Here is a 71,338-nt window from a genome sequence, read left to right as displayed (position 1 = left end):
ATTAAGTGCCAACTAGCTTAACCGGAAATGAAAAGAGGTTTGATGGGCCTCTCTATGAAAAAAAGACGTAACCTGGGACAGCAAGCTCATTTGAAAATGTGCATAATGACTAGTTACCAGGAAAGTGACGGCTGAGGCCCGAGGATGGCTACGACCCCCAGACTGGCACATCCCAAGTGTTGGCAAGAATACGTGGAGCAGTCAGGAACACCTAGACTCTGGTAGAGGGGCAGTGAAACTTTGACGGTTAACTGTCTTAGTACTTGGAAACAAGTACTAAGTGTGTGACACCATCATTTTTTTCTTAGCTTCTCACCTAGGAGAAGTGAAATAGTTGCAGTGTAAAGACTTTTCTACTCATTTATCATGGCACCCTTATTTGAAACAGCCAGATCTGGGGGGGTGGGCAACTTGGGCATTTATTAAGAATGACCTGGATAAAGCATGGTATGGCTCTACATTAGAAAAGCACCCATCAGTGTTGAGGGGCAAGCAACTGGCACTGGTGGACCTCAGAATGCAGATACGTGATGGACGGGGACTGGAGGGGGAGTCTGAACCGTGTAGTTTTGCTGACTGAGGACTCTAGAATGTGTGAACCATTCAACAATACAGGGAACATGTAGGTGGTGGTCTGTGGAGGGGGCAGGAAGAGGATGGATCACAGTGAGGTAATGGCGGTTAACTGTCTTGGCTTTGGAGACAGCTACATAGGCAATAAGACTCACACAATCTGACATTTTAAGGATCAAGGATTATCTGTGTCCGTTATGGTTCAGTCAGTGGTTCAAGTGCTGCAGGAGCCGGCAAGGTCTGCTGCAACAGACCCTCCCACCTGTGTTATGAGAGGCCTTGAGGAGTTCCCCAAGAGAGAACCCAGCTTTTACACAAAACCGTCTCAGATACCTGGATGGATATTTAGGTTGCCCACTTTTAAAAGTTGGGGCTGGTGTGATTGTATATAACTGTGGATGTATGTGGCAGGGGACAGGACTGGCAAGACAGAAGAGATGGGATTTGATATGAGGAAATATGACAGGTGCCTCAATCCCACATCTGATTTGAAAGTGACCCAGGAAAAGCTTTAAAGAGCCCGAGTAGCCATGTCTTGGAAACTTACACTCATCCTCACTCAGTGGTAGTCCCCTCTCCACAGACTAACACGGTGCTGGTCAGATCTATGTAATGATATCAAGTGGCCCTAGCTCCAGGGCAAGGTGTGTCTCCCTGGGGTCAATAAGCCTGCTTACTATTCCATCTGCTCCCCACCACCACCACTTCCCACACTGTTACTCCAGCTCCACCAAAATCCTTTCCCCTACAATATTTCCAACTCCACTTCTTCATTTAACACTGATTCCTGAAGACTCTGCTTTCCCTAGTAAATGTGTTTCAATAATTGTTCTGGTTCCAGTGCTGGGAGCTGGAGTTGGTGTTTTCTAGACACCCTACCGCCAACCCTTGAACCTATCTTTCTTTTTCCTTCTTCTAAAAACCACACCCATCTGTTCACCCTGTTGCCCTCACTCCTGAAGGCCTTAGTGCCTTTCCCAGGTCTTATACTCCACCCAACCCTTGATGTTATTTTAATTAACGATGTCTTTCTAAGTAACGATGTCCCTGTGGCTGCTCCAGCTAGAGCTAGGGCTCCCCTGTTGCTGGACGCCGCGCCTTCAGTGATCCATCCCCCTCCCCAGCCCACCGGCTCAGCACGCATTTGTGTGGTCACGGCTTTGTTTCTTCCCCCTTTCAGCTCGGTTTACCAAGCGCCTACTCTTAAGAGTTCTCCAGGCTCTCCAAGAGCGGAGTCTCTCTGCTTAGCCTCCGCCTTGAATCCTCCAGTCTCCATTTTTACCGGGATCAGAAGACACGATTTTTCCCCCCATAGTGTCCTGCAAATATTATAGTCTGCCCTCTTTTGGCCCCACTCGTGTCCTTCCCTGACAAATGTGCAGCTTTGTCTGCAGTCGGGCCTGCATCTATGAAAATTAGTGGAGATTATGACACAGCTGGGCGCTGTAGCATTGCTCCAATTCAATATTCTCCACGATCGATCGGGGGAGTCTCAACACTCAGTGCTCAGGAGTTTATCGTGTTCCTCACGACGACCCGCCCATCTCAACTCTCCCTTCCTTCACAATCAGTCCGGACCCCGACCCCCAGGGCTCCCAGAGAAAAGACTGGCAAGAAAATACAATGCAGCCTGCATGACACCCCTTAGCTAAGGCCAGACACCTGACACGCCCGTCCCTTACTCCCTGGCCTGAGGCCTGCTCCAGTGATAAATGCTTTCTAAATCAACTTCTTTCTCACTACTGGTTTCTTTCCTTCAGCACTCGATGATGAGATAGTATCTTCTCTTTGCAACAAAGTTAAGCTGATAGACCTCCTTCAGTGCACAGGTCCCTCCAGCGGTCCCTCCTCAGTCTCCTCCCAGTTGTAGATGCTTTTCTGAGGATTGGTAGACACCGATTCCTCTTAGCCTCCTCCACGCCCATCCCCTTTCTCCTTTCAGTTCAGGCTTTCAACTCAACAAAGAAACTGTTCCTGCTGCTTCCACTCTGAGCAGCGCACTTTAGCCAATGCCAGTGTCCAGCCTTCAGCCGATTTGTATAGTGAGCAATGTTGGTCTCACACTTACACTCTCCTTCTAGCAACACACTTTTTTTTTTTTTTTTTTTTTTTTGGTTTTCTGATAGAAGATGCCATGTCTCACCTGTCCATCCCTTCTCCCTTCTAAAGGCCAAATCCTTAAGTTCTTAGGAAGCTTTGTTCACGCACCCTCCTTTGGCAGTTTCAGTTTCTCCTACGGTGGTCAATACCAGCTCTCCAGTAACTGAGGTTAGGGGCCTGGCTTAATGGTGGCTAAAATACTACCTCATGACTTACCTCATGACTGACAGAGACAAGGCACTTACTTGGCTGTTTATCTGCATAGTATTTCTCTCTCCTCTAGACTATCAGGGCCAAGGGCGTGCAGCGTGTTCCCTATTCACCAAGACTATGCAGTCTATTTGGCCAACGTAGAAGATAAGTGACCGTGTTTGATGACTAACTTCTCTGCTTGGTGGGCCTTTGCTTGTCTTCACGGCATTGTCTAACCTAGAAAAGCCACTTCTCTCTTTTCTGTAGATTCAAGTGGACGGTTGTTTTTGTTTTGTTTTGCTTTGCTTTTGTGGAAGAGACATTAAATTTTTTTTTTTGCTAGAAGTGGGGGCATTCTATATTTGTGTTAAGAAAACACTACTATCAAGTGTGTGTGAGCATGCACACGCACGTGCGTGCACTTGTGTGTTCTTCAGAGTTTCAAGTAAGAGGGCGCCAAGTTGAGCCGCAGTTTCTGATGCCTGGTCAGCAGTAGCAGGGGTATTTGTGGTTCTTTTCCAGATGAAGGTTGGTGGAAGTCTCCACTCACAGGTAGAATTGAGATTAGAGAGGCGGGGCAGGTGAGGCTTTCCAAGATGAAAGTAGACTTGTCCTTTGGGAGTAAGCTGATGGGCAATGATGAACTGCTGAGTTCTTTCACCTTTCTCCCTCCTTGGGCACACACACACACACACACATACACACACATACACGGACACACGGACACAGACACATGGTTCTTTTGGAATGGCCAACTCCCCTTTTCTTATTGGAATCCTGTCTTTTCTCGTCCGTTTCTCTATGAAGTTCTATCTTCCCCCCAGAACGACAGCTTTCCCACCTCCCAGCGCTTATTCAAGTACCCAACATGGATTTGAATGTTGACTTTATCAAAGCATGGTACCTACCATCTGAGGTCAAAGGGCAACTTCTAACTGGAACAGATGAAAAGATATCCTAGACATCTAAGAACGGAGAGTTGGTAAAGGACACTAGGTGAATGGCAGACACATCGTTGCCCCTTGATTTTATCACAGTTCAGACGAATCGTGTGTCAATAATGCTTAATGTTCATTCATCTGGTGGTCAAGAGCGTGCTATGTCAGAAGCATAAGCGTGTTTGTCTTACAATGTCAGAATTTGTTGAACAACAAGAATTTCACAGGCGGTTTGTCTTGTTGGCAGCTAGTGAATGTGACAATATCAGATTCTTTGATAGGAGAGGCAGGATCTTTCACCCAAATCTTTAAAAAATACTTTTAAATTGTGTGCGTGCCTGTGTGTGCATACGGCAGGGGCCTGAAGAGTTCAGAGGCATCGGACCCCTTGGAGGTAGGGTTATAGATACTTGTTTGCCACCTATTTGTGGGTGCTATGATTTGAACTTTGTCCCTCTGAAGGAGAGTATTCTCTCCTAACCACAGAGCCATCTCTCCAGTCCTCTTTTGTTTGAATCTTAATTACTACAATTAACTCTCAAATCTTAAAATTACCCTTGAAGACAGTAAGCATCAAGGCTGTGGAATAGTTGCAGGGTGCTACAGAAGTCCCAGCAGAGTTTAAAGATGCCTGGGCGGCCCAAGTTGGGAAACCCACCCAAAAGATGCAAAAGAGTAGGATGGGCCTGGGGCCCGGTTAGAGGTCAGACAGCTAACTCCACTGGAGGTCCTCTGTAGGTACCTCTGTTGCTGATGCCGCCTTTGAGTCCTTTCAAAGTCAAACTACTAGAGTGAGGTGCAGCTGGGGGGAGGGAGTAGAGTCAAAGGGGCAGGGCTGGGGAAGGGGAAGGGAAAGGGAAGGAGGATGGATGGACCAGTGAATGGCAGATCTAGAGGGATGAATAGGTAGTCAGCGGCTGACTATATGCTGGCTTCGTCAATCCCCTGGATACCTGGCTAAATTGAAGATCCTAGGATATAAGACATTCTCTGTCAACCTCTTGCCATACATAGGGGCTGGTCGGATGAGACCACGGATTGGAGCCATGGCCATTGCTATATAGCACATGTGTTTAAACAATAGCACATCTTTAAGGCGATCTGGTGAGAGAGTCATGCACTTTTCTTTGGACTGGTGTGTCTCAGGCCTGGCTTTTGCGATTCTGGTTTCAGGACACTCATGAGCTCCTACGGCCCCCTGTTATTTTTCGATAAGAATAGGATGGCACCATTGCTACTCTTAAGAGGAGAATTAGGTAGCAGTCTATGTTATGCAGATGGCGCTGGATGGACGGGCGGTATTTTATGTACCCAACAAGGTTCACAGTCACCCTGCCTCTCCTCATGATGGTGTCAAAAGCTGTCTATAAGATGGAGTCTATTAGGCAGAATGCAGTGTGAAAAGGCAGGATTCTTCATACCTTACAAAAGTAGCATAGGGCAGGGCACAGATTGACCTCAACACTCGTGAGGTCGACGGAAAGGTCATGGGTGACCCCACTTTGCTCCTTCCTTTGATCAGAATAAACTCTCCAACTCCAGACTAGCCCAAGATACTACCCCTCGGCTTTTAAATAGCTCTACATCTTACTACAGATCAGCTCCTTCCAATTTACCTCTTCCCAGGCTGTCTGTGTATTCATGCTGTGGCAATCTGTGTAGCCTTTTAAATGGGACAAGACATTTAGTCACACCAGATGTATCCTGTAGCAGATTGGATTCAAATACGCTCTGGGTTGACCTAAGCAGATTCCACTCCCACTCCCACCCCACCCCACCCCCGCCAACCCCCAACTTAAAAGCACAGGTTCAGTTCTTTCCCTGACTCCTCCTTAGATTTCCCAGCGTCGTCGGCCCAGCCTTCGGCAACACTTTAGGGCCAGTGTTTCTGGGAGAAGGGTTAGGATGCGTTTGCATTTGTGCTCCGCGCCATCAGCATCTTTGTTGAGATTTCTAGTTCTTGTACACCTGGCAGAAAGAAGGCTGTTCAGGGAAAGAAGCTCTGCTTTCTTTTGCCCTCCTCTGAGCAGGGCTGCTCTCTCCTTCATTACTTTTAGTTGATTGTCTGGCTTCCTTTCTTTGGAGGTGTAGTGCCACATTAACCCTTGCTGTCTGGATTAGTTTTCCTGTCTTTTCCCCTGGGCCTTATTGGTCCCGGGCCTTAAGGCAGAAATAAGGTGGTCTTTGTGCTCTCCTGTCCACCCTCTTCCCTCAATGCTGGAAACTTGACACCACACCACCTTGAGCTTAGTTGGAGTTGGGAGTGAGTCAGTAAACCATAAACAGGATCCTGGCTATTTTTTTTTCTCCTAACAAAGTGCCTCGCTTGCCTTTGCCGACACTGAAACTCCTCATCTTTTCTCTGCCCACACACCCTGGCTTCCCGTGGATTCTCCCCATCTGCCTGGCATTTTCTTCCTACCTCTAGAGAGCTTTCCAGGCTTCTGTGTCCCTGGCACCTGCACCATCAATTCTTGCTCTGGTTCATTTCTAAGATGGAGAATCAGGGTAGCTGGTTTACAGGGCTGTCCTATGGCTTCCTGTGTCTCTTGGCCTGTCACGGTCCCCCACCCCCACCCCCTCTCAGCCCACTGCAGCATTCAGAGGAAGCCTTATAAGAGCTGCTTCCTTGACAAAGGAGCTGTTTGTCTTGGAACGACAAAGCTACGAGTAACGTCCAATTTGCCCCTCCCAGACCTCCCCTGAAGTGGGAACGGAGCACGAGATGTCTCCCAAGGTCTTTTATTACATCACATTTCCTTGCACTTAGCCAAAAGGAATTATCCATCTCCAAGTATTTCTAAACATAATGTACTCCTAGAAGCAACAGTTGTATAACAAGCACAACATTTTATTTTATTTTATTTTATTTTATTTTATTTTAGGCAAGAAGTGAAATTTGGAGGCTCTGGTGATATTATTTTTCTTTTGCTGTGATAAAATATCACGACCAGAAGCAACTTAAGGAAGTTGCTTAGGATTCCAGAAGGTTAGAGTACACAATAATAGGTTTGGCATAGCAGTGGAAGTGGAAAGTCACAGGCACACATGGGTGACACACTTCCTTTAGCAAGGCTGCACCTCCTTGCGGTTCTATATCTTCTACAAAGAGAGTTCCACATGGTAGGGGCGCCACATGCAAATGACCTCACAGGAATAAAGACGTGTTAGACATGTCAATATGTGTATATGTATAGTGAGCAACAAGGTCTGGGGGAAGCTGATGGGAAGCTGAGAGAATGCCAAGCTTTGTGGCCAGGAGACGGTGATTTGGAAAGTGGGCAACCCTCACTAAAAGGAGGCAGGGTCCCTGGAGTGCTAGCCAGGGCCTGTTTGAGGAGCCCCCAGTAGGAAGGCTGCAAATACAATACGTGTGGGCTGCAGTGCATAAAGATCAGGAAGAACAGACTGGAAGCCTTGGAGATGAGACCATGGTTCCAAGGTGGATGCACTGGGTCACAGTCTTGTCTGCCACCAAATCGCTGGCTGACTTTGGGCAGGCTGACCTGAAATCATACCACCACCACCCCCTCAAGCCAGTGTGAGAAGACTGCTGAGAGCCACGGCACAGAGTAGGTGCTCAAATAAGCAGGTGCATGTAAGCGCACAGCTGTGCATATGGTTGCTACTGTATTTGTACACATGAAAGCATTTTGCGACTTCCCCAAGGGAAGCATGAAATTGAAGCGGTGCTTCTGTTGGCTCTCAAGCCAAGAGCTCTGAAGCCTTCAGAGCCATTAATGGCTCCAGGACCGTGGAAGACAATTCTATGATTCGTTGTTATGGGAAATTCCCAGAGTGGGGCCCTCTCACCATCACAGAATCGCCACCATACTGTAGTACCACGGAATAAACTTTACCTCTGGGGTAGATTATGACGTATAGCTGTAACATAGTGGACAGCAGCCATTGTCCCCACCGCCCATGATGGTAACCTCCTCAGCACTGGCACTGCAGGTAGAGAGTCAGGACTGACGGCTGTGGAATCAACATCTGTGACTAACATGTCTCAGTGACAATAAATTATCTGAACTGGGCACTTGAGAGCTAACGGGGAAGTGTTAACAGCAGGACATTTTTTCCCTTGGGCGATTTTTTTTCCCATCCATGACTGCCTGTCCAATACTCCTCATTTGACTTTTTTTTTTTTTGAAAATTCAGCTCTTTCTGACATTTTTCCTCCTTCTCAATATCTCTGTGTTTTGAAGGGTGTTATTGTCAGTCATCCCTTCCCGGAGAGCAGATCTTCTAACTGTGCTTAGCATTCCCCACGAGAATGGGGGTCAAAATCCTCACATACTGAGAGAGGCAGGTGGTGCCTCCTCCATTATATGACGATGGGATCAAGAGGCTTGGTAACTTGCCCAACAAAAGTTACCGCTCTGTTAAGTGGCATAGTAAAGATGTGTTTGTCTTAAACGTCAAGTTCTTTTCAGACGTGTACTGGATCAAGGTGTCTAGAGACGATGAATCGGGAATGACTAGCATTGGGCACTCATGCCGGCCCTTCCACTGCTGTACTTATGGGATTACCCTTCTCCCACGGGTAGAGCAAGTCTCAAACCCTCGGGTTAGAGGGGGCGGATGATTGACCATTAGGTGCCCTGCAGCTTCAACAGAGAAGACGGCTTCCTAAATGCATGCTACTAAGGCTTGAGTGTGCTTACCCATTCCTGTGATCTTGGCTCCTGGAGTGGGGAGGGGGAAGGCAGGGGGATCGGGACCTCTAGATCACTCTCAGCTACATAGCAAACTTGGGACAGTCCCAAGGTATACAAGACCCCATCTACAAGTAAATAAAATAAAGGTTATTAAAGTACCCTGCTTCTTGTTTCTTTGAAAATGGTATCTTAAGCCAGCTACCTGATTTTATTAATTTGTGCCCAGGGCAGAGGAAAGATGAAGAACAGGTTTCCAAAGAGCCAGGGATTGGTTAGTTACCGAGAAATCATTCAGGGACGCCTCTTTTGGGAACACCCACTTTGACTTCGCCATGGTGTTTGCTGGTGGACTGACTCCTGTCTGGTTCTGTGTGAACCAAGCCCAGGCTCTCGTTGAACTGGACGATGGTACTGTGAACTGTTTGGGCTCCTTTATCGTTGTGGAAGCCATCATTTCCAGCATGGTAGTTTGCACGGTGCTAGACACGAGTGCGTCCTGCGGTACTGGAGCAAGCAAGAAAGAGCTGTTGGACAGGTACCCTCATTACTCATCCAACTGCTTCTCCACCCTTAAAGAGCCCGTCACACCCTAGTACCGGAAGTGGCCTCCACCCCTTAAATCCTGTCCTGCCTACCAGGCGGCAGACTTTCCTGTGTCACCAATAGATTCTTTTCTTCATGATGATTTTTTAAAATGTGTATGGGTGTTTTCCCTGCCTCTATGTATGTGCCTGCTACCCATGGAGGCCAGAGGAGTGTACTGGGTCCCCTGGAACTGGAGTTACGGATGGCTGTGAGCTGTTGCGTGGGTGCTGGGGATCAAACCTGGGTCCTCTGCAAGAGTAGGTAGTGTTCTTAACCACCCACTACAGCAAGCTCTCACACAGATTTTTAAGACCAATGACAACACCTTCCCTGTAGAACTTGGGATCAATAGCCAGCAAGTCACAACTTTGGTCTGAAGTAGGTCTGAGTTAGCTATTGGAGATCATTTTCATTCCAGGACATCAATGACCTAACTTGAACCCAGTTCTGAGCAGTAGAAGGGTTAAAAGCCTCCCCTTCCTACTCACTCGTATCTTGAGTAATGATTTCTTTGTTACCTTCTCTCTCTCTCTCTCTTTTTTTTAATAGTCTCCCTTCGCTTCCCTCATAATAGGAAAGAAAAATTGATGTTACCAATTCAGTCAAGCTTCTCCACATAGGAGGCTACCCTCTCTTCACCCTCAAAGGCTACAGAATCGTGTGGGAATTTACCGTCTGGCTATTAACAGGGACACTGGGAACAAATGGAGTGTGTCTAACAGCAGTATAATTTTGAATTGGGTCATGCTTCTGCAAGGGACAATAGTGTTGCCTCCCTTACCAAGAGACCCTTCTTATACCCTGTTCTCTCGCCATGATTAAGCTACCTGTTTGCCACATCCTCATCTCTAAGGCTCTACTTAAGGCAGGAGGCTCCCTGAGAGGCTTTGGGGCGCCCCACTCAGAAGGCTTCCAGCGAATGAACGGATTGTTTGGGGGAACTATGTCCTGGCCACTGGCTGTGACAGGCAGGACCTAGTAGGAATCTGTGGGCTGCTTGCCTGGGGTTATAAATGGCTGTCCTCCAGGGGACACTACATGGTGAACTTTTCCTCCTAAACTCCTGAAGAGTGAACCCTAGGCTAAATGTTGCCACTTTAATTTGTGACTATTTCAATTAAATTATCTCAAGGCAAAGAACATTTTCCTGCCGAGAAGCTGGGCAGAGGGCTAAAGTTACACAATGCAGAGCGACTTGGCAATTACTCTCCACTCTGCTATCTAAGATGTAATGCCTCAAGCCCATAACAATACTGACTACGCCTTGTTTCCAAATGCTGGTTCACAGCCCATCCAGAACTTTCCCAAAACCATCCACGGCCCTTTGCATGTTTAGCCTGTGTCCTAGCTGAGTTTCTCTGTCACTGTGATACAACACAGACCTAGAGCAAGTCACAGTCCATCCCACCAGGGGGAGTTAGGACAGGAACTGAAGTAGGGCCAGGGGCAGAAGCAACAGGAGAAAGCTAGTTACCGGTTTACAGGCTTGGTTTTCATCGCTTAAAACAAAAACAAAAGCAAAAACAAAAAAACAAACAAAAACCCACAAACAAAACAAAGCAGGGCTGCTCAAAGAAGGCCTGGCTCTCCCACATCAATCAAGAAAATGTCCCATAGATGTGTCCAGAGGCCAATCTGATGAAGGCAACTATTCTTCAACTGAAATTCTACATTGTTGCTTTTATTGACATTCTCATGCCAGTTTTTTTTTCAATACATAATCTTTGTCACAGACTAGAAGTTCGACAAATTATTTTCCATGCCAAAACTTATGTAATGTTACTGTCCTAGGCACCTTTTTTTATTGGATTATTTAAATTTGCATTTCAAATGTTATCCCTTTTCCCGGTTTCCTGTCCATAAACTCCCTATCCCATCTCTCCTCCCCCTTCTTTTATGAGGGTGTTCCTTCTCACCTCCCGACCCTGACATTCCACTACACTGGGGCATCAAGCCTTGGTAGGACCAAAGGCTTCTCCTCCCATCAGTCCCCAACATGGCCATCCTCTGCTACATATGCAGCTGGAGCCATGGGCCTGTCCATGTCTACTCTTTGGATGGTGGATTAGACTCTGGGAGCTCTGGTTGGTTGGTATTGTTGTTCTTATAGTGTTGCAAACCCCTTCAGCTTCTTCAATCTTTTCTCTAACTCCTCCACTGGGGACCCTGTTGTCAGTTCAATGGTTGGCTGTGAGCATTCGCCTCTTGTCATACTCTGGCAGAGCCTCTCGGGAGACGCTATATCAGGGTCCTCTCAGCACGCACTTCTTGGCATCAGCAATATTGTCTTGAGTCTGTGGCTGTATGAGTATGGGCTGGATCCCCAGGTGGGGCAGTCTCTGGATGGCCTTTCCTTCAGTCTCCGCTTCAAACTTTGTCTCTGTATTTCCTTCTATGAATATTTTTGTTCCCCCTTTTAAGAAGGACTGAAGCATCTGCACTTTGGTTGTCCTTCTCCTTGAGCTTCACATGGTCTGTGAATTGTATCTTGGGTAATCTGAGCTTTTGGGAATAACCATTATCAGTGAGTGCATACCATGTGTGTTTTTCTGTGATTGGGTTACCTCACTCAGGATGCTATTTTCTAGTTCCAACCATTTGACTATGAATTTCATAAAGTCATTGTTTTTAATAACTGAGTGAGTAGTACTCCATTGTGTAGATGTACCACATTTGCTGTATCCATTCCTCTGTTGAGGGACATCTGGGTTCCTTCCAGCTTCTGGCTATTATAAATAAGGCTGCTATGAACATAGTGGAGCACGTGTCTTTGTTGTATGTTGGAGCATCTTTTGGGTATATGCCCAGGAGTGGTATAGCTGGATCCTCAGGTAGTACAATATCCAATTTTCTGAGGAACCTCCAGACTGATTTACAGAATGGTTTTACCAGCTTGCAATCCAATCAACAATGGAGGAGTGTTCCTCTTTCTCCACATCCTTGCCAGCATCTGTTGTCGCCTGAGTTTCTGATCTTAGCCATTCTGACTGGTGTGAGGTGGGATCTCAGGGTTGTTTTGATTTGCATTTCCCTGATGACAAGGATATTGAACACTTCTTTAGGTGCTTCTCAGCCATTGGATACTCCTCAGTTGAGAATTCTTTGTTTAACTCTGTACCCAATTTTTAATATAGTTATTTGATTCTCTGGAGTCTAACTCCTTGAGTTCTTTGTATATATTGGATATTAGCCCTCTATTGGATGAAGGGTTGGTAAAGATCTTTTCCCAATCTGTTGGTTGCTGTTTTGTCCTAATGATAGTGTCTTTTGCCTTACAGAAGCTTTGTAATTTTATGAAGTCCCATTTGTCGATTCTTGATCTTAGAGCATTAGCCATTGGTGTTTGGTTCAGGAAATTTTCTCCAGTGCCCATGTGTTTGAGATTCTTCCCCACTTTTTCTTCTATTAGTTTGAGTGTATCTGGTTATATGTGGAGGTCCTTGATCCACTTGGACTTGAGGTTTGTACAGGGTCATAAGAATGGATCAATTTTCATTCTTCTACATGCTAACCTCCAGTTGAACCAGCACCATTTGTTGAAAATGCTGTCTTTTTCCCACTGGATGGTTTTAGCTCCTTCGTCAAAGATCAAGTGCCCATAGGTGTATGGGTTCATTTCTGGGTCTTTAATTCTATTCCATTGATCTACCTGACTGTCTCTGTACCAATACCATACAGTTTTTATCTCTATTGCTCTGTAGTAATGCTTGAGGTCAGGGATAGTGATTTCCCCCAGAAGTTCTTTTATTGTTGAGGATAGTTTTCACTATCCTGGGTTTTTTGTTATTCCAAATGAATTTGAAAATTGCTCTTTCTAACTCTATGAAGAATTGGATTGGAATTTTGATGGGGAATGCATTGACTCTATAGATTGCTTTTGGTAAAATGGGCATTTTTACAATATTAATCCTGCCAATCCATGAGCATGGGAGATCTTTCCATCTTCTGAGGTCTTCTTCAATTTCTTTCTTCAGAGACTTGAAGTTCTTGTCATACAGATCTTTCACTTACTTGGTTAAAGTCACACTGAGGTATTTTATATTATTTGAGACTATTGTGAAGGGTCTCGATTCCCTAATTTCTTTCTCAGCCTGTTTGTCCTATGAGTAGAGGAAGGCTACTGATTTGTTTGAGTTAATTTTATATCCAGCCACTTTGCTAAAGGTGTTTATCAGGTTTAGTAGTTCTCTGGTGGTACTTTTGGGCTCACTAAAGTGTATACTATCATGTCATCTGCAAATAGTGATATTTTGACTTCTTCCTTTCCAATTTGTATCCCTTTGACCTCTTTTCGCTGTCTGATTGCTCTGGCTAGGACTTCGAGTACTATATTGAATAGGAAGGGAGAGAGTGGGCAGCCTTGTCTACGGCCTAATTTTAGTGGGATTGCTTCAAGTTTCTCTCCATTTAGTTTGATGTTGGCTACTGGTTTGCTGTACGTTGCTTTTACTATGTTTAGGTATGGGCCTTGAATTCCTGATCTTTTGAGGACTTTTAACATGAAGGGGTGGTGAGTTTTGTCAAATGCTCTCTCAGCATCTTCATGTCAGTTTAAACTCTACCAAATCTGTTCTCTGGAAACTGCTTATGTGTTTGTAGGTCTGCTTTTGTCTTGTTTTCCAATGTGGCTCATGAACCCTCCTGGCTGGTCTCGCTTGCTTTTTTGGATCTATAACTGTTTCTTTTCAATGTTGATTTGAACACCACCTATATTTTCTGCATCTAACAGAAAACCCTTGCTCAGGAGAGGATCGGAGCACCTAAGTATTTACTTCAATGATATCACCAAAGCCACTTTGAAATTGCCTTTTGAATCAGTAGCACTGGAAACAGTATCCTTAGGGAATTTTTCCACCATTTATGGTGAACCAACATTTCTTATCACTTCAATTCTCTGGAATTGTTAAACTGACGTGGGTTGCTTGCATGTATGCGTGTGTGTGTGTGTGTGTGTGTGTGTGTGTGTGTGTGTGTTTGTGTATGAACATGTGTATGTGTATATGCACATATGCATGAGTGTGCATGCCTGTGTGTGTGTGTGTGTGTTTGTGTATGAACGTGTGTATGTGTATATGCACATGTGCATGAGTGTGCATGCCTGTGTGTGTGTGTATGTGTGTGTGTGTGTGTGTGTGTGTGTGTTTAACACACAAGCGATCTATAAAAGAAGATCAGCCCTTGAGGCATAAGTTCTGGAAACATATCCATGGAATAAATCTCGTGAGTTAAATAGATCAACACATGATAAACAAGAGAAACAGGATACCTAAAACGGTGGGAGAGAAATTAAAGGGGGATCTGCCCTGGAGAGAGTGGCTTATGGGGGCAGCAGGAAACCAGTGGTAATTTACCGGCCAGAGACCTGACTCAAGGAACTATGGGTATAGGAGAGTAGAGCAGGACACAAGAGTACACCCAAGCCCCAAGATCCAACTGTCATATTGTGATGAATGGTGTCTGCCACCCCTTCCACAGTCTTCCAGAAGAGCCTGGAATGCACCCTGAAGATCATCTGTCTTCTCTTCCTTCCCTACAAAGTAGGCAAGCAGAAGCAGTCCATGGGAATTCCTGGCACAAAGGAATCATATAATTAAGAACCATCACATATTTGATTAAAGCCAAGAGAAAGGCCATGAGTGAGGACACAGACTTACTGATCCATCAGCTTAAGACCACAGACCTCCGTGGTTCAGCGTTATACACCACAACAGAGACCGCATCCGTAAGGTACTAGCAGTGGGCATTGCTAATATCTCTGAAGTACAATGTCTGAACTGATAGACTGAAAACACAATCGATAACTGGCAAGACAGGAAGTCAAACATACAGTACAAAGAGAAAATGCAGAATGCAAGTAAGAAATAGGAATAGAAGCAGAAGGCCCAATAAACAAACAGGGCAGAGAAGGTGGCAACATTTAAAGACATAGTCGCCAAAATTTTCCCAGAATTGAAAAGGAGCAGAATTCTTTACAGAGCTCCTCCATAGGCCCGTTCTTGGCTTGGTGACAGGACAGTTGGTTTAGGCAGGGGTAGGTGGTCCTTTGAAACCAGGAGAGGATGGAGTAAAGCGCAGGCTTTACTGATGAGACATAAGCTAAATTATGCAGAAATTGAGGAAAAATAATTTTGAATGGTTAATGTAGAGTTCTGGGAATCAGGCTGGAGACACCGCTCAGTGAGAGCTTACTCAGCATGTCTGAGACTTCATGTTTGATCCCTGGCATCACCAAAACGTGTTACAAACCATGACCCAGAAAAATGCGGTGTGGTTAGTAAGCATAGGTGGAGGTGGGCACTGTGGGCAAATGTCAACGACCCCACACTGAGTTCAGGCTACTCCAGTGCTCCCTTGGTTGTCCTCATATCGCCCGCGAGAGGATCAAGGAACACAGAGCAGGCAACTTGGAGACTGTCATGTTCTGCAGATCCTTCTAAGTTCCCAAGTGACCTATTCCAAATTCCCTCATCTCTATAGGGGCCTCTAAGGACACAGCTGCATCCTGCTGGAGATCTGCTTCTTCTGGCCGTTCCCAGAACTGCCTGTCCATTATCACCCATGCTCTCATTGAAGACCGAGGACCAATTAGCCTTAAAAGTTTTGGGTTTTGTTTGTTTTCGATTTGTGTGCATGGATGTTTTGCCTGCATGTATATCTGGGCACTGTATGTGTGCCTGGTGCCCAAGGAAGTCAGAAGAGGGCTTCAGATGCCTGGACCTGGAGTTGTAGCTGACAGTGAGCCACCATGTGGGTTTTGGGTTCTTCAGGAGAAACACGCTCCACTGAGGCCACCAAATGGCAACCTTTATGGCCACCGTCCCTATGTGCCAGCAGGAGATCTGAACAGACTTTATCTAATTTCCTGCTTGAGGAAGGCAGGCATGTCAGGAGGCATCATTTTCCCCTGGTTTTTCTTTTCTGATGGGGAAACTGAGGCACAGCACGAGACAGAGGACGTACTTGAACACAGGAAGGTTAGTGGGCATGGAGGGGAGGGAACAAGAGCGTCTGTGTGCTCTCTGTCATTTCTTTTCCCATTTTCTCAGCTGCGCATGCCTTTACCCCAATTTGGTAACCTTGAAAACAGTGCCCTTGGGGCTGGAGAGGTGGCTCAGAGGTTAAGAGCACTGGCTGCTCTTCCAGAGGTCCTGAGTTCAATTCCCAGCAACTACATGGTGGCTCTAAACCATCCTATAATGAGATATGGTGACCTCTTCTGGCCTCGAGGCATGCATGCAGGCAGAACACTGTACGCACAATAAATCTTCAAGCAACACAAAACAAAATGCCCCTGGCTATCTGCTCACAAGACTGTGCCCCAGCTTTACAGGAGCTTGACTTTCTCTCTGCTGTCCACACTTGCTTATTCTATCCAACTGGACACTGACACACCTTGACTTTTATTGTATTTGTAAAGGTGATATTATCTTGACTAAATTCACTAAGGGCACAATTTTTTTTTCTGTATTCTTAAGAGTCTGAGCAAACATGGGCAGTCCATGAATGGGAATTTTCTGTGGAAGAAAGAAATTGAGAAGGACCCTGATCTCGGACATCTTCAGGGATAAGTGTAGCCAGAGGCAGAGATGGATTATGAGGGGTTGCAGGGTCACAGGTGGGGTCTTGAGGTTTCAGACATGCCCTACTCTATTAAGTCATTGTACTGGCCCCATGGGCCAAATGATCTGGAACTTTATCATCAAACCTTCTCCTGCAGATTTGGGATCCAGTCAAAATGATCTCCAAGGAAACTTACATACAAATTGGAAGCTATACCCAGCTGGTCAGTGGAGGTAGTTTGGATCTGCAGAGTTTCTAGGACATCGGGCATTTGAGGCTGAATGGAAACAAAAGAACACAAAAACCTGTGCCAAGCTGTTCATTGGAGGTCAGCCGATAGGCCTCAGGGAGTTCAGAAATTTTGCACTGGGTTTGAACATTGTTGATTCCTGATTATCTTTCCTCAGAGAGCTTTCATTAGAGCATCGGAATGGGCCAGGGGCTTGAATAAGAAGAGTTGGAGACGAGTTAGAGAATGGAAGAGTTAGAGATGGTGGGCAAGGCTTTGTCTCCCCAGCCTTCACCACCTCCAACTTCAGGTAACCTAGGCTCTCAGGTACCAGTGTCTGTTATTACAGTAGTAGGTTAGAAGGAAAGGAGGAGCCGAGATGGGAGAGAGCCAAGGCACCGAGAAGGACCGTAGAAGCTAGAGGATTAAGACAAGGTTGAGAATGCTGGGCTTTTGAGGCTGTGAGGAGTCGTCATATGGTCCAACCGCTATTGTTAATAGATAAGGAGATGGAGGTCCAGGGAGGTTAAGTGACCCCCAACACTTTGGGGGTCATTCAGTAGTTTCCTTGCCAGAGAGTGGCCCTGCTCCAGGACATCTCTGTGGCCTCACAGTTTGTTCATTAAACAACAGATAAACTCACAAGGAAAAGACCAATGATGCTGTTGCTATCTGGCTGTTTGGGTGGTAGCTACAGGCCACTGTGCTGTTGGAGCTTGGCATTTGTAATCACAGATAGGACAAGGAAAACATTCTTCTGGGGATATGTGAATGCTTTAGAGGTTTTTTGTTTTGTTTTTACACCTGACCTAAAAAGCTTAAGATGTTAACCATTTATTCATCCATTTCGTTAACACTTATTGAGTGCTTCTGGCTCCGTGGCAGCCTCTGTGGAGGCTAAGGACAGAAGAGTGAGATCTCACCAGGGAAGGAGGTGTGAAGCCATGATGGTGGTGAAGAGCACTGTACTGCAGAAACGGCTGGCTGGCTGGCTGGCTGGGGGTGGGGTACCTTAAAGGAACCTATCATATTCAGGCCAAAGGGTACATGCAAAGCCATTTGTACTTCAGGGTGAGAAGTCTTGGATACTGAAACTCAGGTGTGGGTGTGGATCACGCCATAAGAAACAGTATCCGGACAACCCCAAGAACCACACATTCCTTTGGGGCCCTGCTACTGTTCTGCCCAAGTCCTGAGATCACACACCTTCACCGATCATGGAGAATTTAAAGATCGAGCAATGACAGCCGTCACTGCCCATGTGTGTGTGTGGCTTTCAAGGTTCTTTACCTCAGACCTCAGTGCCCTTCATTTGAGAACTGACTTAAGCTGGGGATTAAGCCACTTGGGAAGTGAGTGGGCTCCTGGGGCTGGTTAATCATAGAGTTGAACTCCGGTCTTCTGGCCACAGAAACTCAGTCATTTGATGATTTGTCAATGATGCTGTCATTTCTGTCCTTCCTCCTTTCAGATTAAAACCCAAAAGTTAACTGAAAAATTCTGATGAGGCAGGCAATATAAGAAAAAACAAATAAAGTGATATGGAAAACTATGTCTTTTAACTTATTCCTTCCCTGGGACAGGATCAGTGAGGGGGAAAAATTATGGTTTCTGTGTCAGAGGACCCCAGTTGGATCTTAGGGCCCTTGTTAAGACTCTGATCCGCAAGCAGTCACCAGCTCTGTAATGCGTTTGAAGTGCCTTCAACTGTCAAGGTCTAAAGTGCTTACAGGCCAGTCACTGCTGGCTTCCACGGGAGATAACATTAGATGTACCACACTGGGAGGATAGTGGACCATGTACCGAGAAACGAGGCACTGTTTGGGGGCAGAGATAAAGGTTCGACAAAAGGATGACCCTGCCTTGAGCCTACTGGAACTGGACTGGGAAGTTGCGAAGGCAGGCCTTCAGTAAACCCCAGCTCTCCTGCTGGGTACTGGGCCTCAAAGTTGAGGGAGAAAGACCCTGGTAATAAGCTGATGGGCGACGTGAGCTCACTGAAATGCGCTGCGGGCAGCATGCACCTCTGGTGTATTGTCAAGTCTTGGGTGATGTCCCAATGTTACCCTCCCCCCCCTTCCTGCATGTCTAATTAGGAACTTCACCGGAAATACTGGTTGAGACATTGACCTAAAATTGACTCAGGACAACGTATCGATTTGAGTTTCCCTTGCAGGTTCTTATTTTCTCTCTACTGGTATAGAGCAAGTAGTTTCCTATTGGAACCTTGCTGAGAAAGATGGCCAGGCCCCATATATCAGGCGCCAGAAAGCAAGCGCCTCGAGTGACCATGGATAGACTAACTTCACTTTTAAGTGACCCTGAATGAGGGAATTTTACTTTGCTGAGTCTTGCATACCGGATTCATTTCTAAAGGGAAAGGTCACTACACCTCAGGACTCTTCCATTTCTAGTAACCCAGTGATTCCTCCTTGTGGAAGATGTTGGGTAGCTGAGTCTGTGGCTGTAGCTATGGCTACATGGCTATGGCTCTGACAAGATGACCCAGAGGGAAATGCTTGGCTTGTTCGCCTTACTGCCTTCATCTCTAGAAATGCAACTCATGTAGCATCTTTTGTTTTCTTTAAAAATAACGTTTCCTTTTAAAAATATTTTCACACACACATATAATGTATATTTAATGATACACTTTGGTCATTCCTCTTCTCATTTATCCCTCTCCAGGCAAGCCCCTTCAGAAGTCTTGTGTGCGCATGCGCGTTGATTAGGGTTGCTACTTGGGCAATGGTAACTAAGCAATGGCCACACCACTGAGGAACATACCTCCATCCCAGCAACAGAACCTTGCTCCTTAATGTTTCATTTTTATGAAACCCTTTGAGGCTTTTTCTATGGTACCCTCCCAGTCAAAAGCAAGAGTGCCTGAGGGACCCATTTAGGAGAGATTAATAGCAGGTAGGAGATAGTTCTGGGAAAGGAGGAAGCTGACTCAGGAAGAGGGAAAGACCTGAAGGAGCCAGGAGATAGAATGGTGGAAGGAGGAGGACAAAAGAGAAGGACAAGGCAGAGGAGGAAGAAGAGGAGGAAAAAGAACTCTCACAGGTGGAGTGTTTATGGGTCAATGAGGAATGGGACTGAGTGGAGATCACCGATGAGGCCAGATGAGGATGAGTCTGGAACTCTTGCAGGCAAGTAGAAATAAGGATCTTTACTGGGGTATAAGTAAAACGGAACCAGAAAACAATCCGGCCTCAAGTGTGTCCGACAAAATGATGGGAAAGCCGGAGAGGAATGCCTGCAGATTATCATGGGGAATGAAAAAAAGAGACATCACAGAGAAAAGAGAGAGGATTCCAAGGATAGAGAGAGAGGGGGCCCTGGAGTGGCTGGCTGTCCCTTCTATCCTGATGCAAGCCCCTGTCCCACCTGGCGGCCGGTGATGACATAGGCAATTGCTAGGTCCCTGGGGGCAGGCCAGCACAATTGCCTGCACGCTAACAGACAGTGCAGACTCAGGTCACAGGTTTGCAGTGAGCACATCTGAAGGCCTTCACATGGTTCAGGAAGTGGAGTATAGTTGTGAAGGGAAGAGGCACACATTTCCTCTCTCTGTGGGAACTCACATTAAGCAGAAGAAGAAATGGAAAGATACAAATTTTAATCAGTTAATACTCCAGTTTACTCTAAAGAGATTTGAGCAATGTTACAGTAAATCATCCAAATCTGAAGGCTGAGTATAAATAATTATTCTTAACTTCTTCTCTGCAGATAAAGTGAGTTTCACAGAGCTGATATTAGGAGGGTCAACTTACCCTCCCCCTGCCAAGCATGATTGAATAAATTTCAGGAAAGACTCCAATGGTTAGACCCTCTAATGTGGTTCTTTGAAGGTTATGGCCTTTAACTCAGCTACTGAGCCTGAGGGAAGGCTGCAAGAAGGTGGGAGTGGGCACTGGACTAATAGAGGTACTTTGTTTGACATCGTACCTGGTAGTTTTAGAGTAAGGCTGTGCTACTCCGTGCTGTGTGGCTACCAGGCCCTCCCCTTCAACATGCATGTCACCTGCTCAGCCCCTGAAGACTTCAAAACTTGAGGTCACCCAGAGAGGGTTGACCACCCTCCCAGGAATCCTCAGAGTTTTCACAGGACTTTTAAAAACAAATCTGAAACTAGAGAATCTAGGAGGAATATATGAACTGCATTCAGCCGACTGAAGCTGCATGTGCCTTGTTATCAAGAACGGAGCAGAAAGGTCCTGTGAGCAGCTATTCAAGTTAAATGGGGGCTCGCTCACTGTATTTTCTCTCAGAGGGATATTTGATCCTCTAGGCCTTGAGCCTTCCTCATACAGAGACCTGGGCTGGAGTGCCAGAAAATGGGCAAGTGTACGAATAGGACAACAAACTACCTTCCTCTTTCCCTTGGGTAGGCATCGCTGGGTCCCATCAACTACCTGGACACTAGAAGTTCAATCTCTCCCAGCCAGAGCAGGTGGAGGTTGAAGTGCTAGGAATGACAAGAGTACAGAAAGAAGCTGGATAGGGCTAGGGTGACTGCTGTTCAAGTAGAGAATGAAGGTCTTGCCCACTAAAGGTACCAGAAAAGGGGCTCCATATCCTCTTGGGTAGGGGGTCTGTCCCCAAGGACACAGGCCCATGACGGACGCTATAGAGAATGCCTCTGTTCATGCTGAACTGGTGATCCCAGCCAGACCCTCAACCTTGCAGGACCTCAAGAAGGGCAGCGCTGCCAGCCCAAGGATGCTCTGTGGACTCAGGGAGTTCTGAATATCACCGACTTATGAATAAATCTATTAAAGCTGTTTTTGAAACACAAAAAGTTGCTTTTCTGGAGACGTCATAATTCTTCACCCATTAAACATTTCCATATTGATAAAGAGTAAAACACAGGCCAGAAGGCCAAGAAGATAAAGGAGAATGCTTTTATTTAGGGACTGGGCATTTTGAGGAAATAACTTGCTGTGACTGGACATGGGGAGGCTATGATGGGAGAATGTTGGTTAGAAAGCCACGGGCAAGGGGAGGCACCATGATTCTGAAGCCAATACAAGAAGGCTCTCGTCTGGAGGTTTGGAGAGGCTTGACAAATTTGTGAGACCTGATGAGGCATCTAAGTGACTGGGACAGCTGGGCCTGAGACATGGATGGGGTGGGGCCAAGGAGAGACTGGAGGAAGTTCCCACAAAGAGGTGAATGCACAGGTCATTAGCACAGACCTAAGGGGGAGGGGGACCCAAAGGGAAAGCTTGTTGCAAGTCAGCACAGAAGGGGCAGGACAGGAAGGGCAAGTTTGTTGCAGGCCATAGTGTAGACCTAAGGAGTGCCACGGAGTTCAGTGCCATCCAGTGAGACAGCAAAGCGGTGGGCAGGGGCTTGGGATGAGGACTAATAGTGTTTTTCCAGAGGACCTAAGTTTGGATCCCCACTCCCATGCTGAGCAGCTCAGAAAGTGTGATTCCAGCTCCAGGGAGCTCTAATGCCTTCTCTTGGCCTCCAAGGATGCCTGCATTCACATTATAGCCACGTACACATAATTTAAAAAATTAAAAGAGGATGAAGGTGGCATCAGTGGTGTGGTGAAGCAGAAACTGGGAGATGTGACAGAAGGGAGGCAATGGGCACAGGTGGGAAGCAAGAGAAGCTGGCAAGTCAAGAAGAGAGATGGGGTCAGAGGTGGAAAAAAAAAGAGTAAGGAGAAGCTGGTATTGTGGCAATCCTGAGAGTGAATTGCAGGAAGCAGAAAGAGAGAAAAGTGTAGCTGGGCACAGAGGGAACTTCCAAGTCAGAAAGGTTGGTATTCAGGGCTCACTCTGACCCAAGCCTCGTTACCCAGCACTCAGGAGACTGAAGTAAGAGGAGGAGCACGTATTCAGGGCCAGCATGGATTACACAGTGACAGAAAATAAACAAACAAATGGACAAGTAAGAAAAAGTTAGCATTGAGGATATTCTATAAGGCTGGTGTGACTATTTCACCAGAGTGCTCACACACCATCTGATGAGACATCCCGGAAGAGAGATTGGCCATGGCTTTAGCCATGAGGTCAGGCCAGGGGACCAGCGGCGCTATCTCTACACTGTCCACTTGTTTCGTAAAACTGGGCGGAAAATACAGAATTTAAAAAATTAATCCTTTTGATGACTCGTGCCTTTCAGACACGTACCAACTGCTATGCACCAGCCGTACCTCCTTGTTGATCAGGGATGCTGGCTAAGTCTGCCTGCCCTGGTCTCCAGCTTCTCCTTGGGCTATGCCTTCCATGGGTTAGCTCACTTTTCTCCTTATGTTCTTCTCTTTTCTGTTGTTAAATCTCGGTGTCCTCTGAGACCATTCAGTCTGAACAGCTTCACTGAATGGTGCTTCCCACAGCCCAGGGGTAATTTCCACCTCCAAAATTACTGCTGTCTTCTGTTCAGAGCTGCCCCCGAGCTCCTAGACATTAGCACCTGCATGTTTGAACAGTCCCTGGAACTCAAATTCAAAGTGCCAATGAGTTTCCCACACCTCAAAACCACCTCTGCCTCAGAGAATGGCACCACCATCCCTTAATGTAGAAATTTCCAGTCTGGGAGCTTAGCGATGTTTCCTAACACTCTTGACCCTGTTTTGGCAAATTTAAATCAAGACCTATATTACTCCAAATACCAAATGTCTCTTGACCCATCTGCCCGTCAGCTTTGGCCTCCTTGGGCCCACAGCTCCCTCACCTACTCTCTGGTCTACAAAACTGTGGAAGAAATCCAGTGTCTCTTTTCAACCTCAACACACACCATCTCTGTGATACTCTTTCTTCTGCAGCCAGAGTGACCATTTCTGAAGATGTGATCATATTGACTTCTATTATCGTCCTTTGATGTACAAGGACAGTCCTTCAAGCCACACTGCCACCATCTTCATGAGTTGAATTGTGCCTACTTGCAAAAGATCCTCACAGCTGTTGAGGACCATTGGCTGTTGATGTTTCCTCATACAAGGAGGGGTGAGAGGGTCACAGGATCTGCAAATGTGTATCCAGTCACTCCTCCCAACCAGTTGTTCGCAATTCTGCCCCTAATTGCACATAAAGTCAGGGAGGGGCTGGGCTATATAAAGTGGGGAGGAGTAGGGCAGGGTTTCATTTGTGTGTCAACAGCCATGCGAGGTGCAGACCCTCCAGTGTGGGGGCTTTCGGGCTTTCACCCTTACCTCTGCAAGCAAGCCCAGTGGACTGACTCATTGGCTCTGCGAAGTGAGCTGTGGTGGAATCATACCTCGGTTTGTCTTCAAGACCTCTGGTCAGGGGATAGTTGTTTATATTTTCTCCAAGGAATGAATTTTGGTGTCACCATTTCTTCTCATTTCACACTTAGCTTCTCATTTCTCTTAGGAAAACTTCCAACATCGTTACCACAACCACAGTCTACATGAATGTGTCAGGCCCAGTGTGCTCCACATAGCCTCCTTCTTTTGGAGCTCTGGGTCCCTAGCTTTCTTTTTCTGTCTGTCTGTCTGTCTGTCTGTCTGTCTGTCTATCTGTCCCTCTCTTTATCTTTCTGTCTCTCTCTGTCCTGCCCCCCATCTCTCTCTGTCCTCCTCTGTCTCTCCTTCTCTGTGTTTCTTTTCTTTCTCATTAATGGTTCTTCTTAGCATCAAGCTTTCCCATCTGCCTCTCCCATGCCTTCTACTCTACGGTCCCTTTCTTAGAACAGAATGTTCTCCAGCCAAAAGACTCTCTGCCCTCTCTAGAAGACGTCACTCACTGGAAAAACCATTCGATAAATGTTTATGTGTTTTCAAGATCCTCAACCACAGGGAGCCAAGGTTACAAGTGTCTTGCTTCTAGCGGCCACCTTAGGAGCCATTCCCCTGGGGGAGGAGAGCCCAGTGAAAGGGCTGTATGAAGCAAGGGGAACCTCTGTCCCTCAGGAACGAGGGACATCAAAGAGGGAGCCTGGGGAGAGAATGTAAAAGGGAGAGACTTGTCCTCCTCCCTCAAATTCAGAATGACTAGCTAGTCTCCCTGGTGGACAGACAGAAAGGCAGAATCTAGTAGTGCGATCTGGTTACATCTGCATCCACCCCTGAAGAGGCTTTAACTGGGGTGCCTAGAGATCCCTTCTGGCACTGTGGGAAATAGGGCTGTGCCCTAACCCCAAGGTTGTCAGGACACCAAACCTGTACTCCGTCCCTTCAGGTCATGCCATGAACCAAACTGAGGACTTTGCATAGAGGCTTGGCATTTCGTTAGCCTGAGGTTGTTCAGGGCAATAAGTGAAGGCATTAGACCTGTGGTGATGACCCTTGGGCCAGTGAAGACTCAAGTAATTCTATTGCTCTTAAAGGCATTGAGAACTTAAAAGTTGTATGCATGTGTGTGGGCATGTGTGCGCGCGTGGGTGCATTGCATGTGCGGGTGTGGAAGCATGTGTGCATGCACGCTTATGCGTGTTTTCCATGATGTGAACAATCATGGATTTACCCATGCTAGAGCATTGACATCAGAGCAAAGATATGATTCCTCTCAAATCTAGCTTAGCGAGGCAATGGGTTTGCTGCTATCACAGGAACACAGGTGACCAAAAGGGCAGGTGTTTCACCAAAGGCCCACCCCAGCGTGGGGGAAGGCTACAGATGTGACACACTGGCACCCTCTGATCAATTGGTAGGCATCTCCAGCGACGAGAATTTCCTCACACTAACGCTTGTTTCCCAGTTCTACAATGCTGGAGATGGATCGTATAAACCACGCAGCATTCTGAATACTCCGAATCTTGAGCTTCCTGTCTGCCTCCCGGAGTGAACATTTCAACTCATAGGAAATAGCTACGTGTATGTGCTTTGGGGATAAGGGCATGCAATTACTGCCAGGGGACTTGAAGCTACCTACCTCTTTGAAGTTTTAGGACTTTTCTACATCCCTGCATTCAACTAACCTACGTTGCTCACTAGAGCCCAGAGTGTAGTGCGAGGGAAACCTCAGAGGCCAGAAAAACTTAATCCTTAGAAAGGGCTCGTTCTAAATAACCCATCCTGTAAAAGATGGAAAGGCATCTGAGGACTCCCTAATGAGCAACAACATGGTGTATGGGCGTTGGAGAAGGTCACGTGGGTGCTTTTCCAGTCCTGCCGTACAAACGCTGGGTACCCTGGGACTTTCCTACGGCTCCATTTCCTGTGTAAAATGGGGACAGTCGTACATAACTCACAGGGCTGACGTGAGAGCAAACGGGTTAATATCTGCCAAGTCCTTGGAAGTGTTACAAAAGTTCTCATTCCATTTCTCCTTATGTGGTGCTCTGTGTGTGTGTGTGTGGGGGGGGGCACATATCATTGAGGAAGCAGGATTTTTAGCCCTGTTTGAATATAGACATATGCAGCCTCCACCTTGGGTGGCAGTTCACTACTGCAAACATGGCCATGCAATCGGAAATTGTGCAAAGCAATTTTGAAATTCTAAAGAATATTTATTTTCTACGACCTTAAAAACTTTCTGTCAAAACGTTACTCTTACCACAATTTATACTTCTATAGAGAACCAAATAATAAAGCAAATATTTTTGTATATAATAATTTAAAACAGTTTATATCTTAAAGTGATTTCTCTTGTGTTCTCTCTCTCTCTCTCTCTCTCTCTCTCTCTCACTCTCTCTCTCTTTCTCTGTATCCCCAAGCTAGTTTTCTTTGTGTGTTTCTTCTTTTCTTTCTTTCTTTCTTTCTTTCTTTCTTTCTTTCTTTCTTTCTTTCTTTTTTTTGAGACAGGGTTTCTTTGTGTATCCCTCCTGTCCTAGAACTTGCTTTGTAGACCAGGTTTGCCTCGAACTCACAGAAATCTGCCTGCCTCTGCCTCCTGAGTGCTGGGATTAAAGTTGTGCACCACCATTGCCTGGCTCAAGCAAGGTTCTTAAAACAGGTGTAGTGCAAGTTTCAAGCCAGCCTGGATTACATAACATGAATCCTCCCCTCCCCCTTTTCAAAAATAAAGTTATCAAAAGTATTTCAACATTGCTTCGTTTCTTCTCTCCCACTGTTTAATTTAGGGTGTGTGTGTGTGTATGTGTGTGTGTGTGCATGCACGCGCGTGCTTCAGTGCCCTTGTGGAGGTCGGAGGAAAATGCAAGAGTTGGTTCTTGCCTTCCACCTTGTGAGTTCCAGGGCTCAAGTTCAGGCTGTAAGCGCCTTTACCCCCTAAGCTATCTCATTGGCCTGCTTCCTTTTTCTATTGAGCATCTTTTTCTGTGCAAGAGAAAAAACCTCAACCTGTCCAAAGTAATTACTCATTAACAAAGAGAGCAGCTACAAACAGCTGCAGACCCTTCACCCTCCACTTAGACCAATTAGAAACCTAACCATGAAGCTGCTTAGCACATGCACAACATGTCCCAGTCAATTATTACTGAAATGGTAGAGTACTAACGAGTTAACTCATAGTGAACAAACTGAATGACTTCAATTGTGAAATTTCTGTGGTTGCATGAAGGTCAGGAGAGAAATGTTATTATTACACAGTGCCCTAGAGTCTGGTGAAAGTTATGGACTTTCTCCTCTCAAAACTGCACGTGAGGGCTGGAGAGACCCTACTCCATAGCCAAGAGTTCTGGCGGCTTACACAATGTGCACTTTCAACTCCCAGCCCCCATGGCAGGCGACTCACAAGTGTTGTGACTCTAGCTCCCTCTTCTGGCCTCCTCAAGCACCCGCATAAATATGTGCATACACACATGCAAACACACACTTAAACTATATTTTTAGAAAGCATATGTGAACACATACAAAAACTTCTGCAGCTTATCAGGATATCCACAGAGATCCTGACAACCAATTTGAAATCACTTCTGTGGACATAGAGTTCCAGCCTGAGGTCAAACTCAGCCGATCTTGACACGTCTCCTAAACTTTTGGCTCTGTCTACAAAAGTGTGGAGTGTGTCATCTGCCATCGGAAAATGATTTTGATAACGACTCCAGCGTCTTCAACTTGGTTTCTTTGAACTACTGCCATCCCTAAAACTCCTCCCTGAAGACACACAGCAACATGCTGTTGTTGAAACCAGCTGTTCAGCCTAAAAAAGGAATGACCTGCACAGGGCACAAGCCATCACTGAGTGACACCTGAGTCGCTGCTGGGTATGCTACTCTTCCTGTTCTCCTCTGTCCACTCTGTTGTTTTTCTCTCTTTTTGTTCTTCCTGTTCTGTACAGCACAGCCCCATCCCCACTGCCTCCCCTGCTGACCCCCATAAACACTGTTTACACAGCCTATGGTTCTAGTTCTAGATCCTCATTAAAGCCACCAGAGAAAGACTGGCATGTGTAACATGTCTTGAATTTCATAGACAAACTAATGAAGACTCCTCCTTCAACACTCTGTTGGTGTCCAAGAAATGCATTCTTTCTGTAGAAGGGTACAGTCTGGGAAAGTAATTTTGATCAAGGGTAGGAATTGGGACATTGTGTATGTTGATTTATTTTTATAGTTATATGTAAATATATATAATTATATATATATATATTTGTGTGTGTGTGTGTGTGTGTGTGTGTGTGTGTGTGTGTGTGTGTGTGAGCATGTGTGTCCTAGGGGATGAACTCAGGTTACTAGACCTGGAGTAGGAGCCTTTACCTGCTCTTGATTTGTTAGTTGAGTTTGCTTTAAATAAAGGAGGATTGCCTCAGCAAATGCTGCTGATGAAATCACATGGAGATTGTTCCTCTGGAATGAACTTCAGAAAGTTGACTCTCAATTGAGTATGCACGTCACTCTACCCACTCAAGGGCAAGATGATAAGGTTCTATCAGACCAACCGCTGAACAGGACCTGAGTCTCCCAAGGTCATCCTTGTTTTGACTTGTAACCACAAATTTGTCTTGCCTTGTCACTATAAAACATCTGTCCATTCCAGCACCCTTACAAGTGACAGGAGCCACAGCCAAACTACTGCTTTGCGTGCTAACATCACTACTGCTTTCTTCCTATAGAACTTTACATTTTTCCTTCTGAGGCAAAATAGCACAAGATGTTTTTGGAAATGCTGAACCCCATGCACTATAATGTCACCATCATGGTCCCGGAAACTGTGCCTGTCAGTGCCATGCCACTTCTGCTGATCATGGGCCTCCTCCTCCTGATTCGGAATTGTGAGAGCTCATCTTCCATACCAGGTAAGCTGCTGCTTTAAACCTACAGAAAGTGTTTCACGGGGCCCTTTGGTCCATGGCATGAATATGTATGTATGGATGGATGTGTATGTATATGTATGTATATGTATGTATGTATATCTAACCTGAGAACTGCAGCTGTGTTTGAAGCACAGCTCACAGCTGGATGCCCGAGGATTAGGAAATATTAAACTAATCACCTGCCCGTGACAGATGAACATATCACAAATGGGTGTTAGATACTCTCCAGAGTCTGCACAGAGCTTTGGGAGGTTTGAGATGGAGTGGGAAAGGTCAAATTCTAGAATTTTCGGTTAAGTTAAAACAAGCAGCACCAGATTCTGATTAATTCCAGCTCTGCTTTGCAGGCAAAGCGTCTCTGGGCTGCCCTCCCTTTTCTGTCCTCACTGACACCTTCCCCCCTCCCTTGCATTTATTCTTTCTCTTAATCTTATTCTTCCTCTATCTTATTGGCAGCCTGGTGATGGTGCTGTTACCTAGGGGGTTGAATGGGCGCTGGGGAGTCGGGGAAAAATAGGGACTAGACCCATTCTCTGGGAGCATCACAGTCTGACAGAACCATCCAAAGGTCTTTGTGTCAGTCAAAAGCAAAGACTAATAAAATTCTTCTGATACTCTCAGCGAACAATTCTGCCACCGGGGCTGAAATGATCACTTATCAAGTTAATTCGGAATAGACAGAAATTTCAGATAAGGTCTTTAAGTTCAGGCGTGAGCTCCTCACAGCTATCAGTAGCTTCTAAGTCCGTGAAATATCCAACAAGTCCTGTTTTAATACCATAGTAACTACAGATTCACGAATGTGCCAAGACTCTGCACAGGGCAATGGAACATGGCAGCCGTGCTGGGGTGCGTGGACAGTGCACTGTGCCTGGATTCCTTCTGAAGTGTTCCCGATAGTTGCCCATCTGTCTGATTCAGCCTGGCGCTTACAATCACTTTAACTTCTAATTTAGCAGAACACTGAGTTAGGGTGTTGATTCCTACCTGGTGATGTCACCTCCACAGGAGAAAGCCTCCAGTAATCGTGGTTTTGGCTTGAATGCTCCCTTCCACAGATTTCCTTTCCCATGGTGAGCCCCTTGACCAGGGGAAAGGAGTAGTGAGGTAAAGGTAGGGTGGGGTGCAGTAGAACACTCTCCTCTCTGTTTCCATATCACAGGCTCAGGTACTAAAGTCCAACCTGCCTGGATCTTGCAAGAGCATCTTGCAAACAGAAAAGAGGTCAGCACTGGCTATCTATCAAGGAAGCCACCTGATTCTCAAACTTTAGTATAAGAACAACTTCGAAGGAGGGAGTTTGCTAGCTCTTCCCCAGAGCGTTTGAACTGCAACCTTCAACATTTTTTGTAGTAGTTGTTGTTTTGTTTTGTGTTTTGAGACAGTGTCTCATGATGCAGCCTTGGCTATTTGGCTGGCCTAGAACTCATTATTTAATGTAGACCAGGCTGGTGTTGAGCTCACAGAGATTTATCTGCCTCTCCCTCCTGAGCGCTGGGATTAAAATCATGCACCCCACACCTGGCTAAAGCATGTACTTTAAAAAGAGGCGCAGTGAGTGACAGTGCTTGGCCAGGTCAGGAAGGGAGGTGGGACTTCCTGTGCTTACCACTTGGGGGATGTGGTACTGCTTGTCAATCACCTCCCCAGTACACTGGTCCTGTTTGAGGTAGAGCCTTTGGGTGGATGCTGTAAAAACCCTTCCTTGGTGGTTTTTCATGAGCAGCCAAGTTCGAAAGCCACAGAGATAAGCCCAATTCCTCCGTGTGTTAGAAGGGGAAGCCCTGATGATCTGTGTTGCCAAGTAACACAGTTTAACGAGTACAGGAAGCCACAAAGTCCAAACAAAATAAAGGGTTAAATCCCGGAGGAGGGAAATCGCTTGCTGATGCCCAACTAGAAGAAAGACAGGAGTGGGGGGGGGGGGGAGACCATAGCCCCTAGGAGGAGGAGCTCATGCTGTGAGTTCCTACCTTACATTCATTCTGTGGAAATACAAGGTCAGTTCTCTACAGGGGCATAGTCCCAGATTCTCCCACTCCTGTCAGGCATAGGAAGTAAGAAAACTCTTCTGTCATTGCTCCCAAATAATGGCTCTCTGGGCTCTTGGATTCACACGTTTGAGGGTATTCTGGGTGCTAAAAAGCCTAAGGGAATGTAAAGGCTGTAGTAACTAAATGCCCTTACCTTACCTAGTAAATTTCAGTTAGAGCAGCTTTCTGCTCACTTTGTCTGGTGATGCTGGTGACAGTGCTTTTTTTTTTTTTTTCTTTTCTTTTTTTTTTTTTTAGAAACTGGAGTCAAAGAGGAGAGGTTTTACCCCATGTGTTATGGCTCATGGATGGGTCTAAGCCTTGTCACTTTTGCTTGCAGAGAAGTCCAGCTAGATCTGGTGCTTGGCAGCAAGGGGTGGGCAAGAAACAAAGGTGTGGGTTGTGATCTAGAAAGTAGCAAAGGGGTTAGGGATTTAGCTCAGTGGTAGAGCGCTTGCCTAGGAAGTGCAAGGCCCTGGGTTTGGTCCCCAGCTCCGGAAAAAAAGAACCAAAAAAAAAAAAAAAAAAGAAAGAAAGAAAAAAGAAAGTAGCAAAGGCTGGCTGATACAGAGGGGGAGGGGAGGGGAGGGAGGCTGCAAAAGTCGGAGCAAAGACTGGTCCGGTGGGAGGTGGCGTCACTTCAATTCTGATCAATATTCCTGGTCCTCTAGTTCAGGATTCATTGCCTTCTCCCTGACAACTCTCCCTTCCTTGAGAACACGTGGCTGCCCCAATCTTGACATTGGTTCTCTCCCAGAAGATAACATATTCTTCCCTGGGCATCACACATGGAGAGAGTGACATGAGGGAACAGACATGACAACATGTCCCTTATTTTCCTCTTAAGAAAATATTTCACAGACAGATGTACAAGGTGCTTTTCATGCCGTCCTCTCTCCCCCTCCCCAGCTCTCCCTCTCTCCTTCCTCCTTTTTTCCCTTCTCTTTCAGAGGTAAATGGTTTCCCTCAATTTTGTAACAGTTACTGCCTTGTTTTGTTACAGTTTGAGACCTAATTGAGACCCTCAGACAATATAGGTTTTGGGATTTTTTTTGTCTTGTTTTAAATATTTTAGCAATACATTGTATACTATTTGTCTCCTTCACTCCCTTTGATCACCTGTAGGTCAGTAGGATCCATTCAGGTGGTGCTTCCTTTCCACTGTTACATAGTCTTGAGCGGTTATGAAAATCTCATGGTTCATAGATAGACAATGTCTCCAGTTGGGGTCCTAAGGACAGTCTTGCTGTAAAAAGTGTGAGCATGGGTCTCTGGAGGGCGTATCCATAGGTGTGAATGACAGTTTCCCACCTAGGAGAGCTGGTAAGTGTTGCTAGCTATCAGCTTTAAGGAGGCTCTCTGGGGACATCAGTGGACAGTGAAGTATTTCCTACTCCTGGGAGTGGGCTGAGGGACTCTCTCGAAGTCAGTCTATGCCTAGAGAAGCATTCCCAATCTGAGAAGCTGAGATCTGCCTAATGTGGAAGCAACTAGAATGTTTGCCTCATATTTTACCCATCTGTGGTTCAAGATTTACATGTAAATGGAAGGAATATATGAACATATATATGTATAATATGTTATAATTATTTGCTTTTATATTTTTTTCATCTTCACCATAACTACTATTCTGCAAGAATATAGTTATTGTACTTTTCATGGTTATCTATAGACCCTGACTTGGAAAAAATATCTAAACTAGGGTCTCAGGAGATGTTTATTGGATAAATTAAGGTGACATATAATTGGTCATTAAGTATCCCAAACTCTGCTTTTCTTCTTGGTAGAACATTCAGCTCTCTCTCTCTCTCTCTCTCTCTCTCTCTCTCTCTCTCTCTCTCTCCTTCTTTCTCCCTCCCTCTCCTTCCCTCCCTCCCTCCCTCCCTCCCTCCCTCCCTCCATCCCTCTCTCCCTTCTCCTCCTCCCTCCCTCCCTATCTCCCTCCCTCCCTCCTTCCTTTCTTTTTTCTTTCTTTCTTCTAGACAAGGTTTCTCTATATGGTCCTGGTTGTCGTGGAATTCACTCTGTAGACCAGGCTCGAACTCAGAGATCCACCTGTGTCTGCCTCCTGAGTGCTGGGATTAAAGCCTTGTATGACCACTACCATCATCTGGCTAAATACTCAGACTCTTAACCTACATACTGTCTAGCAAACTTCATTTTTCAGTATATACAAATCTTCATTGTCATATCTTTTGAAATAAATGTTTTCATTTTGGCCAGGTATGAGGCCTTTAATCTCACCAGTTGGGAGGCAGAGGTAGGCAGATCTCTGTGAGTTCGAGGCCACCCTGGTCTACATAGCAAGTTCCAGGCCAACCAGGTGCTACATAGTAAGACTCATCTCAAAATGTTTTTATTTTGATAATTTGTTTTATGGTGGAGGAATACTATACTAGTAGGGGAATAGTTCCTCCCAAATATAAGCCATTTATAGTTCTGTCTTTGTGCTTCATGGAGCTTGACTATTAAGTAAATATTTGTAGACAAGTCTTTTCTTAGTCAGTACTTGGCCTCATGTAGAATTAAATGTATCTTATGTAATATTCCTCCACTTTTCGTCTAAATGTAAAAACAGCCTAAAATACAATTGTTTTTTATTTCATTTAAAAATTTATTTGTGTGTGCATGCATACATGAGTGTATATGTGTTCTCTCTCTCTCTCTCTCTCTCTGTGTGTGTGTGTGTGTGTGTGTGTGTGCGCGTGTGTGTGAAGGACAACACTCAAAAAAATCAAAATCACTCTTTATATTAAATACCCACACACAGTTCATTTGAAAACACTTGTGGAACATCTGTGATGAATTGTTATAATATAACTGGTATTTTGTTTAAAACACATTTTAAAGATTAAAAGTTGGTATATCTGATATTTTGGAGAAACATGCATTTGATCAAATCTGCTTCTTTAAATCTTTGAGCAAACATAAGGGAATCACTTTAAGATAATGCCAGTCACCTATGATATAATGTGGTGCTACTAGGGTTAGAAGATTGAAAACCTTTGGCTACATTTTGATTCTATTGATCTTTTGACTCAAAGATCTTTTCTTCAAATAGGTGTTGGAGGAGGAGGAGAAGGAGGAGGAGGTCTGATAATCGTATTAGTAAGAACTCAGTTACTCCAAAGCAAATTGTTAAACAGTGTTTTCTAACTTGGGAGTGAACATCCAGGTCAGATGATTCGGCTTACACCCTCTAGATTATTACACAGACCTTGTAGACTTCTACAACTAGACATATCTTGGCTTTATACCGATTTCACTGACTTTATGGAATTTTTAAAAAGATTAGAAAAAAATTGTCTATGATAAATTTTAAAGTATCGAAGGTATTTTTATTTAACTTTTTACCAACCACTTGTAAAATAAAGTCTACCAGGTTTGATTGGAATCCCAACACTTGGAAGTCTGAGACAGGAGTATCTTGGTGTTCAAGGAGAACCCGAGCTAAGCAGTTTAACCCTGTTTCAAACAAACAAACAAACAAACAAACAAACAAAAAACCCCAAACATAAATCGTGATGACACATACAAGTGAAAGGGCTGTAATCAAACATGTTACTTTGGATGCTACAGAGTTAGCAGAACAAATTCGAGCTACAACTTTGTTTTGTGACATAAACCACATACAATTCCCTCCCTTTCCTCTGGGTTCTGGTTCTGCATAACCCTACATTGTCTATGTAAGCAAGGCTGTAAGCTAGACACTGCTCTCTGCTGAAACCAGACCCCGGTGCGTGAGCCCCAGTGTAGATTAATAATGAGTTCTCAGGTTTGTATTACTTCGTGAGGTTTTTGCTCGACTCCTCGTCACAAACGGAGCCATTTAAAATCGGTGGATGTTTTGAGACTGCACGTTGTTATCCTGGCAGATCTCCCCTCAGAAGAAAGAACACCACGCTTGGTTCTAGCAGGCTCGTTCTGTCAGCTGGGCTGTTCACAACCAAGACCTTCCAGATAAGAGCAGCAGGCAGCCGTACAGTTTCATCAGCTCGTCACCTGTCACAGTTTCTATGCTTATGGTCAGACAGATAAACCGACTTTTATTCCAGACTGTTAGAAACGAGTGTATAGCCTCCGGTTTAGAGGAGTTGGGACGACAGATCAAGAGCAGCTACTGCGAAGCCACGTGCTTTTCATTCATTCAAGAGGCGGAGAGTCTCGTGTGATTTCTGCTTTTGTTTTAAATCACACTGAGTGACTCACATATAGACTCCAGAAGATATAAAAAAATGAATATGAAAGGACAATATTTTTTTTTTGCTTTATTACGAAGTTCTGTGTTCTTACGATTTGTTGTAGGTCCTGGCTACTGTCTGGGAATCGGGCCTCTCATTTCCCATGGCAGATTCTTGTGGATGGGGATTGGAAGTGCCTGCAACTACTACAATAAGATGTATGGAGAGTTCATGAGAGTCTGGATCAGTGGAGAGGAGACACTCATCATCAGCAAGTGAGTCCCTGAATAAACAAGGCTGGAGTGGCTGAGGACGTGACTCACTAAGAACTCACTTAGCTAGCGTGCGCCAGGCCTGGGCTCCCTTCTCAGTTACCCGGACACCTCTTGTGCTCTGACTGCTTCTACTGCCGCCTTAAAAGCTTCAGCCTTGACTAAGCTTTCCCTATTTAAAAAAAAATGTTGAGTTTTCTTTATAAAAAGTCACTTCATTTTGATAGCTTGGTATTTGGTAAAGCGACATGAAATTGAAGGTGACAAATGGCCATGTAGCCCCTCTGATACTGTGGACAAGAAAATAATTAAAATTTGCTTGAGTTGAAGCCAGAGACACGTAGATAAAGAACCATAGGAAGTTGGGAAGTCATTCAAAATTCCTCTGAGTCACAAATGTGGAAACTTAAGAGACCAGATGGCTTGGGTTTTGCCAAACATGCTTTAGGGAAGACATACCATGTCTCCTGTGTCTCTGAGCTCATTTGGTGTTATTTCTACAAGTAAGCGAGTAAAAAAGCAAAAGCAAAAACAGTCCCCCAAATCCTTAAACAACAAAGCGGAGGCTGGTTTTTGACCCATAGCTTTCAGTTCACCCTGCAGGCTACCGAATACCTACAAGGTGCCAGACAGCAAAGGCAGAAGCCACGAGCTGCTATCCTCCAATCAAAGGCTGTGAGCCAGTGTCTGGGCGGAGCCATCTGAAACCAACCAGGATCAGTAGTGCCCATTAAAAACTAAAGTTCTCCTTCCTGAGCTGTTATACTTTGCTGGATTACGTTCATCGTGGAGTTTACTAAGTTCTTGTTGACCGTTGCACACTAATTTTCTTATCTATCAATCTGAGAAGATGGAGACATTTTAAAAGATTCCACTAGACTTCCAGCTATCTTGACTTTTAGAGAAGTTTTCTACAACCACTATATCATAAATGTTTTAATGTTTATGAGCCGATAGGGCTTTTCCTGTTAGCTAACACCTACCAGGGTATTTTACTGATTTGTTTGATTATATATGTCCTTTTATCAAATATAATAGTTTTCTTGAAGACAAGTTCTTTGAAGTAAATACTGACAGGCATTTACTAGGATGGAAAACATCCTAGAATTCCAAATATTTCAGACTACCCACTCACGTTGTTCTGGATCTGTTCCCTAGTTCTTGCCTGAGGTGTCCTTCTGATGTTGTAGTGCTCTAAGGAATGGCCGAGGCAGACTACATCTATGGAGCCCTAAACCATGTGGTGGGGGATGGACATGGGACGTGTCATGCTCCTCCCGGAGCAGCGAAGAGGTTTTTCTCACTAACAACAGCGGCACAGCTCAGAACTTGTCAGAAACGCACGTGCTTGTACCCCACCAAGACCTACTAAACAAGCATCTAGACTTGAGCCCCCATGGTCTGCTTTCAACGAGTTTTCAGATGGTTCAGATGCATTGTGACTAGACCACAATTATGCTTTGGTTTGAGATGTTAAGACCTACTGAAGTCTGGACATTCTGATTCAAGCAAATTCGAGATGTTTTCTCTACCTTTTTTTTTTTTTAGCGTTTTAGTCACCTTTTCAGTTGGCTATTGTCTTAAAAAGTGTTTTGTAATTTGTAACCCCCGATGCCATTTAGGGTTGTCTAAGACAGTCCCTCCTACGTCTTCACTCTCAGCGCAGAGAACAGACTTCTAGCCCTACTCTATTGGGATGGCTTCTTTTCCCTGGTTTCCTTTGGCAAACAGGCGATACTTACTCAAATGCAGATCTGCCCAGCAGTTCTTTCTTTCCTGATGCTTTAAGGTAGGCAGGGAGCGAATGGGAATTCCTGGGCATGGGCTCTGAGACCTCGCCTGGCTGTAGGCAGACACCAGTCCTGCTTAAGCTCTCCAGGTGATTCCAGAGAACTGTGGAGCTTGGCAAACTCCTACCTGGAAAGAAGGGAAGTTGTTTCTGGGGCAAGGGTGCCTTTCTCCGTCTGGGACAAGCGCAAAGAACTAAGCAGCACTGGGTGGTTTTTCTCTTACTGCGTTATGCTTGAGTGTAGCCAAGGAGAGGATAGTAGAAGACTAGATTTGAAATGAAGAACAATGGGTCTGAGAACACAGTAGTAGGTAAGGTTCGTCCCAGAGAGTGGACGTTTAGAAACTTAGGTCACCAGACAGATCCTTGGGTGCCTACACACCCTTTTCTCTAGGAAAGCAGCTCTCAGTGACTCTGGCCAGCACAGCACTGACTCACAGAGAGGCTCGGACTCCTGCCTACCCTTCCCCCAGCTCGCCAAGCTCCCTTCTTGTTATGTTCCCTCAGGCCTTTCACTTGTTAGAGTCTTTGTGTTCTCCTTAATTGCCTCAAGCCCTCCATTTTGTTGTTAAAGGCTGAGCTCCCCTCTGGAATAGGACTTGTTTGTCCCTATCTCCCTCCCTTGCCTGCTCTTCAAGTTCTTTCCAGAACTACCTGTGCCTCTTGAAACAACCCCATTGGACCTCAGAAAGATTGTTATTTTGCCCGAGTTCTTTTCCATTTGAAAACTTTGAGATTTAGAGTCATTACAACTATGCAGTGACCGCAGTCCAGCTTTTCCAACTAGCCCTGTCCTGAAGGAGCAGAGTTTCAGGTTAGGCAGTCAGGAGAGCTGCTTGTATGCTGCCTGGACATCTTGGAGACTATGAGGTAAAGCCCTGAGATGTGGATGCCTATGGAATCTGCACTAAAGCATACGTAGTGCCCCTGGGCAGCCCCAGGGGCTACGGATGCTATGTTATATACCCAGTAAGTGTGTGTACATTTATTTTTGTCACAAATACAAAAATAAAAATAATTTGAGCATCATTCATGAAGGATAATTAACAATTAACGTGCTAATGAAAGTTTTATTTGCATATCTATCTTAATTATGTGCGGATTTACAAAGAATTTGTTCAACTTATATTAAGAGCTTATGTACTGGTTGGGGATTTAGCTCAGTAGTAGAGTGCTTGCCTAGCAAACGCAAGGCCCTGGGTTCGGTCCCCAGCTCCGAAAAATAGAAAAAAAAAGAGCTTATGTACTAACAGTAATAATTGACTTTATATTCCTTTGATGAATGAGAAGGCATTGAAGGCATAGCAGACCAGGCTCTACTCTAGAAACTACATTGGAGAATAAGAGCAGCTCAAAGTCCCCACTCTCACGGGAGAGCATACTGTTGGTATACCGTGAATAAAGAGGTGAAATATACAGTCTAGCCATAAACTCCTTAATGTGGGTGCATCCTGAGGCCATGTGGACACCGTAGACTATATGAAATGACCATGATGGTTGTCAGGTGGTATAATCTCCTGGGGTCACACTGCTAACTGTGCAGCCCTGTGATGGAAACGTCATTTTGGAGTGTGTACATGATGACCTCTATTCAGTTTGACTGAGATTAAGAGTTTTTCTAAGCTAGGGGATTTTCAGTGATAAGTCGAGACAGCTCTGAGGAAACCAAGTACTATGTACTCTCTAGGGGGAGAAATTGGAAAAAAGGTCGGGGTGGGGGTCAGTTGTAGGGCTGTGGTATAATTGTGCGTAGGTGGGGCAGGCCTCACTGAGGACGGACTTAGGAGAAGGCTGGGGAGGTAATTCAACGGATACAGTTGGAGAGTAGTCAACGATGAGTCCCGACATCAACCACAGGCTTGCTTCCATGCATACACCAACACATGTATGCCTATATAGATGAAGGCTTGGGTACACACACACACACACAAATGGAAAAATAAAATAAATACATTTTTCAAAAGACTCCAAGTGGGAGGCAGAAATTTGGAGAAAATGTACATCATACAGAAGGCAGAAGCCCCAAGGCAGAGCCTGTCTAACCCGTTCAAAAAACGACGAAGATGGCAGAGGGACTGAAAGGAAACACAGTAACAGCTTGCATAAAGCACCTGATCATGTGACTCCTGTAAGCTGTGGCAAGGATGGAGAACTACAGAGGAAATTGCTAATGAAGGAGAAAAGGTGTGCATGGTGTGTGTGTGTGTGTGTGTGTGTGTGTGTGTGTGTGTGTGTGTGTGTGCCCGCACTGTATGAAATGAGATGATGTCCCAGGGACATGAGAAGGGACTGCCTTAGATAAAGGGCAGGTCGTTTCACTCAGCAAGTGAAAGAAGGCTTCAGAAGAAAGGCTGAATGGATAGCTTAGGTCCCAGGGAGCATCTTCTAATTTCCACTCTTTCCTCAGAGAAATTTCTAGTCTTAGTTTGGAGGAGGGACTGACACAGAGATTGAGAGAAAGAGAATGGATGGGGAGATTGAGTAGAAATGCTGAACTGTATGGAGGACCCACCTGAATTTAATTATCTCTGTCTATCTGCCTGCCCATCTGTCTGTCAGTCTGTCTGTCTCCCTCTCCCTCCTCCCTCCCCCATTCTCCCTCTCTCTGTCAGAAGTGGGAGGGTTTGCCCATTTTGGTGATCTCTTAATTTCAATCATATTTAAAAGCCTGGTCTCTGACCTCAGCAGTATTACACCGTCCACTGTCCACTGTCTCTTCTGAACTTGGGCACCCTGCTGGGAGGTCCTCACTTTCTCAAACAGGACATTTCCCTCACTTAGGACTGCCGGTAGGGCTCACCTCAGGGTCAGGTCTTAGCCAGGAGTGTGGGCTTGTCCTTCAAGAGTCCCTTCTCCTTTACTGTCCAATTACTCTGTTTGGATAAACTCTGCCTCGCCGCCTCACCTTGAGAAAAGACCTTGGTTTAAACTGCCTTTTTTTTTTTTTTTTTTTTTTTTTGGTGGCCGTTTTTTTCCTTGATGGTTTTTTTGTTGGCCGAACTTCAGGCTGCCAGGATCACCAGGATGACAGCGCCCTCTAATGGACACGTGGATTAACTATTGCAACTAAGCTAAGGTTCAGTTGGGCTCACCAGACAAATGTAATGTACAGAATCCCTGAGAACCAGAGCAGAAGAAAACGAAAATCAAACCAAAACAATGCTCTGTTCATCGTGACCAAAGAACATAAAAACATACTTTCTGCTTTAATTGTAGAGTAAGTTAGGAAAGAAAGGCCGTGAATCTTATTTTAATTATCAGTAATTTCAGTTTGTTTTATAGAGTGATAATTCTACCTAAGTCAAGTTTGGAGTATCAGATTGATTTGTTGGAATTCGATTTGAAACATCTGATTTTATGTTTTCGTTTATAGAAAGAAATTATAAATTAAATTATAAATTAAAATATTAATTAAAAATTTATCAATATTATTAGGAGTTAAATTGTGAGACAATTTGATTTGACGGTTTTTATTTTGAATTTTTTTTTCTGAAATCAGTGCCAACTAAATGAGATATTTGTAGCATTATTTTGGAGTTTTACCTCATTTTCACAATTAATTCTAGTGGAATAAACCTCTGGCAACTCCTCACCCATCCCAAGCTCAGCGTGTTTATTACACGGAGTTGAGTGGGGAGGCAGGGTCATCTTCATCGAATACAGCTGAGCAAGGAAGAAGGGTCGCTACAGAGGGATAAACAAGGAGGCAGTGTTTATGATATACAGTTGGGTCAAGGAGACAGCTTTAGCTAGCCTCAATAGGAGCAGTCTATAGGGGAGCAGTCTCTGTAGGGGAGCAATCTTTAGGGGGAGCAGTCTCTGTAGGGGAGCAATCTTTAGGGGGAGCAGTCTATAGGGGAGCAGTCTCTGTAGTGGGGGGCAGTCTCTATAGGGGAGCAGTCTTCAGTCCCTAAGTGTCCAGGGAAGAGAGTGATGGCGGATGTCTTCTGAATGCACTTTCAGTAGCCACACTTGGACTAGAGGGAATACTCTACCGCCCCCTACTGATCACTGGAATGGCCTTATCAGCAGCACATCCACCTGGAGCTACTTCACTCGCTCATCGCGAGGAGTCAGAAAGTAGAAATGGTTTACTCAAGCGGGGAGATCTCGGGCTACCTGGCATACTTATTTAACCTGAACACTGGAATCATACTTTTCCATTTGGATCAACACGCCTCTGTCAAGACAGACACCGCACAGGCAGGTGGGCTGCCATAAAGCCCCTCCCTCCCCTCTCTCAGATTGACAGCGCGGCTTGCTTGCCTTCCAGGTCCTCGAGCATGGTCCATGTGATGAAGCACAGCAACTACATCTCCAGATTCGGCAGCAAGCGTGGGCTGCAGTGCATTGGCATGCACGAGAATGGCATCATATTTAACAACAACCCGAGCCTGTGGAGAACGGTCCGCCCTTTCTTCATGAAAGGTAAGTGGGAATCCTGCGTTATTTTCTTAGGTCTGCAATGGTGCTTCTGTTAAAAAGACTATGCTCTAAATTTTACTGCCACATAATTTTGAAATAATACAGATAAACTTTCTTTTTTTTTTTTTTTTTGGTTCTTTTTTTTTTTGGAGCTGGGGACCGAACCCAGGGCCTTGCGCTTCCTAGGTAAGCGCTCTACCACTGAGCTAAATCCCCAGCCCCCAGATAAACTTTCTAAACGCTTGACATTTTCATCCCACAGCAACCTCACAAAATGAATGAAAACTAAGACTCGAATAGGTTAAATGATTTGCCTAAGATTCCAACATTAGTAAACCTAACGCCTCCCGTCCCCCAGTGCAAACACAGTGTCTGTAATCATAGCCACAACAAACTCTGAAGAGATGGACCTGTGTGCTTAGGGTCATTTCAACCAAGAATTTAATGTTTCAGTTTAATGTTTGCTGTAAGCACGACTGAAAAATACATTGGCAGGTCCACTGTCTGACAGGCCAGATGTGGGAGAAAACAGTCAGCAAATGAAACCAGAGAATCTTAGCATGGGGGGAGGGGTCTGTATATTGCCTCATCCAGCCTCTGAGCTTTATGCAACTATAAATGAAGAAATGAAGTCCTAGAGAGGTTGAGATTCACACTGGCAAAGTGGGTCAGAGGTGAGCAGAGGCTGGCCCTAGGCCCTTACCGTGTCATTCTGAACATGAAGATGTTGAGAAGTACACAGGGCCAATTTTTGACACTAACATCAAGCACTAGGAGACACTGTCATGCCCTGGCAATCGCACTGGAGACGGCATCCGGAGGGAACGATTTTAGGTCTGACCATGCACCGTCAAAACTCTTCCTTCCATTCAGACTTCGTGGGTCTGTAAGACTTAGCCCATTGCCATAGACAAGTGCTTGGTTCCTCTGGCTGCCGTAACACACTAGACAGTTCGGGATACAAGTCATGCTCTTTGTCGTAAAATTCTGCAGGTCACAAGTCGGTCATGGGTCCCACCAGGTGACAGCAAGCCTATGGAGATTCCGGATAGGAGGCATCTTTGATCTTACCTCTTCCGGCTTGTAGAGCCCATCATCCCTTGTCTGATGGCACAGGCCCAGTCTTCCTTTGCCTGCCTCTCTTTGTCGTGCCTTCTGTTGTAGCCTCAGCTGGGAAAGTTTCCTCGCTAAGGACTCCTGGGATTTGCTTGGACTTACCGTAGTGACATATCATCATCTCATCCTCTTGAGGACCCACTCTTGAGTCACTTTGTGATTGGGACCCCAGGAAACTTTGGGTAGCTTTTTTGTGTGTGTGCCACTATTCGTGTTGAAGCCGATCTATCTCCTTATGTCTCATAAGACTGACACTGGATTAATGGAAAAGTATAGGTCTCAGGATTATAGTGGGCCCATGTCCACTTTGTACTCATAGGAGGACTTCAGTGATGTCCATTAGTATCTTGTGCTTTATTTCCTTATCCACGGAAATTGATGAGTATTATAGAACATGGACTTGAGATGTTGTAATGAATACATTATATGAATATGAAAATACATAATATATAATTCATATATATACACAACCAAAAGAATATATTATATGAATATATTATATAACATATGATGTCTGGCTCCACAACATTAAAAATTGTATTTTACTTCTTCATCTGGCCCAGGTTTACTAGGAATATGTCAGCTAATATTTGGGATATCCTATTCCCTTGACATTCAAGACTTAACAGAATCTCTAAATGTATCTGTTCATTTAACACGCCAGTGTGATCATCATTGTATTAGGTACCAAGATTACAACAACAAGAAAGATTTGGTCCTGCCATTGAGGACCAGGTAATAGGAAGGCTGGGTAAGGACGACCTACACATTACCAAATACTGTTTAGATAAGGTTGTACGAGGCTGGAGAGAACAGACACGTGGGCCACCTAAAGCCACCAAGGGGCCAGGGAAGACAGCTCAGAGCAGTGGGTACTTACGATGAATTTGGAATGAAGTAGAATTAACTAAGAAAGTGTAACAAAGAAAGACATCATAAGAGCAATGACCAGGATATTTGACAGCAGAGAAAGATAGATCATCGTGACACATCTAGGGACCCCCCCCCCCCAAGGACAAACCTAAGGCCAAGGGAAAGGCAGGATCAAATCACTCAAGACATTTCTCATTAAGTCAAGGACTTGAGTATATCCCAAGAGTTACAAGGGTTCACTAATTATTTCATTCATTGATTCTTTCATTCATCCACCCATCCATTTGTTTGTCCAATCCATTTGTTTGACAAATATGTGCCCAGGCACCTCATGCAGGATTGGTTGAAGCATAAAGCTATTAAATAGTTGTCACCCTCTTGTAGGAGTTCCCCAGTCACTGACACCTGCAAAGCAAGTAAGGACTGGCTCTGCCTGCTACTGCTCTATCAAATGAGTCTGAAGAGAGGCTAAGCATAGGAGAAGGGCACACACACACTCAGTATTTCTTTTTTTTTTAAAGATTTTTATTTATTTTACGGATGTGAGTACACTGTAGAGTGAGTACACTGTAGCTGTCTTCAGACACACCAGAAGAAGGTTTCGGATCCCATTACAGATGGTTGTGAGCCACCATGTGGTTGCTGGGAATTGAACTCAGGACCTCTGGAAAAGCAGTCGGAGCTCTTAACCACTGAGCCATCCCTCCAGCCCCACACTCAGTATTTCTAAGACTGGTGTTGTATGTCTCTGCTTCTAGGAACCTTAGGTGGAAATAGTTAAGGACCAGTCACTGGCTCTGTGTTAATATCCATCTACATGCTAAAATGTCAAATAAATGTGACCTCAATAAAATCCAAGCCATCACCTCAAGGGAACCATGTACAGTAAATGTAAAAAGCACTGGTTGGTGTTATCCCAGAAGTATTAATGTTTCATCTGCAGTCTCAGAAATGATTAGTACTTAAAGAAAGGCTTTAACCTGAACCATCTTTTTAAAGTAATATCCATTTGCTCAATTTTAGTTAAAAAGGTAAGTACTTCTTGCAGAAAACCAGGATAACACAAGAAAGTATGTGAAATGATTATAACATTTCCCACCCTATTATTTAATGTAAAGTTGGGGACAATTGTTCCTGACATATAAAGCTGAAGTAACCTGCTGTGTGTGCCCTGGTGCTTATGATGGCCGAATTTCTGTTCTTCAGCTCTGACGGGCCCTGGTCTTATTCGAATGGTAGAAGTCTGTGTGGAATCCATCAAGCAGCATTTGGACAGGCTGGGTGACGTCACTGACAACTCGGGCTACGTGGACGTGGTGACCCTCATGAGACACATCATGCTGGACACTTCTAACACGCTCTTCCTGGGGATCCCCCTGGACGGTACTGGGACTTGAGTTCTCATGGATTCTGTTCTCTTTCAAACAGGGCCTGTGGGGGCAGTAGAGAGAAGCAAAGTGCCACTTCACTGTGCTTGGCTCAGCATTTCTAAGTATTCCTAAGGATATCCCCCCACCCCACCCCTAGCATTTCTGCCTTGTTCATTCATTTCTAAACTTTCAAAGTAGAGGTCAACCCCCATATCTTCTGTATCTCCTGTGTTGCTCTAAGGCATAGCATCCTACAATGGGCAAACGTTATCTGTTAATGTGGTCATTGACATAGCACTGGTAAATCAGATATATTTAACCATTTCTGACCATTCTTTGGGACATGATACACACACACACACACACACACACACACACACACACACACACACACATATTTATGTACACATATATGTGTTCCTTCTCTCAAAGTCACTCTCTAAGAGAACTTGCTGGTCTCTATGCGATAAAGTGACAGTGCTGATGCTGTTGATGCTGACAAGATGGTGATGACAGTTGTCAGGTGTTTTGCATGTACCAAACATACTGGTTTGTACCAAACAATCTGAAAAGATACTTTATGTGCATGCCTACCATTTAGTATTTATAACAACCCCACAAGGCATCCTACCTTCTCTGCTAAGTGAGAAAAGGCAAACATTTAAAAACGTGCCCATAACTACCACCACCCAAAAGCTGTTGACATTAGTATGTGATTTCCCTAAATTAATTTTTAACCACGTTCCTTGACTCAGCTGTTCACTCAACCAATATGTATTGGCTGCCTACTTTATGTTCCAGGTTCTGGGGAGAGAATCGGGAAGATGGGTAAAGTTTTCAGCTTTGAGAAGCTTATATTGCAGTGGGGTACATGAGCAGTAAAGCTAGTAAATCCCAGGTTACATGGGAGTGATAGTGAGTGCCTCAAGGCAAGAACGGATCAGGGTAAAGAACAGGGATTGAGGTGGGGTAGCAGTGTGGCCATGCCCATCATGGAGCCGAGTGGTCAGGAAGTTATCTCTTCAGTGAGGACATTTAAACATGTTCTGAATGAAGTGAAGTCACAGCCATGTGCAGATCTGAAAGAAAAGCGATCTAGGCAGGGGAAAGAAACACGCACTCTAGCACTTGTGGAAACCATCGGAGCCATACGGTCATCTCTAAGCCCTTCCTTCCTCCTCCCAGCTCCCATGGCCTGGCCATCTCCTGCACTTCCGAGGGGCTACAGAAACTGAATCTGATCATGCCGTTCCTCTGGGAAGTTCTCGTGTCACCTTTCACCTGGCGTGCTTCCAGCCTTTCTGCATATGTCTTTGCTGAAGTTAGGCAGACATGCTGACCTAGCCCTGCTTGCTCCTTGGGTCCCTCCAGGCCTAGGCTGTTAGGAAGGGTTGTGTCAAGGGAGCTGTGAATCCCTGCGCCAATCAGTGGCTGGAACCAGACCGAGATGCCACAGCACCTGTATAAGCCACGTGGGCTATGTTGGTTTCCCTTTATACTGTATACTTGTTAAACTTCCAGGCTGACCTGCATGCCATACTGTCTGCATCCTTAATTTCTATCAACTGTAGGTTTCTTTAATTTGCAAAACAAAGATGTTATCACCCTTGGCAAGACTGTAAGGATTAAACTCAAAAGCTCTGTAAAGCAACCTAGAAGTGATTGGCATTTTAACAGTTAAAAAAAATTCCTTTCGCATTTGTGTGTGTGTGTGTGTGTGTGTGTGTGTGTGTGTGTGTGTGTGTGTGTAACTTGAAAAAATAGGCAAGGACTTTCTTTTCCTTTTTAAATTCAATTTAGCTTATTATCACTTACCTGTCATTAACAATGTATGAGGCTCAAAACAGTGCATTGAAGAAGCTGAGATTAATTCTGCAGTTTCAGCCAAATATAGATAAGTATGAAGGCCATGTGAAGAATGCTATAAAATGGACCTAGCACTGGAAAGTGAGTCATTGAGGAGCTGTTAATTAGGTTGAGAATCCCAGTATATAATATCTCACCTAACTCCAGAATCAACTGAACTGTGTTAGCAGCATAACAGGTTTGGTGTTTTCAAATTAAATATGCCGGGCTGGGGATTTAGCTCAGTGGTAGAGCGCTTACCTAGGAAGCGCAAGGCCCTGGGTTCGGTCCCCAGCTCCGAAAAAAAAGAACCAAAAAAAAAAAAAATTAAATATGCCATTGTCGTCGTCGTCGTCGTCGTCGTCATCATCATCATCATCATCATCATCATCATCATCATCATCATCATCATTATCGTTAGTAAGAAAGAAACATGAGTGCTGCTGTGTACCCACAGAGCTCAGGGGACAACTCGGGAGCTGTTTTTTCCTCCCTTCTTTATGTGGATTCCAGGAATTGAACTCAAATCATTAAGAGGCAAGGACCTTTACCCACTAAGTCATCTCACTTGGCCAAACAACCCCCTTCCAGGTGCCAGGACCAAGGACACAGTAACTGTAATTACTCCTCTGTGTCCAGAAAAGCCAGAGGGAGTGAGAAGCCCAACTGGACTGAGATACGAGAGAGTCTAGGTTGTGGTCTCAGACACGGACTTGAAAACTGTGAATTCTACAGCTAACTCAGCCAATTTAGATGCCAAGCAGATAAGTTAATGAATTTGCCGTGTAATCTATGCAGCTAGACCCAAGACCGGCCAAAGAGTCTGTCTGGAGTTCTGCTTTTAGGTTCACATTTTTTTTTCTCACTGAATTTGTTCTTGATTTTGTTCCACAGAAAGTTCTATTGTGAAGAAAATCCAGGGTTATTTTAATGCCTGGCAAGCACTCCTTATCAAACCAAACATCTTCTTTAAGATTTCTTGGCTCTACAGAAAGTATGAGAGATCCGTGTAAGTAACCCAAGTTTGGAGGATGGGCATGTGCGCTGCTCATTTTGTCTTTGGGGCTGTTGACCCCTTTGATAAGGTTTATGCTCCCCAGAGTGCAGAGGGCCATGCTGACAAAGTTACTTGTGAAATACTCATAGCAATTTGGCTGCACTGGGACAGACCGAAGAACAAAGGAAGCCTCTGGCCAAGAACCTGCTTAGCAGTGGCCAAATGTGTGGCCCGAGGGCTCTCTGGAACGAAGACACTGTGTTATGTTTTGAGTTGACGGAAAAGCTTGGCTAATCCTAACACTGACACCTATCAGAGCTTTCTGCGTATCATAAAAAATGGAACATAGAATTAAAGTTATAGCCTTGGGATTATTAGCAGTGTTAGAAGTCTCAGTTAACCCTGGTACTATAAGACAAAGACTTCATGCAATTTGTTTGTGAAGAAATAAAATATAAACTCATTTACTCACGAGCACTAATGCCTTTAAAACAAGCAGGATCTGTTTTGCTGGGAGTCTAAATAGAGAAAATTTTGACTTCTTCTTTTCCTTCAGCAAGGACTTGAAAGACGAGATCGAAATTCTGGTGGAAAAGAAAAGACAGAAAGTTTCCTCAGCAGAGAAACTGGAAGACTGTATGGATTTTGCAACTGATTTGATTTTCGCTGAGGTATTGGCCTGACTGAACCACAGTTCCTCACCTGCTACATATTATGACTGTGTACCATTGCTTAGAAAATCCTTTTTAGAACTGTGACGTGGTTTTTCTTTAAAGAGTTCCTCTAGCGTTCTATGACAGCCCATCAAAACAGCCCGATCAGCTGTTTATTGACATTTATCCTTCAAATTCTTCTACATTATAATTCATGAAATCAGGAAGAGAAGAGACCTGTGATGCCGAGTAAAAATATCCCTCAATATCTGGGAGCTTTATTCTGGAACCCTCCCCAGCTACCAAAATACAAGAATGTTCCAATCTTGTCTCTAGAATGCCAGACTTGCATCACCCCATAGGGTTAATAACATCCGACAAAGTCTAATGTTATGCAGATAGTTATAACATTGCATTGTTTAGAGAATAATCCTAAAAAGTCTGTGCTCAATAAAAATACAACAAAAATACACGAGATGCCCAGTTAGTTGAATCCACTGATGTGGAACTCTGGTGTATGGAGGGTCAATGGTGCATAAGTAATCAGCTGTCTGTTTATCTGTATGTAGAATATTAATATGCACACTCTTGGTACTGATCACAGGAGCCTCTCATTTCATTTTGTTGAGGTGCTTGAGTGGCACCTCCCATAATTTTATGAAAATCCGATTCCCTTTCCCCACATCTTCTCCTCTTTCAATTCCTCAGAGACGTGGAGACCTGACAAAGGAGAACGTGAATCAGTGTATATTGGAAATGCTGATTGCGGCCCCTGACACCATGTCCGTCACTCTGTACGTCATGTTGCTTCTCATCGCAGAGTATCCGGAGGTGGAAACAGCTATACTGAAGGAAATCCACACTGTTGTTGGTAAGCAGTTGTCAGATAAACAGCAATACCGATGGAGATCCACACTGCTGTCGGTAAGCGGCTATTAGACAAACAGCAGTGCTTCAGGAGCTCCCTTCTGAACGGGAGTGTCGGCTGCTCCATATATCTTAAGAATCTGGTAAAACTTTAAGGAAAGATAGAGTAATTCTGTCACATCTTAGCTGTACTGAGTAGGTTAAAATGGCAGTCCCTCCTATTTATGTCGTATAAATCATAAAAATGATGTGTGTTTATTGAAGAATCCAAACACCAGAGCAATGCGTAAGGCAGAAAGTGGACGTCCTAATTCTTTTCACTGTCTCTGAGCCCTGTTCCCATCCCCCAAACTACTTGCTTGCTGTATGTCCTTCAAGAGCTTTTTATTAGTGTGTGTGTGTGGTGTGTGTGTGTGTGTATATGTGTGGTGTGTGTGTATGTGTGTGGTGTGTGTGTATGTGTGTGGTGTGTGTGGGGGTGTGTGGGGTGTGTGTGTATGTGTGTGGTGTGTGTGTGTGTGTGGTGTGTGTGTGTGGTGTGTGTGTGTATGTGTGTGTGTGTGGTGTGTGTGTGCACATATGCACTTGCTACAATGTGACTGTGGAGCTCAGAGGACAGCTTGTGGCAGTTATTTCTGACCTCCTCCCAGCTGGATTCTGAGGATCACATTCAAGTTTTCAGGCTTGGTGAGTAGTACACTTACCTGTTGAGTCTTCCCCCAAGCTTGAAATCTTCCTTCCTGTGCACACAGACATAGATATGGTCAAGTTTGCCCATCTTAGAAAATCATAGAGTACTTGCATGTGACCTACTTAGAGCCCTCCCATAGACATTAGGTCACCTCTCAATTGTTTATAATGTCTGATGCAATGCAGTGCTATATAAATAGTTATGGCATTGTTTTACCTAGAGAGGGACTGCAAAATAAAGGCAAACACAATAAGTATACATTGAATGCTGTTGGTTGACTCCATAGATGTGGAACTTGAGCTTCATGTGCTCTGCCTGCCTCGTGAGTTTCATATGTCTATTTTAGTGGGTCCACCTAGGAAGATGGGTACTGTTTACAAAGGTGTGTGTGCGTTCACCTTGTGGAGGGAGGAGGATGAAAGGGTAACGGCAGAGGCCAGGGAGTAATGAGCTTCCTTCTTCATGGCGCCACAGATGTTGGCCCTTCCCCCACTCTTCCCACAGCTTCTATAGAGAAGTCCCCAGGGCTCCCACCCCCACTTTCATTTTCTTTATTCTTCATTTTACTCATTCATTAATTAATTTTTCCACTTCACATCCTGATCGTGACCCTCTTCCTCCTCTCTTCCCAGTCCCGCCCTTACAGATCCCTCCCTCCATCACCTCTCCCCTTCTCAGAGAAGGAGAAGCTCCCCTTAGGTATTACCCTGCCCTGGGACATCCAGTCCCAGGAGGACTAAGCTCATGGGCTCTCACCGAGGACCAATCAGGCAGCCCAGTTAGGGAAGGGGATCCAATGGCAGGCAACAGTCAGGTGTGAGGGCCCCACATGAAGACCTAGCTACATACATGTCCACTACAGATGTGTAGGGAGCTTTGGTCCAGCCCCTGCATGCTCTTTGGGTTTCTACCCCCATTTTCATGACTCCCCTTAAGCAGCATCCTGCCCTCACTCTTCTTTGGAATTCTGAGAGAAAACAAAAAACTTATTTGGAGTGGCCTTCGCCTGTGTGATCCTCTTTGGAACGCACTGCTCGCAGATGGACTTTCACATGAGATGGACTTTCCTGACCTTTCAGGAATGGCACCATCTCTAAAAGAGCATTTTATTGCTGCCTGAAGTAGTTGACACTAAGGGAAAACTGAATTCGTTGAATATATGAGAGTAGGGTTCTGTAGAGGCATTGATAAGGGACAATAAGCCTGTCAAAGTAGAACAAAAAACAGGAGAACTCTGTTCCAGATTCCAATGTTTCCTCAGTGTTTCCGATGCAGCTTTCAGAGTCTGTGTAGAGGGCAGATTGCAGCATTCACTGGGCTGGCTTGTAGACTAGTGGGAGAAAGAAAGAAATAAAAAGAAAGAAAGAAAGAAGAGAGAGAGAGAAGAAGGAAGGAAGGAAGGAAGGAAGGAAGGAAGGAAGGAAGGAAGGAAATTTAATGGAATGAAGAGAAGGCACTGTAGGAGAGTCTAGGAGGGAAACTGATTTCGATGGCTTTTATCAGATGTGATGGAGCTTCTCAATGCCTCCTGACTCTTCATCTGGCTCTGCAAAGATGGGAGAGCATCAAGGCATGTTGCAACATCCATGCTCCCTCTTGTGGTCCATGGTCATTACTTTCTAAAAATTACTTTCAGAATGATCATCCCTTTATCTCTCCACCCTAGTTATGCATATTTGCTGGATCCTTGGGCACAGAGCACAGCACTTCTGATGCAGCTTCTCTACCTTAGAATTTTCTGACTGAACTAGTTCTCTCTCTCTCTCTCTCTCTCTCTCTCTCTCTCTCTCTCTTTCTCTCTTTCTCTTTTTCTCTCTCGTCTCTCTCTCTCTCTGTCTCTCTCTGTCTCTCTCTCTGTCTCTCTCTGTCTCTCTGTCTCTCTGTCTCTCTCTGTCTCTCTCTCTCTCTCTCTCTCTCTCTCTCTCTCTCTCTATATATATATATATATATATATATATATATGGATACCTCAGGACCCCAGGATGCTTTGATTCTGTTAAAATGGCTCACTTGAGGATACTCAAATTTTTTGCCACATTTGGAACAATCTAAGCTTCTTTGATCAATGCCAGGTCAGTTGAGACACTGGGACTGTCTTGTTACTCCTCAATAGCCATCAGGGCTGGGCAGGACACTCACTGTTTCTGAGGGGAGTAGTAAGCATCTTGACATACTCCTGCACCCGTTTGTTTGAGGTCAGTCAGTGATGTGTGGGGAAGCAGCAGGAGGGGTGAGTTTTATGTACTGGGCTCACTGCATGATCTCACGGACTCTGTAGCAGCCTTGTACTTTTGCCTGGGGTGGTTACTGTGCTAGCTGGCTCATACAGTAAGAGGCACAGTAAACGTTCCCTAGAACATAGAGTAGGTGGAAAACTCAAAGACTTAAAGCAGAGGAAGATGGGATGCAGAGTAGGTGTGGCCCACCTGAAACTGCAGAGGGTATGTCTCCTTGGAAAAGGTGATTGCCCGTCTCATACCCATTGACTACAGATGGGAATGCTGGTGTCATAGGATCAGATTTTCAGATAATTTTAGGAAATCTTTGTTGTGCTTGTTAAGAAATTTCCAGAAATGATTTCACATCTAAACTTTTATAACATCCTTTGTGGACCAAGTATAACACATTTGTTCCCAGTGAGCGGTCTGCATTAGAATTAAAAGCATTTATTTTCTAACCAAGAACAAACTGTTCCACGGAAAAAGAGGATCTTTAGTGCTCATCACGTATAAAACTAACCCTCTTTGTCCTTTTTCATCTGTTCCACAGGTGACAGAGACATAAGGATTGGTGATGTGCAAAATTTGAAAGTGGTGGAAAACTTCATTAACGAGAGCCTGCGGTATCAGCCTGTCGTGGACTTGGTCATGCGCAGAGCCCTGGAGGATGACGTGATTGACGGCTACCCGGTTAAAAAGGGAACTAACATCATTCTGAACATCGGAAGAATGCACAGGCTCGAGTATTTCCCCAAGCCCAATGAATTTACCCTTGAAAACTTTGAGAAGAACGTAAGAGCTCCTCCTTAGATCCGAGCATGTTGTTTCTGGTGTTTGTGGTCTTAGCTGCTCCAGTCCTGTGCTTGCGCCACGCCCACTTAGCCTCACCTGCCCTTTTACGTCATGGGAGAACCTGTGTCCTAGGGCTTAGAACATGGCTAACACATTCATTGCAAGCCAAAGATGTTGGCTTTGTAGCTCTGTAAAATGTCTGTATAGTTGCCACCCTGCGAAGTAAAACATAAAATGTCCTTAATTTGGCAAAGACTTATTTAAGGCAACTGATTTCTTCCATTCAAATTATCATTTAATTAAAAAAGACCCTTATGTGTATTCGTGTTTTTACCTGCATGTGGGCAAGCATACTATTTATGTGCCTGGTTCTCGAAGAGTTTAGAAGAGGGCATTACAGCCTTTGGAATGGGAGTTTATGGATGACGATGAACCACCATGTGGGTGCTGGAACTGAACCTGGGTCTTCTGGGAAAACATCCAGTTCTCCTAACCACTGAGCCATACATATCTCCAGCCCCAAATTTATCACTTTTCTATAATGAAGTAAAAGAAAATAATGCATCACTTTAGCATCCTCTAGAGTCAACTGTCCCACCAGCTAAGCAAAGGAAAATCCATTCCTGCTTTAGATAGAAATCAATCGAATAAGATTTAGTCTTATTGCTGCCTTTATTCCAGTCAATAGCCTCAAGCAATGGATGTTATTCTAAATAAAACTCAGTGATCAAAAGGATCAGTGTTCTTTTTTATACAGCCGGTGTGTAGGAGAGAGGTTTTTGCTTCCATTAGGTCGGAACAATATTATTAAGATAGAATTTTCCAAGTCGCTCCCCATATTTCCTCCTTTTCAACTTGTGTGTAGCATGGGGACCCAATGCTGACACGGCACTCTAATTGCTGATTCTAGACAGGCAATCCCTCATCAGTCAACTGATTGACAATTTTTTTTTGTAATTCTAGTATATTGAGGTCATGTAAATACATATTAGACAAGAGAGACAGACAGACAGACAGACACGATCCTCATTGATTTTCACAGTAACTAAAAGTTTCCAGAGGACCTGATGTAATGGTATATTACTGTGATCCTAGCGCTATGAGGTAGAGGCAAGAGGATCAGAACTTTGGGGCTAGCCCAGGCCATAGAGATCCCCCTCTCCTTCTCACACACACAAGAAGTTTGACACTAATGGTCTGGTCATCCATAGTTTTTTGTCTTCATTTCATCTATTATATGAGCGCTCTCTCTCTCTCTCTCTCTCTCTCTCTCTCTCTCTCTCTCACACACACACACACACACACACACACACACACACACACACATTTGCCTTAGTAACTTGCAAAGCACCAGGGAAGCTGAAATTACTCTACAAGGTATCTAATATTGCCCATATTGTGGTGATTCGAACTGCCTTACCCCAGCTTATTGACATGCAAACAAAACTAGGGACTATCTGTGGCTGGTCTGTGTTACAGGAGAGGCACAGTGGTCGAGAAGGATCCTTTTTTAGCCACCGTCATTTGTCTCAGGCAGGGAGCAGCATGACAGAGCTCCAAGTCAGAGTATTCTGACTGACCCATGCTTTCAGAGAAAAAGCAAAGCAAAGGTGGTTGCATGATTCTGGCTAATCATCTGATCGTTTTCATAGGTTCCCTACAGGTATTTTCAGCCATTTGGCTTTGGGCCCCGCAGCTGTGCTGGGAAGTACATCGCCATGGTGATGATGAAAGTTGTCCTGGTTACACTTTTGAAACGATTCCATGTGAAGACATTGCAAAAAAGGTGTATTGAAAATATGCCGAAAAATAATGACTTGTCCTTGCATCTAGATGAGGACAGCCCCATTGTGGAAATAATTTTCTCTCCAAGGAATTCAGAAAAGTACCTCAAACAGTGAACAAGTGGGGTCTGTCTACTCTGACACATTACTCATCGATAGTTACCTGGGAACCATCAGTTTTATCGAGTAGGTGGCCTCAACCTCACCACGGATGTTTGATGGTCTGAAGCATTTTATGATCACAGCTCCTATGGTTTGTCAGCAAGCCGAGCATCCATCCAGAGAGCCGGGATGCAAAAGAAAGGAGTCCATGTTGGGGACCAGTAAAGAGACTGAAGCCTTAAAGGACCAATCCTACAAAATATACATTGGGAAAGCAGGCCATCAGTAAAACCCATCTGGTCTCCTGCTAGAGTTCCAAAGTTGTCGTCAGCACATCTAAATGACTCTGGCAGAAGTACTTAAGTTATTAGAAAGGCCAGGCCATGTGGGGTCAGGCATAAATGAACAAAGGAACTTTCATTTGTGTGTGTGTGTGTGTGTGTGTGTGTGTGTGTGTGTGTGTGTGTGTGTGTTGAGGGTAAGTGGGAAGTAACAATCTAGACTCTTCCCACAAGTTAAGCCCGGTTGCTTATGATGGATCCCCATGTAAACTGTTTTGGGGGCAAAAGTTAAACATGGGAGTATTGTTTCTTACTCTCAGTTCGTGCTCCCAGGAGTGTAGCTTGACTGTAGTAGGTGTAGATTCAGGTAGAACATGCCTAAGTCGTATTAGCCTGAGTAAAATATAGCTAGGACTCTGTGTGTGGTGTGGGGGGAAAATCACATGGTGCATTTCAAATAAATAGGTCTTTTTAAAAAGCCATTTGCATTGTTGCTTAGCTCCTTTAGCAGTCTGAGGAAGGAAATCCCTCTGTGACTACATTGAGTACAGCAGGCCAGTGGGCCCCCACTTCTAAAGAGTCATCTCTTCCTTTGACGTACCTTCTCACCTTTTTTTGTCATGACCCCATTCTTTCAAAGAATAAAGAGTTGAACCCTCACAAGTCGTTTTTCGTCCTACCTCAGATTTAAGAGTTACCTTAGAGATTAAAGGAGTAAGTAGCTCATTAAATCTCCATAGCCATAGGTAAAATGTACACCTTGGAATTAGAGTCAAATAAATGGATTAATTTTCTTTACATTGCTTTGTGTTCTAAAGTCACTATAAATGTATGCAGTAGCCAGCATTTGGTAACTTAAAAACTGAAAGTTAAAGCTCACTTACATACATGACGTGTTTCCATGAAGGGGACAGCCATCGTGGTATCCCATGCAAACATTCCTTTTGACTTCCTGTTTAGCAACAAGGACACAGATGAGCGTGAAAGATGCGTGAGTGCCTTGACACCATGAACTGTATTTTGCTATTCTATCTTTTCTCCATTCCCAATCTAACTTTTCTTATTCACTGTCAAGATCGGCTTGGCATAGACACACTTGCTCATGACAGTCTAAAATCTCAAGTATGGACATTGGTAGGAAGGACATCCTTGGGCTTGGATATATATGGTTTAAAGAGAGCTAGGATATGACTATCCACCTAAATCTGTTTGCAGGTCTAGATAACCATCCAAATTTTGCTCCAATGATCAAGGTGAAGGTCAGCACATCACACTAACTCACTCGATAATTCTCAGTGTGCTTCTTACTTTGCTCTCTGGAGCTGCATGGCTGCAGAGAGCTCTCTCTTATCAGGGTTCTTCGCTCACTTATTCTCCTGGTGTATCAACTTTTATTTCACATGAAAATATGCACCGAAGGCCTATATGTTATGCTGAGGCGAGAAGTTGAAAGAGTTGTATCTAGATAATATGGAAACAATAATGGGTTTAAAGAACCCAGAAGTTGGAGGTAGGAAACATGGAGAGGACAGGAAGAGAAGTGCTGGGCTGACGATTGAGGGAACATCTTCCATTATCAAATATTTGGTTCATTGTTGAGCCTAGCCTCTTTAGACAAATACCATATGTTCCCACAAACGAGAAATCTGTCTATTGGCTTTCCAGTAGGCTGATGGACACACATTTGAAAATCTTATTATCCCTTCAAATTCTTATATATTAAGTGCTCATGACAAATAGGCCACAGATTCTATTTTTGTCAGCTTTCAAAAAAGCAGAATGTATGCTACCAGTAAAATTCATGTACATAAGTTTTACCACGATCAAGTTATGAGAACGACTATCCCTCTCCTCTCCACTGTGTCAATCACCTCTGCTAGGCTTTCATGTGGAAAATAGTCAGGTTCTGAACTGTTCTCATATTGGGAAATGGCCATTGGAAATCGCCATTTTGCATTTCTAAGTTTCACTTTTCACTATGTGATTATGTAGCATTGACCATCACAAAATAATGCTACCTAGACTCTCTTCTGCATCTTGTGTCAGTTCTGGGGCCGACCTCTGACTTAGACTTTCAGAAAGACTTGTTAAACTGAACCTGATAGTGAATTGGAATATGTGAAATTTTCAGTCAGACGCTCAATTTAATTTAGGAAAGTTACTATCTCCATTTCATTATTTTACGAAGCACCTTTTTCACATCCCCATTTGTTCGTTTGCTACCTACTGGCTAGAGTTTCCTTCTTTTGTGTACACATAACCCCTCACATATGGGCAATCTCCAGATTCTGTTAGTAAAAAACTCAGTTTTTAAACTGTATCTGTCACTTGAAGAAGTGACCCAGATGGGACCGGAACCCATGACTTATGAACTTTGTCCCAATTCCTTAAACATGGCCTTTAGCTCCCCCATCTTCTGTCTTGATTCTGCAGAGTGTAAAATTGCCAGTCTCACGGAGCTTATTCTAAGACATTATTATTTGTCAGAGCAGAGGTTCCAACTTGGAATGAAGGCAATAAACCACTCCCTTAAAACAACAAAGGGCCGTAGGAAGCGCAAGGCCCTGGGTTCGGTCCCCAGCTCCGAAAAAAAGAACCAAACCAAAACAAAACAAAACAACAACAACAACAACAACAACAAAGGGCGGGGTAGCTCTCCCAGCTCTCCTAGCTCCCCAGCCTTACTTTCATCTGACAATGCGCTTTCAGACTTGGAGAAGAGCAATTCTCAAGTCAGGCAGCAGGGGGCAGCCATAGCGAAGGTTTAGCTTTGAGGTTTGGCAGCGTCCAGCAGAGGAAGTGCAACCTTCCCAAGCTTCTGGCAGTCTCTCACTCCATGGTGTGCCAGACAGTTTGGTGGGCATTATTGTCTGGTAAATGGAAATGCCCTTCAATATCCATTTATTTTATCATTTCGGATTCCCAAGAGGCTGACTCCAGACGTTCCCCTGAGTTTAGATCAGAAGCTGTCCACGGAAAGCTATGACACAGAGAGTAACTCCCTGGGCTTTGCTTTCTACGTCTGAATAGAGCTGAAGCACAGTGTCACCGGCTGGAGTTGTGACACACTAGAAACTAGTTGCTATCTAGTGACTATTAAAGGCATATGATCCAGGGATAATAGTAGCTTATTAGTTTAGCCTTAAAAATATTTATAGACCATGCTGTGCTGGATGTTTAGGAGAAATAACAATGTATAAGATATTCTCTCAAAAATATTGTAAATATTATTTTGAAATTTTATTTTATTGTCCTAATAATAGCAACACTATAATCTATGGTTTCTTTTATTGCCGTTATTACGAGCTCAGCCCCAAACATGAAGGCCAGTGCTGCCTGAGGTTTTGGTCTCTGTAGTCTTCTTTCTAGTTGGCTCTCACATTTCATTTATGCCCCACACTTTACCTGGTCAGTGCGTAGACCTTTGACTTGACCTGTCCATGTGGAGATCTGTGCTTTAGCCTTCCCGATGGACAGTAAGAGTCAGGCACTCTGGGAGCAGGAGGGTTGCCAATCTGGAAAAGGGGACTTCAGTTAAGGAAATGACTAAGGGAACTGGTGTCCAGGGTGGGGGAAGGGGACAGAAAGGCCAATGACCAAAGCATCTCAGAGGAGGACAGATTCAATTCACAGCATGGGGTAAACTGTGAAAAGAAAGACCTGGACCGGTGTGAGTCTAGGACGAAAGGGAAGGGGCTGTGAGCAAGAAGAGAAGCTGCTTCTATGCATTTTAGGAGCAGAACAAGGGGGGGGGGCATACAGTCAACGGTTTCAGTCAGGAGACAGAGAAGAGGCAGAGAAAGCACTACCTGCACGCACACTGCAAAACAAGTTACAAGGTTAGCTGCAGAGTTCTCCAGTTCCCGAGTTCCCGAGTTCCCGAGTTCCCGAGTTCCCCAGTTCCCGAGCTCCCGACTTCCCGACTTCCCGAGTTCCCGAGCTCCCGAGACTGTGAGTCTGCCTCGGTGCCTCAGGAAGCTCACTGCTCACTGGGGCCTTGATGTGGGTATAGAAGGCAGGTCACATGTGAACCTTAGAGCCATAACAGGTCAGCTTTGGGCTTCACTCAGCACATTTTAGAGACGTACAAACAAACGGTATGGCATACCTGACCCTAACAAAAAAAGAAAACAGCAACAGCAGCAGCAGCAGCAGCAGCAGCAGCAGCAGCAGCAACAACAAAAGAAACAAAACCCAAAAGTCCTTAAGCCGATTCTACAAACATATGGGCCCCTGTGGGCTGAAACCTATGCACTATAATCACGAAGTAGAATCTTCCCAAATGTCTGCCCGCTCTATGAAAGGTAAATTGTGTCTTTATAAATCAATGGGCACAAACAACATTCAACAATTCAATGGGCACAGCTACATTCAACAACATGGATAAATCTCACTGACAGAACACTGGATGGAAGAATACACAGATGACAGACAGACAGACAGGCAGGCAGGCAGATGGATGGACATATACACCCACTGTAGACTACCATTGCCTTTGTATTTGCATGTGTTATGCTGTTAGAAGCACAGGGAAGGGTTACCCTAGGGGTAAGGACTAGATTCCACATGAGTGAGTTAGTCTTGAGGTGCTGGCCATATTTTTTTTTAAACCTTTTTATTGATTGTGAGTTTCACACCATACACTGCAGTCCTGCTCATCTCCCCACCCCCTCATATGTGCCCTTTGTTCTTACGACCTCCCACCCAAAATAACACAGGTACACGCACATACACGTGCACACACGCACAAACACACACAGTATCACCACCAACAAAAAAAGGCATAGACAATAGCTCATGTGGCAGCTGTGGTGTGTCACAGTGTGTCCTACAGTATATCCCTCTGTCCACACATCTTCACTTGCAGAGCCAGTAGTATTGTTTGAGGTCTCTGGCTTCTGTGACACAATCAATATTGGATCCTCATCAGGACTCTGTGGATTCACATCCTGCCCACCTCAGGGCTTATCCTATGCTTCCTGCTGCTAGGCAGGTGCTGGGCTTCAGGGAAGCTCTGAGACACCTCCTCTGGGGTGGGAAAGTGCAGTCTGAGACATGGGAAAGCCAGAGCTGCTTCAGGGGTCCCCAGGTCTGCTACGAGGCTAGGGTATTCCAGTTCTCTGACTCTTGGACATCCAGGTGCTGCTAGGAGTCAAGAAAGAGTCAAGAACCGAGTAGAGTCCTTGGGCTGAGGACAATGTCTAGCTCAGGGCCTGGGGAAGGGGATGCTCAGGTTTGTCTCAGCAGTGATTGTCCTTAGCTTAGCGGAGGCAGGCTGTAAGTGCAGAGAAGCCTTCTATGGGCGATTTAGCTGTGGCTCTGTCCGGGAAGACCTTCTGCTCTTTCCCCAGTGTCCATGGTAGATGAAAGAGTCTGCGGGTTTGTTGACTGTGGCGGGAAAATGGGTGCGTACCCACTTCTCAGGGTCTGACCCGAGATTAAATACCTTTTTCAAGGAGGAATGTCTGGGAAGGGAAGCTTATTGGCTAAGACCTCAGAGCCAATAAGGTACCTCATTAGGATGAAGTACTCCGTTCTGGGCCTACATGACTACAGGCGACATTTCCTTATGTGGGGAGTGCGTCAGTGCTTTAGGCTTGGAATCGGTAGGGACTGAGGAGTTGCCTAAGTCTCAGGTGTGTGCCCACCGAGTCTCCTGGGTCTCAGACATGTGCTACCTTACCAAGCTTCCTGGCACGGTTTTTTTTTTTTCTTTTCTTTTTTTTTTCTTTTTTTTTTTTTCCGGGGCTGGGGACCGAACCCAGGGCCTTGCGCTCGCTAGGCAAGCGCTCTACCGCTGAGCTAAATCCCCAACCCCCCTGGCACGGTTTTCCCGTCCCACAGGGCTCATCTTGGTTATCCTGTTGTTATTGCATCACGGAGCCCCTGTAGCTCCTGATCTACAGGAGACCCTATACAGTTGATCCTGGTAGCTCTCGGATCAGCCGGACTGGCCCTTTCACAGGTCACGACCATTCACAGGTGATACAGATTTTAGGGCGAGCCAATTCAGAGCCCTGGGTCTTGGTAGCTGAGCTAATCAACCATGTTGGGGTGATCTTTCTGTGCTCTGCATAAAGGTTGTCTTTGTATTATCCCAATGTTGATTTCTGTGCCAGCAGACAACTGGGTACTGTCTGGGAGTTTGGTATTGTTTTAATTGTCAGCACCTGCATCATATTTTGTAAACACTCACCTCCTTCACCTTCTGATTGTTCTTTTCTTTTCTTTTCTTTTTATTTAAAAGAGCTGACAAACCAGCTGAGGCAGGGGAGGAAAGACAAACATCTGAGCAGAGAGAGGAACCATGGGAAGATTTGAGAGGCCCGGGATTTGCCAGCTAGACACAGAGGAAGTCCGATGTACTGAGACTGAATTAGAGGTAATGGGCCACATGGCAAATGTGGACTAGTATAGACAGGTTTAATTAAGTTGTATGAGCCTAAGCTGGGAGATCTAAACTTTCATAAATAATAAAAGTTTCTGTGTGTTTATTGGGTGGAGACAAATGAATGATACAGCCCACCTGCTCTCCCTTATCTACCTACCAGAGTGAGCTCTCTGGCACTGCAGTAGCTCGGCCACCCAGTGCCACCATCAACTGAAGGTGAGGTTATCTCTCTTGCTTTCACGCCCTCAGGGCAAGCCCACCCACACCCACACCTCTAGAGCCAGCTTAGTTAAGATGTGGGGCCCACTCTCCCAAGTGCTGCAGCCTGTGAGGGGCCAGGCTAACTCTCCCGCTCTCCCGCTCTCAGGGTTGGCTCACTCATGCCTTGGCCATCAGGACCAGCTCCATTGTGTGGCCCAGGTCATGTGCAGTGCCCACTGTCCTGAGTGCTACAACCTTGGAAAGGGCAGGGCTAGGTATCCTGCTCACATGACTCCAGGGCCAGCTCTCATGACCACTACTGCAGCTGGTAAGTCCGGGGAGGAGGACATCACTCCTGCATCCAGGCCACCTCACCAGGCAAGTGTCAGGGCCAGCTCTTTTCACTCTCCTCCTCGGGGATGGCTTACTTGCCCCTTTCCACGAGGGCCAGCTCTACAGTGCTGCTAAGACAAGGTGCAGGGCCTGCTCTCCTGAGTGCTGCTGTTGGTCAGGTATGGGGCTAGCTCTCCCGAGCTCATGACCCCATGGGCAGCTTTCCTCAGCTTTTGCCTGAGGTGTTGTGGGATAGGGAAGGGTGTTGTCTCTCTGCCCAGGGCACCCCATAGCAGATTAGTAGTGGAGTCAGCTCCCCTATATTCATAGCCTTGGGACCAACTCACTCACACCCCTGCCTCCAGGGCCAACTCCACTGTGTTACCTGGGTGAGGTGCCGGGCCTGCTCTCCCAAGTGCTGCTGCTGGTAAGAGATGGAGCTCTCCAAAGAGGGGAGGGACCAGTTAGGCACAGCCCCTGGACATCCAAGTAGTCCCCGAGGCTGTCCTGACCAGAGATGTCCCCATGTTCTCTAGTGGTTCTCTAATATGAGGCACAGGCATTGACACTGCCCCCTGAGCTGTGTAGCCGTGGACTCAGAGATGGCCCTCTGTGGCAGGCCGGGGCTGGGACCTCACCACGGTCCCCGGTGCCAGGGCTGGCCGCTCATAACAGGCCACTCTTCTCCATTCTTGAGTCTCCAGTTTCATCTCTCTTCACGATGCTCAAGCTGTTCCCCTTCTCTTTCTCCCTGACCTGACCACCACATATTTGCGTATCATGGCGCTGAGGCAGGCTGGTCATGAGGCTGGTGGCCCCTGGGTGACATCCTCTATCCATGCTGGAGCATGGGACCGTGGGTGGCATGATGGTCTACAAGTCTCTTTGTCTTCTTCCTCCTGTGAAGCACAGCCTGGATCTGATCTGATTTGATTTTCCTGACTCCTAGGCATAAGACAGCTTTGGCCACCAAGTCAGTTACCAGGCTAGGATGAGCAAAGGATGGCCATCTGCTCTGCCCTGACTGATATAAGAACAGCACCACCCACACGGTGTCTCCTTACCATTGCCAGGGAGTGTGTTCTGTTTCTTGATCTGAGTGCTCTTGTGTGTATTCTTGTTCCCCTTGTAGAAATCCATGGGGCTGTACATTTTTTTTGTAAGTAGATGCCAATGAAAATTAAAATAGACAAGAACATGGAAAACAAACCAACGAACAAATAGACCCCGAAGCCTCAACACAGCAAGGCCTAGGATGAGTAGTGGGCCATGCACCTGTGCCTCAGTTCAGTGCTGACCGGGTACAGTGATCAGAGGGATAGGGACACCAGTCTCACAGCTAGCGCCTTAGCATGGCCAGCCAAGCCCATTCATGGTGCGAAAGCTGGGACACAGCAAACAGTGTCTGCCCGTGAGGCATCCCAGCTCCGGGTTCAGGGCAGAGCTTCCGGAGACCTCAGTTCACACACAGGTAGAATGGAGATGGCGATGTGTTGAATACATTATGTTAGGTAGGCACTGTGACTTGCACAGGGTGAAAAACAAGAAAGTGTTCGGTTCTGTAATTACTTCCGTCCCCACAGCTCCAGTAGCAGAGAGGTTTGGCCAAGTGATTCGTATGCAGCCACACATTGTCAATGCTAAATGGAGAATCGAACTCAGGGTTTGTCATCTAAGACTTCCTAAGGGTAGATTAAAAACTCATTCCTGGGGGTTGGGGATTTAGCTCAGTGGTAGAGCGCTTGCCTAGCAAGCGCAAGGCCCAGGGTTCGGTCCTCAGCTCCAAAAAAAAAAAAAAAAAAAAAAAAAAAAAATTCATTCCTGGGAAACTAGCAGCATTGCATCATGGGAAGTCATTCATTTGGAAGGAAAAGTGTAAGAGTTTGGGATGAGTAAAGGTGATTTCCAAATAACCTTTTAACAGGAGCCCTCTCAGATTATCTGACTCTATGGGGGCTTTGGATTTTATTGCCTTTGGGTTGTTTTATGGCTTTGTAAATTATCACTCATAGAAATGTAAATAATTCGCATCTATAGACATATAAATAATTAGACATATAAATAATTCTGCTCATTCCCAAGCAATAAAGCTAGATCCGACCCCATATAAAAATCACTTCAACTTTCTTTCATCCCACTTGAACCTGTCATTTTGAATGAGTTATAGCTTCTAACGAGCCCCGCCCATTCTGTTAATGAGGTAGAGCTTTGCTTATGTATTCATTTTACAATTATGTGAGAACCGTGATTTTTACTTTAAAGAAACATTACACATGTGGAGAGGTCAGATTTGGTCCCGTGGCCTCTGTTTCCTGAGGAAGGCTCACTCTGCTGTAGTGAAATCTGCTCACAGGAGATCTCAGGGGATTTCACAGGGCAGGTGCTAGGCTAAGGCCCAGGTTTGGCCTTGTGTTTTTCCTGGCCAGGGTTGATTAGGACATTGGCAAGACAGTTGGACTTTGGGAGGACCCAGTGTGGTCTGGAAGCAATTAACAGTGGATGAGTGAGAGCGGACTCAGGCCTCAGACTAGACCAATAGAGTTTGATAGTGAAAAAAAATTACAGATGGGTGGGGATCGGGAAGTCATAAATAAGGGATTTTGGATATGTTTAAGTACTTCCTTTGCTCATTTCCTAGTTCCGTGGTCTGGCAAATTATTCAAGTTCCCTGTCAGAGTTTGAGCCTTGAGTACCCAGTCTCTAACACCGCTTTATGTGTTTAAAGGCTTGGTCATCAACACATCACTAACACAAATGGCAGACCCTTTAAGAAGTGGAGTTAACTATGGTTTGCAGGCAGTCAAAGGCCATACAATTGAAGGAACCCTGGGACACCAGCTTTTCTCTTGATCTCAGCTACTCCTTGGCTGAGACTTCAGCTTTGCAATGTCAGCCCCATGCTGCCTTACCACAGCCCCAGAGCAACAATGCCAATCACTCGTGGACAGATTGTCTCAGGCAGAGCTACGGGAAAGGAAAGACACCTAACAGAGCCTCTGAATTTCACATCTTCCCCTTTATCTATCTAATGGGAAAATGTGGAAATGAAATAACAGGCATAGTACTGTGTCAGCACTTCTGCAGGTTCCGATGAAGAAGGGTGCAGTGAGTAAATGTTGATAGGGAAACTTTTGAGGGTATATTTGGGGGGGGGGTGAATTATCAGAGCACTATTTATTTCTAGTATTTTCCAAGAATAAAAGAATAGTTATAACCCTTCCCAAGTGACACACAACTCATCCAGAAGAGAAATCAGGTTCTCGTTATTCCCTCCAAGCTACAAGTACATATGTTTTAATTCTTAGCTATATCAAAAGAAAATAAAGGAAAAGGTAATCAAAGAGCATTTTAGAAATAAAAGCAGGTGACTAGGGACAGAAATAGTGAGGGCTATGGCTGGTTGAGTATTTGCTCTCCGCTCCTGGGACGTCATCATGCTGTACCATTCTTCATTTTGCTGAACACAAACCATAGCAGTCTCCCGACGTGGGGCGAGCTTCGCTAGCTGGGAAGGGGAATTGGGATTCAAACCCATGCTAAGTCAGTCAACCCCACTGTACTGTGTGTGGATTCCTGGAGCATAGAATTGGAAGGGGGAATTGTGGGTGGGTATGATCAAAGTACATTATATATGCATATGAAAAAATTTAAAGAGTAAGTAAAATATATGTGGGAGGGGAAAAAAGTCCAATCTCCCCAAATCAGATACTGCAGTTCCATAACACAGTAAGGTACTATATTAGTTACTTTTTTTTTCTTTTGCTGTGATAAAATATCATAGCTAGAAGCAACTTAAGGAAGAGAGTGTTTATCTCAGCTTACAGTTCTAGAAGACTAAGAATCCATCATGGCCTGTTAGCATAGCGACAGGCAGGCACGGCAGCAGGAGCAGATGCTGACCAACCACATTTCATTACATAAACACTGAAAGCACAGAGAGAGGTCAGGAAGTGAGGCGAGGCTATAAACTCACTAAGTCTGCCGTCAGTGACTCACTTCCTCCACCAAAGCTCTACCTCCACAAGGTCCCATAACCTCCCCAAATAACACCACTGCCTGAGGACCAAGTGTTCAGATGTGTGAGCCTACGGGGCTCATTTCTCATTAACCACCACAGGACATGTGGGAAGGCCTTGCCTTCTGCTCTGTTAGGACTGCAGGCCTGTGTCAAATCAAGACACTAGCCATCCAAGGATGTAATATCTTTCCAGAGGGAAAAGTGTTAATATCCATATGGAAAGATAGTAACAGTTGACAAGAAAACCTTTGGGAGATGAAACAATAGACTAGCTGTATGTCTTCTTCCTTCTGTTAAGTTCAAGTAGGTATGAAGCAGGGTCAACTATGAGATGAGTCTCCTGAGTTTTTGAGGGCCCCAGTGACTGACAAGTGCCCGATGTTTGAGTCTGTTTGTTAGTGCCATTCTGGTTAGGCTTCAGTACCAACAGTCCACTTGGGGACACTTCATCCGGATGACCTGCTCATTTCTGCAGCCTCATTCCTCTGCAGCTCACAAAACCTCCCAGCAGTGATCAACACTGAGACCAGATCCTCTTTTATTCTTATCCATCTGATATGTTTATTTTCAAGATTCCATTTGTGGAAAGCATTTAAACAGCATCATTTAGAAGAAAGCAAAAAAAAAATCACTGGAAAAATAGAGCAAGAGACACACATACACACATAAACTCCCTGAGCAGTCTCAACAGGGTAGCAGAATTATTGCCCTGCTGCCCTGGATTGTGCAGCTGTGTTAGGTAGAAATGCTCTCTGCTCTGACAGCCTACAATTTTCCAGAAGGAAATGAACACAGGTCAATGGAATTCTGTGCTCTACTGCACTTTGAGAAACTTTGGCAAACCCATCCCTGGTAAGGACAGAACAGCCATGACTAGAATTACCAGAGGGTTTGGATTGTGAGGCAAAGGCAACTTCATCTTGGAACAATGCCATCATCAGATTGGCTACTACATTATCTGGGCAAACCTAATTCCCAAGAGTGCAAACAGCACCCTTAGCCACTAGCAGCAGCAAAGCCAGAATGATGGGGAAATAAAAGAGAGGATACTGCTCCGTTCTAAAGGAAACCAAGAAAACCAAACGTTTTCCCCTGATCCCTACATCAAACATGTCATCATTCTGTCCAAGCGAGGGACATTTTTGTCAATAAGCCGCAGATTCAGGAAGAGCATGTAAGTCATGAATGTTGTTACTTTTTGACATTTGTTCTCCCAAGGGATAATACAAGTACGAAAAGGTGCTCAAGACAGGCCTTCTTTTTCTTTTTTTTTTTTTTTTCCGCCCGGAGCTGGGGACCGAACCCAGGGCCTTGCGCTTCCCAGGCAAGCGCTCTACCACTGAGCTAAATCCCCAACCCCAAGACAGGCCTTCTTAATGTTACATTTCCCTTTGCTGGTCTACACTGGATCCCCGGCCTCTGTACACAACATGTCTGGATATAATTTGCCCCCCCCCAAAATGCAGGGTGCTGATAATAGCCGTAGGAGACTATTAAGTCTATATTCATACAATCCAATCTAACACTTAGCCATTCTGTGATATTCAATGATTCATTTAACCTCTGTGAACTGTATCCTTCCAGTTCTAAATAGCAGTTCCTGCCTCATGGGGTTACCTTGAGAATAAACAACAGAATATAAATTGGAAATTCCTGGCACAGCATCAGCTCTATAAATGGCAGCCTTTATAAGCACTGTGGGGATGTGACTGCAACTCTTTAATACCATGGTGAGGACCTGGTGATAACAGCTGCTTCCAGGGGCTGTTAAAAGTATTGTAACTGTGATGCAGACACCCACAGACAAGCAGTGAATGGTGCTTGGGGACTCTTGTGGAAGAATAGGAGGAAGAATTGCAGATCCTAAGGTGATAGGAACTCCACAGGACGACCAACAAGTCAACTAACCTGGACCCTTGGGGCTCTCGGAGACTGAACCACCCATAATGTTCCCATAATGCTACATTCTCCCCAATTCTCCATTGCTTCTGTATCACCCTGTGTATTAACTACAGCTCGTGTATCAGTGGCCCTGTGTTTGTCCACTCCACATCACCCTGAGAACTTCTCAAGGACAAGAAGTCTAAATCACTTCTATATTCTTTTTTAAAATTTATTTATTTATTTCATGTATATGATTACACTGTACTCAGACACACCAGAAGAGGGCATCGGATCCCATTACAGATGGTTGTGAGCTACCATGTGGTTGCTGGGAATTGAACTCAGGACCTCTGGAAGAGCAGTCAGTGCTCTTAACCACTGAGCCATCTCCCCAGCCCTCATGTCTATATTCTCAACCCTATCTTCTAGATTCCACAGGAGGACCTAATAGATTGAAGATATTCAATGAACATATTCTAGGTTAGAAAATAACTACTTAAATAAATTAATACATAATATACATTGCATGGTGAGACATTATTCTATACAGTGTGTTTTATTTCTTAATCTATAAACACTGACCTCAGGAAATATTTAAGGTTTCTTCTGATTTTCTATACCTAATGCTGGTTCTTAAACCACCAGGTTCAGGAACGAGAATTCCATTTTGCTTCATTTTTATCTAATTCAACGAATTTGAGCTTTGACAAGTCTCCAGACTGTTGAGAAATTCAACTTTAGTTACATTTGGGGGTGTCGATGCATAATCTTCAAAGTTCTGAAAGTGTAATTGTATACAAATATGTAAGGGACATGTGTCAAAAGATTTACACAATTCATTAAAGAGGGAAGGCTAAAAGAACAAGGCTCACTTGAAGGATGATACAAGGAAATGATACCTAGCTGGTCAGTGATAGAAAGGTAACCAGGGAATAGCAGCTACCTAGGTACACAGCTAACTCTTAGTACCACACCCAGCAGTCTGCTTTGGAGGCTGCTAAAGAAATAGTCACATTATAACCAGGTGAAAATCATTTGCTTCCTTTGAAGTTTCTGTAATGGGTTGGCCTAATGCTGCTTGTATTCTAATGCTAAGTGCTGGCCTCCAAGATTTGGAGTCTGCACGCAACCTCAGGAACCCTGCAGGCCTTCAGTTAATTCTGATTGGTAAATAGAGATACCAGCAGCCAATAACTGGGGAGAAGAGATATAGGCGGGGTTGAGGTTTCTCGGGCTTGAGACCAGGAGGAGGAGGAGGAGGAAGAGAGGGAAGGCCTTCATGAAAGAAGAACAACGTGCAGGAGGGAGACGGAGGGCCACTAAAGGCCAGAGAATGTGGCCCAATTGGAGGTAAGAGCAGCCAAGACAGAACATAGATATTAGTAAGTAGTAACTCGGAGTTATTGGTAGGGAAGTGGGTTCTAACAGCATGGAGGGAAGGCAGTTGCCCAGCTATTTCGCTGCTTAAGGCAGATTCAAATATAAAGGCTGTGTGTGTCTGTCTTTCATCCAGGAATATAAATGGTCAAAGATGGAAAGGAACCCAGCACCGGGATTTTAAAAATAATTAACACAGTAGGTTTCTGTAACGGTGGTGGTTTGAACGAGTGGCCCCAGTTTGAACGAGAATGTTTGAATACTCGTTCCCCAGTTGGTGGAAATATTTGGAAAAGATTAGGGGCGTGGCTTTCTTGGTGGAGACACTAGGTGTGGGCTTGAGATTTCAAAAGCCTAAGCCACCCACAGTTAGCAATTTCTGCTGCATGCATGCTGTGGCTCAAAGATGTAAGCTGTCAGCTACTGCTGTGGCCGCCAGCTGCCATGTTCTTCACAGGATACTCATGGCCTCTTAATTCACCCTCTGAAACTATAAACTTCAAATAAACTCTTCCTTTAAAAAGTTGCCTTGGCCATGGTGTTTTGTCACAGCAATAGAGAAGTAACTAAGACAAGAAGCCAACTTAATTTTACAAATGCTCTTCTAGTAAGCATACCAGAGTGCCCTTCTCCCGTAGAAGGCAGGCAGTCTGTTCTAGAACAGTTCTACTAATGAAGAGGGTAAAATGAGGTCAATGTTGAATGCAGATCAAATTAGAGTCTGGCACAATGTGTGAATTTGGTGGAAGAGTCCTATGGGGCAATGTGACCTAGTAAATACAAACAGTGGGTTATAACTGGACACTGGAGCTGATGCAGATACAAAAGAAAAACAAAGAAGCAAAGAATCTGTTACATGTTTTAGATGAGCATCTGGTTACTTCTCTAGTGGATTCTCTATGAAGAGAACCATCACATAGAAGAAAACTAGATACCTTCTTTATGAAAGGCATAGTAAAAGTAGATAAGTGTCTTATCTACTTGCCACATTTTCACCATCTACTCTTGTGTTGATGGTCAAAATGGATGGACCTAGAAAGGATTCCATTAAATGAGGTCACCCAGTTTCAGGGGGGAAAGCATCTTGTGCCCCCTCTCAAATGCAGATCCTAACTTTTAATGTCTGACTGTGTGTAAGAGTTTGTGAGAAAGTGAAGAGATCATGAAACTAGACAAGAGACCACACAAGACTGGGTAAGAGGTGTTGAGAAAAATGTCACAGGTGATGCGAAAGTGGGAAGCTTGCTACTGGGAGTGGGAGAGCAGAAGAGAAGATTCCAATTTATTAATCTGCATTTTTTAAATCGAGCTTATGGCTACAGGTATCTTTTTTATTTAGAACTGTGTAGATTTTTTTCTTTACAAGTTATTTTTGTATGTTTGTGCTGTAATTCAAAGTCATTCTGTAGCCCAGGTGACATCTATAACAGATTGGTATATTACTAGATTGGTATATTACTAGACACAGTGAGTCTTTTCTTTGAGGAAATGAAGTGCAGGTTTCAGTTAGGCCATGCCCTTAAAATGAGCTGAATTTATCTGACCAGTCAACAAAGGAGAGAGTCAAAACATTGTTAATGATACACCAGAGAGGAAAGGGTAGGCTGGGCCTGCATCCTGACAGAGACTCCTGAGGTATGGTGGTGTTTCTTCAAAGCCAGAGAGGCTCCATTCTATTACTGTCCCAAAATGATTCTCCATGTTTCTCTACAGAAAACAACATAAACATCTGTCTCTAGTCCCTAACCAATGGTAGACCTTCCCTCTGGAATTGCTCTCCCTGGGGTTTTTTCTGGTGCTACTTAAATGAAGCAAACAAATTAGCTGTTTTCATAGAGCATGCTGGGCTCCAAAAGAGTCCACACGACTTCT

General features: G+C 44.9%; 1 protein-coding gene and 2 long non-coding RNA genes across 4 annotated transcripts in view; 2 read left to right on the top strand and 1 right to left on the bottom strand.

Annotated features, from left to right (window-relative positions):
• The window catches only part of LOC134480173 (uncharacterized), a 45,888-nt gene extending 27,498 nt beyond the window's left edge, over window positions 1-18,390 (top strand). Inside the window, exons 1-2 of the long non-coding RNA XR_010054396.1 lie at window positions 1-14,776; window positions 15,527-18,390. The exon at window positions 1-14,776 is cut by the window's left edge and continues 27,498 nt beyond it. This is a non-coding gene — a long non-coding RNA (uncharacterized LOC134480173). The remainder of the gene's footprint in view (window positions 14,777-15,526) is intronic.
• A 10,145-nt stretch (window positions 18,391-28,535) lies between these two features.
• Window positions 28,536-55,922, top strand: Cyp19a1 (cytochrome P450, family 19, subfamily a, polypeptide 1). The gene is made up of 9 exons (NM_017085.3): window positions 28,536-28,954; window positions 35,311-35,461; window positions 41,521-41,675; window positions 44,868-45,044; window positions 47,771-47,885; window positions 48,430-48,544; window positions 49,235-49,397; window positions 52,854-53,095; window positions 54,748-55,922. Exons 1-9 carry the CDS (start codon window positions 28,810-28,812, stop codon window positions 54,994-54,996), a joined length of 1,512 nt encoding a protein of 503 aa, NP_058781.2. The 5' UTR covers window positions 28,536-28,809; the 3' UTR covers window positions 54,997-55,922.
• Window positions 44,953-58,800, bottom strand: LOC103693097 (uncharacterized). Of its 2 annotated transcripts, XR_005488200.2 has the most exons (7): window positions 58,668-58,800; window positions 56,147-56,214; window positions 55,043-55,233; window positions 53,074-53,310; window positions 50,098-50,133; window positions 48,346-48,457; window positions 44,953-45,092 (listed from the first exon to the last, which is right to left on the bottom strand). It is a non-coding gene; the product is annotated as an uncharacterized LOC103693097 (long non-coding RNA). The 2 variants fall into 2 exon arrangements; XR_593920.4 differs by lacking the exon at window positions 53,074-53,310 and having other exon boundaries at window positions 58,668-58,799.
• Window positions 58,801-71,338: the final 12,538 nt, after the last annotated feature.

This window comes from Rattus norvegicus, chromosome 8 (assembly GCF_036323735.1).
Source record: "Rattus norvegicus strain BN/NHsdMcwi chromosome 8, GRCr8, whole genome shotgun sequence".
In the NCBI taxonomy this organism is placed as follows: Eukaryota; Metazoa; Chordata; class Mammalia; order Rodentia; family Muridae; genus Rattus; species Rattus norvegicus.
Note: the sequence above shows the minus strand (reverse complement) of the source record. Positions and strands in the feature narration are given on the sequence as shown.

What these genes read in the sequence shown, in the direction of transcription:
- Cyp19a1 (NM_017085.3), top strand. Translation starts at nt 28,810, where the DNA reads ATGTTTTTGGAAATGCTGAACCCCATGCACTATAATGTCACCATCATG. An exon ending in GAGACACTCATCATCAGCAA is followed by an intron (nt 35,462 to 41,520) that starts GTGAGTCCCTGA and finishes CTTGCCTTCCAG; the next exon opens with GTCCTCGAGCATGGTCCATG. An exon ending in TTGAAAACTTTGAGAAGAAC is followed by an intron (nt 53,096 to 54,747) that starts GTAAGAGCTCCT and finishes TCGTTTTCATAG; the next exon opens with GTTCCCTACAGGTATTTTCA.